At 42.6% G+C, this 72,089-nt stretch overlaps 1 protein-coding gene across 1 annotated transcript; it reads right to left on the minus strand.

Annotated features, from left to right (window-relative positions):
* Positions 1–883: 883 nt before the first annotated feature.
* Positions 884–49,628, minus strand: rfng (RFNG O-fucosylpeptide 3-beta-N-acetylglucosaminyltransferase). Its single transcript, XM_060939442.1, has 9 exons — positions 49,336–49,628; positions 27,570–28,045; positions 12,953–13,001; positions 12,679–12,781; positions 11,244–11,397; positions 7,300–7,385; positions 5,850–6,015; positions 4,985–5,070; positions 884–1,205 (listed from the first exon to the last, which is right to left on the minus strand). Exons 2-9 carry the CDS (start codon positions 27,957–27,959, stop codon positions 1,139–1,141), a joined length of 1,101 nt encoding a protein of 366 aa, XP_060795425.1. The 5' UTR covers positions 27,960–28,045; positions 49,336–49,628; the 3' UTR covers positions 884–1,138.
* Between the last annotated feature and the right edge of the window lie 22,461 nt (positions 49,629–72,089).

Below are 72,089 nucleotides of genomic sequence, written 5' to 3' on the forward strand. Positions count from 1 at the left end.
ATGTGACGACAATCTCCCGCATTCTCCATATGTCTGGACTATGGGGTAGGGTCACAAGACAGAAGCCTTTTCTTACAAAGAGAAACATCCAGGCCCGGCAAAATTTTGGGAAAAAAAAAATCATCAGCTCTCCCAGAAGCATGTGGGAAAATGTGTTATGGTCTGATGAAACCAAGGTTGAACTTTTTGGCCACAATTCCAAAAGGTATATTTGGCACTTAAACAACACTGCGCATCACCAAAAGAACACCATACCCATGGTAAAGCATGGTAGTGGCAGCATCATGTTTTGGGGTTGTTTTTCTTCAGCTGGAACAGGGGCTTTAGGTCAAGGTGGAGGGAATTATGAACAGTTTTAAATACCAGTCAATTTTGCCCCAAAACCTTCAGGTGTCTGCTAGAAAGCTGAAGAGGAATTTTATCTTTCAGTACGACAATGACCCCAAGCATACATTGAAATCAACAAAAGAATGGCTTCACCAGAAGAACATTTAAGTTTTGGAATAGCCCAGCTAGAGCCCAAACCTAAATCAACCAACTGAAAATCTGTAGGGTGACCTGAAGAGGGCTGTGCACAATCTGACAGATTTGGAGTGCTTTTACAAGGAAGTGTGTGCAAATATTGCCAAGTCTAGATATGGCAGGTTGATCGACTCCTACCCAAAAAGACAATGCTGTAATTAAATCAAAAGGTACTTCAACAAAGTATTAGTTTAAGGGTGTGCACAATTATGCAATCAGCTTATTGTCCATTTAAAAAAAAAAAGTTACCCCCCCCCCCCCCCCCAACAGATTTGTTTTTCCAATTTAATGATACAGGTTATAGGTCATGTTAAAGGTAGGAAAAGTTTTGAAATTATTTATCATGGTCTCATTTTTTTTTTTTACATCAGAAAAAAAAAATCATTTTAACAGGGTGTGTACACTTTTTATATCCACTGTATGTATGTAATAAATTATTTCTCTCATATATGAAATAAAATAAAAAAAACTGGTCAATGACATCTGTACAAATTGCAGCTGTGCTAAATTGACATGGTAATTAGCCCGCTAGTCAGTTATATTAATGCACAAGTGCAGCCTTTTGGGATTGAGAGCTAGGAGATATTTGCTTTGTCTCCAGAAGAACGCGTTGAGGTCAGTGATGATTGCTGCGAAGACACCATTCAGTCTCAGGATAAATTAAGCAGTGAACAGTCTTGAACCTAAACAGGGAAAATAATCCATAAAGGACACAGAAGTCAAGGCAGCCTAAGGTATGCCCATAGAAAATAAACCACACTAATATTAGAACTGTTTTTGTGGCTACTGCCTCACATAGAGGCTGTAGCCACTATGCCATCGTGTTGTAAGAATGAGTGTAACAATCGCGCACTATGCATGTGCATACATGTGTTCCGATTAAAATGGCCTGAGTGTGTTTACAATTCGATTCACCATTCGAAATAAATAAACTAAAGAAATCGCTTTCAGGACATGTTTATGCTTATTACCGAGGGAAAGTAGTACACACCGGTCAGTTCTAGGTCTAGAAAAAAGTATGGGGGAGCAAGGATGTTCCAGTTGGTTACAACTTCCTGGTACTCATATATAAATACTAGAACACCACTCATGAAACATTGTCAACAAGGACTATTTTTTATACCAAGTCTGTAAGAAATTTAGTAATTAAACAATACTATTCTTACAGAGTCGATTTTGAGTACGAGAATCCAAGTAACATTGTAACAAAATTACTTTTAAAATGGCTCAAAACTAGACATGGTAATATTTGGCATTCAGACTAAAATTTGCTGGATTAGAACTTAAAAAATAGAAGAAAACACCACGAAAGAGAAACTAATCGAAACTGAAAGAGTGAAAGTGATCATCATGCCGTTACCATGCGAATAGTCTTACAAGTGGGTGCTCAGCACTCTCAGTGCGTTTACATGCACATAGAGAAAAGCGAATTTCTGCCGTTGCTCGACTGAAATCGAAGTTCTAAATGGCATGGAAACACTTTAGCTAGGCTGAAATTGAACTGAACTTGATTCCTCGCAATCGAGCTACACGACCTAGATTATGCGATTTTTGCCGAGCTACTTAGTGCATGTATACCCTATCGAGATACGTAATCGAGCTGCTTACTTCAGCACTGCCCCTTCCGGAAGTGACGAGTCCACAAGCGGAAAACACAACAGCCTCGGTCGGGGGAAAAAAAAAAAACAGCCTCGGTCGGCATGACACTTCACCTTAGCCGTCACTTTATTAGGAACACTTGTGTCTGGGCATGTACGCACCCATTTCCAATTAGTTGGTAAGTTATTAGCAGGCTAACAGTTAATATGTTCACCATTACAGATCAACTTCAACTTAGTGGCCATTTTATTAAGAACACTTCTGTTCATACATACAAACTACAAACACTTCTTGTGAACACAGAACTGATAACTTTGTTTATACTACAGTGTTGCCAGATTGGGTGGTTTAAAGTGCATTTTGGTGGGTTTTGAACACATTTTGGGCTGGAAAACGTCAGCAGTATCTGGCAACACTGCTGAATAGCTCTTCTTCATGACGACAACCGGAAGTGTACCAACACGATGGGGCGTGTAGCACCACCTGTGGCTCGGGTGCACAATGCACCTCACACAATAGCTCGATTTCCTTGTGTGCATGTAGGATTGGATTTCTCTGGCACCCCTGCTGGGACCCTTAGCTCGATTACGGACAGCAGCTCGATTTGGATGTGCATGTAAACGTACTGTCCGACTCCGGTGTGACTGAGTAAGGTGACAAGTTTTATGTTTCATCTAATTTAGGTAATTTAAAAAATGTATAATATTTGGCAGCAGGCACCAGGAAAGTATAAAGTCTGTCAATATGTTTATCATGCTTGCATGATGATAACTCAAAAGATATTTATTTAAATACATGGCCTACTCATTCTAAACCTGTCGAGCTTTGCTGGCAAAGCTCTTGACCCCAGAGGGTTAAAATACGATGGGGAAAACGCTTGGTCAGGGTCCAAAACCTGTAGTAGTCCATTTTTGTGGCTACTGCCTCACATAAAGGCTGTAGCCACTATGTCATCATGTTGTAAGAATGAGTGTAACAATTGTGAACTGTGCATACACGTATTCCGAAAATGGCCGGCGAGTGTATACAATTTGATTCACCATTCGAAATAAATGGACTAGACTAAAGAAATCACCTTCAGACATGTTTATGCTCATTACTGAGGGAAAGTGCATTCATAATTTAAAACGTACTACAGATTGTCCCCCTTTCCTCATGTTCTTTGACCAGTGATCCCATGTGTGATGTAGATGTGACACACTTCCGAGTTGTTACGGGAAGCTGTCAGAAAAAGACCACTGAGCTCTAGTGCCGGGCCTTTTCCAGGAAATAAGAGAGTTTGGGTCATGGCGACAGCGTGTGCATGTCAGCCTCGGTTCGGAGGTTTCAGTTTCAAAAACTGTAAGAGGTAAGAGTAGAATAATATAAAAGTACAGACACTTGGTACATTTTACTTCTGTGATTTTAAAATTGTTCATTTTTGGATTATGCTTCATTTTTGTGGCTACTGCCTCAGAGAGAGAGAGAGAGAGAGAGAGAGAGAGAGAGAGAGAAATGTATTTACTGTATGGACATGGTATCAGAAAACAATTTTATTTATAAGCGGTAGCCACATGTACCCAGGGGCGTCGTAGTGGGGGGAAAAGGGGGACTGAGTTACCAGGGCCCCAAGTGGGGTGAGGGCCCTTGAGGAGTCTGTAATTTTATTTTCCTTTAAAATATCAATACCATTTAAAGATCACAATACATGTTGCTAACTAATGTAAATGTAATGTTTTGAGTAAATAAATCATTTGATTAATGGATTGAATTGTTTGTCCTAGCCTACATATAGTGTCTGGGGACAGGCCCCCCCACCCTTTGCACGAAATGGTTTAGTCCGCTTTCACCGGGCTTTTTAACTAAGCGCATTTAACGTAGCATTCATTCTGCTGAAGCAGCACTGCGTGTTGTAGGCTATCTGTGCTATGGAAGATGATGCACAAGAAAACAAAATCCGGTTTTTAGAAACGAAAAGAGAGGCAGGAAAGAGACAAGAAAAGAAATGAGGGAAAGCAACTGCTCACAAACTTCTTTCCCAAGAAAGGTGAGCCCAAGTGTGAAAGCAAATAGCCTACATTAAATGAACACCCATGGTTATAAATGCTTCAATACCACCGCAATTGTCAGTGCTAAAAACTGCACAACACAAAATTAGAAATAACATGATGCCTTTTTTCTCTGCATTGCAATAGTATACTAATCGAAAATTAAATTATATTGGGCCATAACATAATTAGGCTAATAGCTGGGGTATAAATTCCAGTGTTTAGCACTTTGTGGAAGCCTGTTTTCTTTTTGCCCTTTTTAAAATGAAAAATGACAAGAGAGTCAAGTTTTGTTTACCTTTCATTCTAAAGGAAGTATTTTGTTAATGTAGAAATCTGGAAATGGCATTTCTTTTATGTAATACATAAGCTACTTGATAAAAATCTGTTCTCTTCAGCCCAATGCAAAGGTGCTCAATTTTCATGCAGGCCTATTATGTTTGGTGACCTTTGGTGGCATTTACTGTTACAACTTTTAATCATTCTGCAAATAAAACAAAGATTCAGTGATGTATTGTGTGATTAGGGTTTTTTATTCATTTAAGAGTTGTTAGATTAATGTGTGGCTACGTACAGTAACTGACTGGACTGGTAGTACGCCCTTGTTGTTAGATACTTTCAGCATTGTTAACTGGTGAGCTTTTTTTTGGGGGGGGGCATGGCCACTGCTTGTGCATAGGGCCCAGAATTTGGTGCAACGCCCCTGCATGTACCCACAGGGTACCTATTTTTTTGGTAATGGTTACATGCTAGTGGGATGGCAGCTCGACAGTTACAGTTCTGTGTTAACAGATGTCGTCAATGATAACATTCTCAATAAACTTGTAGAATATTACCGTGAAGGGTCCTCAGTCAAAGAGAACACTCCAGCAATAGGTACCACATTCCTCCTGTTCTCAAAACCACCATAACTGAGGGTGACCTACAGTGGTAAACAAACAGTGCATACAGTGATGAAAAATGCGTTCAAAGATTACACAAACTTTATGGCAAGTTCTGCAGGATTATGCAAGATACAGTACATTTATTGAAGTAGATACAGATCATGTTCTGAGTACTATATCTTTACAAACCAGTGCTTTTACAACACAATAAGGGAGTTTCTTATTTGATAGTTATAGGTCAATATAGTAAAGTATTAAGGGCAGGTTAATGGAATATTAAACACTGGGAGTGACATCATTGGAGTGAAGATATTGATTTAATTTTTTTTTTAATTTAATTTGATTTTGGGAAATATCACTCAGATCCATGATGTATTTTGTATGAAAAATGCGAGTTTTTCAACATGAGAAGATAAACTTCATATCTTCAAGCCAACGTGCGAGTTCATCATCATCATCGCATTCACAAAGTATGCAAATTTATCCAAACAATTCATCAATTTCCTCACGAGTGATATATAGAGATTTATGTCACAGTTTTGGTTCTCCATGTCCCAGATTTAGCTCATATGAAAAATACGAGTGGTATATCTCCCAGTAAAACACTCGTGTCCATACATTACATTCTGCGTCATTCTAAACCTGTTTAGTCAAATCAATCATCCCTCCATCTTCTGAGACACCTTTACAGTATATCACCTATCATTTCCCTACACTCCCTATCCATAATTACAAGTGTAGACTAAGTATGCATCCCACACCAGTCATTTCTATGCAAATGCATTCCCTGAGTCATGCTTCAGTGCGTGATAAAGACCTGTTTGAGGACGTCCGCAGCAGGCATCCTCTGCAGGTTCTCCAGATGTGAGTGGAAGAGGTTGGTGTGTATCAGAGGAACCTCCAGCAGCGCCTCAATGATGTAACCGATTGTGCAGTCATCCGGGAGACGGATCTTCTCTGCTGTAGTGATAAAGTTCCCTAGACTGCAACAACAAAACACTGCATTGATACACAAATCATGCTAATAATACTAGGCTCACTGGCCACTTAAATAGGAACGCCTGCTGATTCATGCAGTTGGGCAGTGGGAACAGGGTCAAAGAAACTGGACAGCTGAAAATTTCGAAAAGACCACAGATGCCCCTTTTCCACCAAAGCAGTTCCAGGGCTGGTTCGGGGCCAGTGCTAAGTTTGGAACCGGGTTTTCTGTTTCCACTGACAAAGAACTGGCTCTGGGGCCAGAAAAAATGGTTCCAGGCTAGCACCAACTCTCTGCTGGGCCAGAGGAAAGAACCACTTACGTCAGCGGGGGCGGAGTTGTTAAGACCAACAACAATAACAAGACCGCGAAAGATCGCCATTTTTAAGCGACGAGAAGCAGCAGCTGTACAAACGCGAAGTCATCCGTTATTATTATTGTTGTTGTTGCTGCTTCTTCTGTGTTGTTTTTGCTTTGATATTCGCGCCAAGGTTTACGTAAACGTAGCGCCGTAACCAACGTATACAGCGACGTAACTGACGTGGCTCCGCTTAGCACTGCGAGCTATGGAAAAGCAAACTGGTCCTCAGCTGGCTCACAAGTTGAACGAGTTGTGAACCAGCACCAGCCCCGAACCAGCCCTGGAACTGATTTGGTGGAAAAGGGGTAAGTGTGTCCAGTTTGGGTGAGCCTGTACCTGCTGTAGCCTCAGATTCCTGTTCTTGGCTGACAGAACTGGAACCTGAGGTCATCTTCTGTTGTACCTCAACCACCTTCAGTGTGCTGTGTTTTCTGAGATGCTCACCAGGGTTGCAGTGCTATTTGAGTTACTAGACTTCCTGTCAGATCAAACCATTCTAATTGTTCTCCTCTGATCTCTCTCAACAAAGTAATTTCTGCCTTCAGAACTGCTGCTCATTGGGTGCTTCTTATTTTCACACCATTTGTTGTTAACTTTAGTTTTGCATGAAAATCCCAGCAGCTTCTGAAATACTGAAACCAACCCATCTGGCACCAACAACCATGCCACAGTCACAGAGTTCACTCCCCCCCCATTTTGATGTGAACATTAACTGAAGCTTTTGACCTGTATCTGCAAGATTTTATGCATTGTGCTGCTACAATATGATTGGCAGATAATTAGACAAAAGAGCAAGTGCACAGGTGTTCCTAATGAAGTGGCCTGTGAGTGTACATTGCACAAAAGTGGTTATTTAGCAAATTCAGGATGGTAGAGAGGTTATTAAATGTGAAGGAATGTTACTTCAAACACTATCCTTTTGAATACCTTGCCCATGGACTCATCTTGAGTGCCAGACCTCGACTGATACAGAAGCCAGCACCTCCAGTAGCAAACCAGAACCTGACAGAAGTCTGCAAAATAAATCATATACATGGTTAAGAGACCAATCCCCAACTACCCACTAGCTTACTCCACTTTTACCCAAGCCCCACACAAATGAACTTCACCACACCACACCCACCATTTACAAACAAATGCAACTCCCAATTCCATTTTACTTTGTCCCAACTTTTCTGGAACATGTTACAGGCATCAAATTCAGGAGTTTGAGGGGTTTTTTTTGGTAAATGTACAAAGTTTCAGTTTGAACATTAAATATCTTGTCTTTGTATTCAATTGAATACAAGTTGAAAATCCTTATATTCCATTTTCATTTCCATTTTACACAGCATCTCAACTGGAATCAGGGTTGTAAAACCAGAGTGTACATGCTATTTTTGTCTCTTGTAATACTGCAAAAGGATAAGAACCAAGCAATAAAAATGGACAGATTTCCCTGTACATTGTGTCTCAAACATTGCCTGGTCAAAAAAAGGTCACCATTTGGTTTTAAATAAGATACTTAAGATTATTTGACTGAATAATTACGCAGTGATTGTGTTTCAGCTGGCAACAATTCTTTTAACCCTAACTGATGCAGTGAGTAGCTTCTCATTTCTTAAACATGTTGGAAGACATATCCTGTGGTCGTGGAAAAGTTGTTACTATGTTTCAAAAGGGTTACATTTTTTTGGCCTGCATCAATCAAAGAAAATAAAGAGATTACTGAAGTTAGTGGAATTGGGTGTAGAACTGTCCAACGCATTATTACAATCCTGAAGGATAGTGGTGATTCGCCAACTTTGCAGAAGAAATGTGGTCATAAAAAAATTGAAACTGTCGAATCATATATTTAAAAAATAAAATCAATAGAACTCATGGCCATGTTTTAATACTGAAAAGTAGGAGTTTAAAATCCATTCATTATCTATACCGCTTATCCATCAAGGTTGCAAGGGAAAGTTTGAGCCAATCCCAGCTGACTTTGGGCAGAGAGGCAGGGTACAGCCTGGGCAGGTCACCAATGACAAACAACCATTCACACCTATGGACAATTTAGAGCAGGGATGGGCAACCTGCTTGATAAAGAGGGCCACAATTTATCATCACCACCATCAGAGGGCCACATGACCATGCACTTCAACTAATCAGATATGAGAGAAGTTACAAAATAATTTGAAATAAGAACAAAATATTTGTATATTCTTATGTCTGCATGTTTATTGAACCAACATACATTTATTTAATATTTTCCACACTGAAATGCATTTTTAACATAATGCTCGTCCTGTTAAATGACAAACACAAGTTTGTTTTAAAAGAAACAAAGTGCAAAGGGCTCACATTCAATGAGGCACAAAACTTAAAAAAAAAAAAAAAAAAGGGGGGGCCCAACATTAAGTGCAACTTAATGGGATACTTGTGGTTTTGCCTGCTGGCGCACAATAGACTGGATATCAATGTCAATCTTTGTGCATCCAATCCGCATCAAATGAAAAAGAGCATCATCCGTGAGTCTGTTCCTCTCTTTTGACTTAATGTGCTTCATTGTTGAAAAGCTGCTCTCAAATGTAAGTGCTCCCAAACACGCTGGCCATTGACAGAGCAAAATCTCTGAGTGGAAAACATGCCTCTGGTAGCAGTCTCCAAAATGAAATTCCCCTCTCATTGTGCTTTGCTTGAAAATACGGATCTGACTGCAACTTGCAGAGTTCGAGCTGCAGTTCTGATGGTTGCTCGCTGACAGCAGCAGAGACGGGGTCCGTGAATAGCGCAATTAGTGGTTTCAGCACATGAAAATCTTGGAAACGATCATTAAACTGCTCCTGCAATTTTTCGATGTCGGCCCTATACTTCTGAAGTAGTTTCTCGCACCTGGGGTTATCTTTTCGCATCTCCTCACAAGCGGGAAAGCGTGCCAAATTTGGACGATGGGAAGAAAATCCTTCTATGAATAGGTCGAGTTTACGCTGGAATGTGGTTGTGTGCGCATACAGATCGCAAACAGTTTGGTCTCTCCCCTGCAAGTGTGTTAAGGTGGTTGAGATGCGAGGTGATGTCTGTCAGAAAGGCCATGTCGCAAATAAACTGTGTCTTTGAGTTTTCTGCAGTAGGCACTTGTATCACCACTAATACTGTTCTCCAAGAATACTGGTAGTTCAGAGCGCAGCGCAAAAAAAAAACGCTCCAGACACTTTCCTCGACTCATCCATCTGATCTCAGTGTGCATTTGTAAATCCCTATACGGGCGTCCACTTCATCCAAAAAGGCAATGAACCTCCTGTGACAAAGGGACCTGTTCCCCCCCCTCTGATGAGATTTGTTACTTTGGTCACTAAATCCATAACGTGGCTAAAGTTCAGTGTCTTCGCGCAGAGGGCTTCCTGGAGAGATAGAATGCATGGCATGTTAAAAAAAATATTTTTGCCCTGTCATGTCAAACTCAGGCCTACATCTCACAGTTAATATGAGGCTACTCACCTGATGTATGATACAGTGCACTATAGGGCAGTTTACCCCGCTCTGTCGGAGGAGCCCTGCGAAACCTCCGTATCTTCCCTGCATCGCGGGTGCGCCATCCGTAACAACAGTTGACAGCTTGTCAAAGCCACCAAATCCACTTGCAACACCGTCAACGGCGTTGAATATATCGGTGCCCTTAGTCGTATCATGCAGAGAAACCAATTTTAATAGCTCCTCGTGCACTTCAAATGAACAGTCAATAGTTCTCATAAAAATCAGTAGCTGGCTAACATCCATCACATCTGTACCCTCATCCAAAGCCAAAGAGAAGTACTTGCAGTCATGCATGACTTTTCTCAGCTTAATTTCGACATGATCGTGAAATGTCAAATTCTGCGTGTCACTGTGCGTCGGGACAAAGAGACCGTTTCAAAGTGTTTAACCATCTTATCGTCATCAAAAGCTTTAGCCATTTCCACGGTGCACACCTTGACAAATTTCCCCATCTGACAATGGCTTCTTTGCTTTGGCAAGCTCAAGTGAAACAGCATAAGAGGCTTTGAGTGCTGATTCCTGTGTAATTGTGGCTCTGGTGAAAAGTTGCTGTTGGTTTACTTTTGATTTGAGGTCGGCTACGACAGCAGCCCTTGCAGCTCCAGTGTACTTCTCATATTTAACCTTGTGCAAGGTGTTGTAGTGGCGACTTAAGTTGAAATCTTTCATGACTGCGATGGTTTCTAAGCAAACCAGACACATGGGTTTGCCTTTGAATTCTATGAAGAGATAATCTGCTTCCCATCTTGACTGAAAGGTATGGTTTTCTTGATCGAGTTTTCTTTTTTTTTGCACTGCTAGTAGCCATGGCTCTCTTGTCTCTCTTCCTCGCTGAAGGGGTTAAGGCCCAGGGCCCCGATATTGTTTGCATAGGAAGTGCCCTCTATCGGTCAACAGTGTAATTACAAAAAAAGGCCGCGGTTAATTTTTTTTTTTCTGATAATTAATAAATGAATCTACGGGCTGCACTGAGTACGGAGGCGGGCCGCATGCGGCCCGCCAGTTGCCCATCCCTGATTTAGAGTAGCCAGTTGACCTAATCTGTACATCTTTGGACTGTGGAATGAAACCGGAGCACCTGGAGGAAACAGAAAGAAATGTGCAAACTCCTTACAGAAAGGCCCCAGTCGGCTGCCAGGTTTGAACCCAGAACCTTCTTGCTGTGAGGTGACAGTGCTAACCGCTGCACCACCCTGGTTAAGTAAATGATCCAACAAATATGAAAAATCCACAGCAAATATTTTTCATAATTGATGTATCCGATTATGTCAAATAATCCTTGCAGTTCGTTTCAGTAATTCATCAGTGCCATTCCTGAAAGTGCGACAGTCATGCACTGGGTTCATGGGCCTTTATGAGTTGGAATTACTCACAGATCCATCACTCCTGACCCTCTCAGGAGCCTCTATAGGGTGATCGAGACTGGGCCGGCCCAGGTACACATCCTGCGTGTGGGAATAGGATGAGAGCAGCTGCAGCAAGCTTGGCAGGATAACATAATTATCATCATCCACGTGACAGAACCATCTAGTGTGAAGCAGAGAAAGTGAAGAAGAGGTTAAAAGACACCATTTTTACCACAATGTTGTAAACAGTTCCAAGATCCAGCAAACTCGTATATCGTATCACATAACTGCCGTTCCGAATGGGGAAACTGAGATGGTTAAAAGGAACCTACTATATTTCAAAGCATTTAGTAAGTGGATTCTATGGACAATCTATATGCTCAGCAATATCCTATCCTCTACTCCTGCAGGCCTCAAAGTAGGATCCATGAAGCATAGCCAGGGGGTCTGCGATTTTAAAATTTTGTTACAGCTGTAGAAATCACAACCCATTATTATATTTACCGTTAAGCTTCTATACTTTATAAACCTGTTTATAGATGTATAATGTAAACTCTGACCTAATGCATTTTGTCAGAGTACAAGTCTGAGAACCTTCTGCTCTACCATACATCATAAGTCTGTTCTATTTCCTTGCAGTTTATTTACTGTAATGCTGACATGTCTGGTATTGCTGTGTCTTAGTGTGGAAAAGTTTGCCCTTGATCAAACAGCTTGCTTGACATCAGGTCAGTGGATAAACACATATGGCCATGGAGAGAAAAAAACAACAACCTGGGATCAGCACTGATAAACATGATGAATAATGATCCAAGAAACCAGTTTGGATTTTGCTGGGCACATTTTATATCTGTGAAGATCAATAACATCATGATGGTGAGCACATCCATACATCTTCCCCCTGATATAGTACATCAACAACACACTAGCAGCAGGGCGCTTTTCAGTGCAATGTGGCAGATGAACCCAACAGGGTCAATGGGACACCACCAGATGGCATGCAGAAGAGCTACTCAAATGGCCAACAGACGGCATCACTCAGCAAGTCAGTTGTCACTGACCATACCCATCAGGTCTGTGACACTTTTGTGCACCACTTGGTGTCAAGTCTGGAGGTCCAGAGAGACAACACAACGGGGGCATGACATTGTTTGCCTTACCTTACTGTGCAAGGCGCTTTGTTAAGAGAGGAGAATAGTACGCGGAAGCTCATGAGGCCAGACATTCCATGGCGGCTTGGCCAGGCCATTTGTGTTGCCGCTGTGGGCGGCTCTGTCGCAGGCCTCACGGCTCATCTGCGTTTCTGTGCATCCTGATGAGGCAGTCATCATCGCTGGTGATGGACAGTTGCCGACAACTTGCCCTATTCTTATTTATACCTAGGAACAAGCCACTACACCCAGCTAACAGATAATGAACATACATTTTTTGTTTTTTAAATATAATGATTTCAAAACTCAACTTTTTTTGTGACTCGATGAACTTGTCGTATTCCACAGACATCTTGCAGCACAGCGCCTGTCGTGTGTGAGCAGCTGAGCAGTTGGTGTTGATGACATTGCCTCCTTGAATGGAAGAACAAAAAGGAACAAAACAGATGAGTAACAACCTGAAGGCAAATTGAATTAAGGTCTTATGGTTTCCACGATGATTGTTATTTAGCTATAAATTTTGGGTTAAAAAAAAAAAAAAAAAAAGAGGGAGAGCTGCTGTGTGCTTTATGTATAAACTGTTACCTGCTTTCTGCTTCAGCTCCTTATCCTCACCATCAGTGAAGATGAATGTCTGAAAGAGACAGATCAATAGTGTTTAAAAACACACTAGCTCCAGTGTCAGAGCTACAGAATGTTTTGGTCCATCTCCCTCAGTCTGAACTCTGCCACGTGTGACTAGTATTTCCAATGCCATGCAAGTCATACAGCTTTGTAGATCTTAAATTTTGTGGACAGTCTGATGCCTTTTTACTCAAAGACTTTTACTCTTAGTCTGTCAAGTGCCTGGCTGGCTTTTTGGATCTTGCTTGTGATCTCTTTGTCCAGTGATCCATATGCGGGGAGATTGTGCTACCGAGGTATGTGAAATGCTCCACGCTTTTTAGGTGGATTGTGTCGATGGTGATGTTTGGCAGGGGCAGAGTTGTGTTCGGGCTGCTTGGACCAGGACCACTGTTTTTCCTAGGCTGATTGTCAGGCCGAAGAGCCTTAAGGCTTCTACAAAATGGTTGACAATCACCTGCAAATGGTTTTCCTTGTGTGCCAGGAGGGCAGAGTCATCTGCAAATAAGGGAGGAGTTTCTCTACAGTTTTGGTTTGGGCAGAGAGACGACAGAGGTCAAAGACTGATCCATCTGACCGATATTTGATGTATACACCCAGGAGGCTGTGGTCCTTTAACATCTGCAGGAAACTCCTGTGGATGTTCCATCAGTCCGTGGTCACCAGTGTCCTGTTTTACACCATGGTGTGCTGGGGGGGGGCAGCACATCCAAGGAGGACACATCCAGGCTGGACAAACCAATCAGGCGGGCCGGCTCTGTGGTCGGCAGGAAGCTGGGGACTCTGGTGACGGTGGCAGAGAAGCAAGGGAGTAACTTTGATTTTGACATTGGTGGGGACACAAAAGTGATCCAAGACTGAGCTTCTGAAAGGTGGGGTTTTTTTTCCATTAGCAATCATAATTTCATGTCATGCAGATCTTATAGGTTAACGAGGGCAGCTGTGGCCTAATGGTTAGGGAGTTGGTCTTTGGATCCCAGGGTTGCAGGTTCAAATACCACCCTTACATCTCCATCCATGGCTTAAGTGCCCTTGAGCAAGGCACCTAACCCAACATTGCTAGAATCTGATGATTTATTACTTTTACACCACACAATTCCTAATTTGTGTTTAAGCAGTCGTTCTGTCTCTTCCACAGAAATACATGAAAATAAGAATTAAAAACTTTAAGCATTTTTAGCATTAAATATTGTTTTTTTTTTTTAATTCAATATCTGTATTGTTTGACTTGGGGGGGGGGGGGGGGCCTCAAAATTCACTGACTGCCGTATTGAGACACTCAAATAGGTGCTACTGGTGGCATTTTCTATTCTGTAATTAAGCTCAAATTTAGTTAAAATGATATTTGGATATATAATTTAGTGATTGCCTATTATAGCATGATTCTGATTACATTAGTATTGCATTTGTAGTATACCCCCCATTTTTTTTGTCTTTTTGTTGCCCCTCCATTTTCCATATTATGTCTTTTTGTTGCCTGTTTCTGTGTTCATAACGTGTGTTATGATTTTCACTGCAGATGTGCTTGCGACTTCTTTTATGCTCATGCTGCAGTTACCAATATTCGTCTGTAGGTGGCAGTAAAGGACCATGGATTAGTTGTATCTAGCCTAGCCTAGTAGTAGTAGAAGGAGGTCTCTGTAAAACAGTGAACGCAGCAGACTCAGCGGCTGTCACGCTGTTGATTCTGAAATGCAAGTCGCACATCTGCATGGCCATGCAGTAGCCTACATCTGACTACTTACATTCTGTAAAACCATTAGGTCTATAAATTTAACATTCATTCATCGAGGATATTATCTAACACCAAGTTACATTGCTCCAGCATTCCTTTTCTCTGCAGCTATGCAATAGCCTAGCTCTGATGCGTCCTGTCACGTTGCTAAACCTGCCTAAGGAGCCGCAGCAATACTTTTATGAAGGGTTTCCATACATCAAAAGGATTTTGTTGAGTTTTTAAAGCTCGACAGAAACCCTGCACTTACATTCTTGACTTTGAAGAAGAATGAACGAATGTCTCGTTTCTTGGGAGGGAGGCCATCGTCCATGATACTCAAGTCAGCATGCGAGTCGTAGGGCAAGCATGCATGGACATCGAAGTCCAGCTCAATTTGTAGGCTGACGGAGAGTGGAGGGTGCGTGGGGTAGGTCAGGGGTGTATGTGTGAGATATGGGGGGTTGATGGGCGGGTAGTCACGGCTGCTGTGGGAAGTGTGCTGCTTTTACAGCAGATGGAGTGACAGCTGGGATAGCCAACCATGTAAGTTAGGGGGGATTATTAGCAGTGTCATGTATTTAACCCTTTGTGTGCCATATAATCATTGCTCAGGTTAGGACATCGGTTTTATTGATCGTGATTACACAGTAGCGGCTGAATATTGGTAGGGACACGTCCCTAGCATCCCTACCCAAAATTACGCCCTAGCAGAGAAGAGGTCCACGGACAAACTATTGAATATCATGGACGATGCCAGTCACCCTCTGCACACCGTCATCAGCAACCAGAGGAGCCTGTTCAGGGACAGAATGCTCCTTCCCAAGTGCAGGACGAACAGACTCAAAAACTCCTTTGTCCCTCATGCCATCAGACTGTACAACTCCTTTCTGGGGGGGGAGGAGGGGTGACTGGAGGACAGAGGACGGGAAGGAGCAGTAGCCTAGCCTAACAATAAAAAATACCGGACGATGTGCAATATAAAGTGCAATATCTCTCCTGACACCACAAGCAGTGTTAGATCCAACTAAAGATGACTGAACCACATCAAGTATATTATGCAAACAAGGATAAGTGAAAATATTAATAAATTATGAAGTTAAATTGAAAATCTTCCCAGTAATTTATAACAATAACTTAAATCTTATTTCTTTTTGGAGTGTTTTGTTGTACAAAGATGTTGCAGATTTGGCTAGCTATATCATCACTGCTTGGATAGCAGTTGTAGCTCCTCATCACAGTTCATTTTAATTTGCAGATATGCAGTTCATGTGTCTGCAAACATATTCTTTCTGTACTCAGGATGAATTTTCCTAACCAATGAAAAAGCCATCTCACTATCTGCATTGCTATGTGGGAGGCACAGCAAAGCAGTAAAAAGTTGTTTCGGCATGGTGGCGTAGTGGTTAGCACGGTCACCTCACAGCAAGAAGGTTCTGGGTTCGAGCCCAGCGGCTGGCGAGGGTCTTTCTGTGTGAAGTTTGCATATTCTCCCCGTGTCTGTGTGGGTTTCCTTTGGGTGCTCTGGTTTCCCCCACAGTCCAAAGACATGCAGTTAGGTTAACGTGGGGCGGCCTTGGGCTGAAGTACCCTTGAGCAAGGTACCTAACCCCTGACTGCTCCCCGGGCGCTCTAGTGTGGCTGCCCACTGCTCTGGATGTGTGCGCGCGCGCACACGCTCACTGCTTCAGATGGGTTAAATGCAGAGGATGAATTTCACTGTGCATGTGACAAAGGTTTCTTCTTCAGCATTGGAAACCTGGCAACACCCAGAGCAGTTTTTACATCAAAGGCCTTTCCCCAATATACATCTATTATTTTCCTGGTCAATAAAAGAAAATCAGAGCATGGCAAACATGTAGATGGTGTTAAATTGCTTCCATCCTCTACTACACATTTTAGAGACAGGTTACCAATGGTCATTACCACTCTTCATTCAATACTTTTCCAGTTTACTGACGACTGATGGTAGTAACGAGTGTTGGTCATCTGTGTCTACATATAATGTCTATCAGTAATTAAAATGTTCAGGGAAGTGAAAAAAAAAAAAAAAAAAAAAAACCCCCACCAGGTAACTACAGTTGCCATCGTATAAACAGCGACTCCCAGTATCGCCTCCCTAAATTATTCTCATGATGGAGAAAGCTTTCCTACATGCAAAATAGTAAAAACTTTATATTAAAAAAACAAAAAACAAAAAGAAGTCTGGGCAGTCTGAGCCGATGTACTTAAATGACTGAGAAAACCACGTGCAACTATAAAACCACATAAATCGAAAATGGTTCCGTTTCATTGGGCATGCGTGTTTGAAAAAATAAATGGTGGCTGCTAAGAAAATTCTCGGAGTAACGGAAAAAAAAAAAATCTCTGATACAAAAGGTAATTTTCCCGTATAAAAATCAGTGTACGCCAAAAAATTGCATTTTCCCGTACAAAATACAGGGAAACCGTATAACTTGACATGTATGAAAGTAAGTGATATACTGAACACTGGATATTTCCACATTGTTTGGTCAGTCTTTGATAAAGCATTATAGTGATCGTGATAAAGTCTGTTCTTGGGCATGATGTGAAGCAGAGAACTCACAAAGTTACAGCTTTATACTGCTGACTGTTAAACTGCGAATTATTAAAAGGAGACTCCTATAAATTCTACAGAAACTTTATACAAAGAACATCATATCAACAATTACAAATGGTTTGAATCTGCTTATGTGGAAAGTTTCACCATACAAGACCCTGTGTAGTGTATTAGAATGAGTGCATTAATATAAATCTGTGGTTTACCATGCTGCTGGAACTGCAATCAGAGAAAATTAATAAACACCTTTTGAACAAAGAAGAAGTGAACAGCCCTGTGGGAGAATACAGCTGTAAAATGGTTCAGTGAATGTAGTTGGTTGGGAATGCTTGAGCTACGTTTCAGCATTATGCTGCATCAGTAATCCTAACATGCCTCTTTAGAAACATGGTTCTTAACATGGGCGATTGCTCTAAGACAACGAGGGAGGCTCAGCCTCCTCTAAAAATGACGAACATCGTGTAGGATGAATTGCGCTAGGCTTGTGTTATAGCCGACCTTATAACATTGCTATTTCAGATCCAGAATCATAGAAATATATGTGCTCAACCCAACTACAGTGCGAAATCATTCCGTCATAACTTTCCCCAGTTCGCCTAATGTGTGCGTGAGTTTTTCCCCCTCGTGGCAGCGCGATGCAGCCCAGCCTCAGTGGACTTCAATGGCATTTGGGAGCTATGCGCTTTTCAATATCAAAATGCAAGACGGTTATTGGACAAATATTGCGAAAATGCCTGCCCACCAGACTCCCAGCCTCACAGTGGGAGGGACATGGCAAAGCTTTCTGCGAGGAGACTGGTGATTGGTGAAAGCGGCCGGATATTTTCTTTGATTGACAGCTTGTTTCAAATATAGACAGGGAGCGGTGAATTTCAGTTCAGTCCCATGTGGATTCGCAAGTGGTGTGGTGTATTGTAAGAGATCAGCTTACATTTCGATTTCATTCATTACATACAGTTTCTACCAGCTTTTTTAGTTTGTATATATTTTCATTGTAAATAAAGTGTAAATATAGTGTTGTCAAGTTTGCTATCTTGGTTCCAGAAATTTCGTTTGAGTGACTGAACTTGAGAGGGCTAGTCAGCTAGCAAGAAAGCTGCGCATGGATGCCAAGCGGTGTTGATTTAATTTTGGCGAAGCCATTTGTCAGTCTTCCTTTCGAGGAAAAAATTAAAATTAAAGAGCAGGGAAGACCAACGCCTCAAACTGACTTGGTGAAAAAGGTAGGGAATAATACTCGTTCCTTTCAGCTCTCCTGGTACGAGAAAGTGAATTGGCTAACAGCAAGTGACCCACATCAACAACAGTAAATAGGCTACTTTAGTAATACGTCATGGATGGACCAAAAATATAGAATCTATTTAAAATGTTTATGCTGAGTATATTATATTGGAATATACATTTCTCTGGATATGAATTAAACACAGCTACAATTTGGAAAACATTTTTAAACAAAAACACAGCCGAGAACATTTCACACTACAGACCTGGATTAAAAGTGAAGGGTTATCAAAATTGTCAAAAAAACGTTTCTCAGTCAAAATAAGTAAAATATAGGGAAAGTGTCATTGAATGAAATGTGTGGCACCCAGCTCTATGTTTGGCTCCCCAAGGTCAGTGCTTGTGCCTATTCCAGAACACTCTGCTGTTACTGCTGAGGTTCCTGACAAAGAGCTGCTTTCAATAACGATCAATTTTTAAACATGCCACAATTTTAAAATAAAATGTTAAAATATACCCCCTCCCCCCAAACACCACCATCATGTATATTGGACAGTAGGCTAATGGGCCAAAAGAACCTGTTATTTCACAGTTTGTGACCCTGCCAACAATCAGCCAGATCAGAGGCAAGAGTATGGGCAAAACTGATGTGTTTTTTCTTTTAAAATCTGGAAATATCATAACCGACCAGCCTCCTCTGTTTGAAAGACTACCAGCCGGCACTGGTTCTTAACCACTTCGTCCAAATAAATAATGTCTGGCCTGCACGCTCTTGGCAATTATTATGGCTCGTGGCAAAATAAACTTCTTGAACAAAAGCCTCTTTCAGAGGGCTTCCTTTTGCTCCTCTTACAGGAAATTAATACTATTATATAAAATCTTGTACACTTCTTTATACAAGACTTTGTACACTTTGGTTTCATCCAAAGCTGCTTTGGATGAAACCTGAGATCAAATTATATGGGATTGTTAATAGCACTTTATACAGCAAAATAATTTAACAGACACCCTAAGCTTTAAACTGTGAAAAGATCCTTTGTGTTTGCCAAGCTAACACAATTTAACTGCAACCCATAATCTGAGGTTAGGAGGCTAATTGTGAAATGGCTCTCTCTGGGTACTACTGTTACTCAACAGCAATTACTTGTCCACTTATGTAAATGTGTGTGCAGCCAAGGTAGAAATGTTGAATTTTCTTTGCCAAACCAGTTTGCTAACTAAAGACTGATTCTTTTGAGTCATCATTTATAAAATCATTTGATTCTTTGTTTATGAATAGTCTTCAGCCAACAGTTAACCCTCCAGTAAAATTTTGTTGGGGGGGTGGTACTTAGCCTGCAATCAATTTTGCACAAAAGCAAACACACTGCCTTTTCACCCGTAAACATCCCTCCTGACATTTTTTAGACACTCCCCACCAGGCATCCTGTCTGTCCTCCACCTCTAGCTGCATCTTTAATATACAGATTTAGGCACTGCCTAAAAGCGGAGCTCCAATCTGTTGTTGTCAGGAGAATCGGTTGTAGAATTTTCTTATTTCATAGCCAGTCTCTTTTGTTTTATTTCTTTACTGGCTAGCACTGGCCACGAGGCGGTGTGTATGACTGGTGGTACATGTACAGTGGTGCTTGAAAGTTTGTGAAGCCTTTAGAATTTTCTATATTTCTGCATAAATATGACCGAAAACATCAGGTTTTCACACAAGTCCTAAAAGTAGATAAAGAGAACCCAGTTAAACAAATGAGACAAAAATATTATACTTGGTCATTTATTTATTGAGGAAAATGATCCAATATTACATATCTGTGAGTGGCAAAAGTATGTGAACCTCTAGGATTAGCAGTTCATTTGAAGGTGAAATCAGAGTCAGGTGTTTTCAATGAATGGGATGACAATCAGGTGTGAGTGGGCACCCCGTTTTATTTAAAGAACAGGGATCTATCAAAGTCTGATCTTCACAACACATGTTTGTGGAAGTGTATCATGGCAAGAACAAAGATTTCTGAGGACATCAGAAAAAGCGTTGTTGATGCTCATCAGGCTGGAAAAGGTTACAAAACCATCTGTAAAGAGTTTGGACTCCACCAATCCACAGTCAGACAGATTGTGTACAAATGGAGGAAATTCAAGACCATTGTTACCCTCCCCAGGAGTGGTCGACCAACTAATGGCCCTTTTCCACTACCCTTTTTCAGCTCACTTCAGCTCACTTCAGCCCGACATGGCTCGCGTTTCGACTACCTCAAAACAGCACGACTCAGCTCGCTTCAGCCCTGCTTAGCACCCAAAACTCGCACGGTTTTGGAGTAGGGCTGAAGCGAGCCAAACCGAGCTGAGTGAGGCTGGGGGCGTGAGCAGACACTCCCCAGTGCACTGACTGGTGAGGAGGAGTGTCCTCACATGCCCACACACGCCCCGCGAGTACGCTGGGATCTGTAAACACCGTAAACCCGGAAGAAGAAGAATTACGAGAATTTCTGAAGCCTTATGCGCCTCGCCTCATCTATATGCTCTTGCCAGTATCTGTTGGCGTTGTCGGTGACAACAAGCCACAGCACCAAGACCAGCAACACTAACGACTCCATGTCCTCCATGTTTATTGTTTACTATCCGGGTCGTGAGACTACCGCTTAAAAGATCACTGATGTCACGGTTTGCGCCGCTTAACGACATCACGTGACGTCCACCCACTTTCGCTAACTCCACCCAATGTGTCCACCCACTTCCAGCCAGCACGGTTCAGCGCAGTTGTAGTCGAAATGCAACTCCAACAGCCCCACTCAGCACGGCACGGCTCAGCCCGACTCAGCCGCATTTGTAGTGGAAAAGCGGCAAAAGATCACTCCAAGAGCAAGGTGTGTAATAGTCCGCGAGGTCACAAAGGACCCCAGGGTAACTAATAAGTAACTGAGGACCTCTCTCACATTGGCTAATGTTCATGAGTCCACCATCAGGAGAACACTGAACAACAGTGGTGTGCATGGCAGGGTTGCAAGGAGAAAGCCACTGCTCTCCAAAAAGAACATTGCTGCTCATCTGCAGTTTGCTAAAGATCACGTGGACAAGCCAGAAGGCTATTGGAAAAAATGTTTTGTGGACAGATGAGACCAAAATAGAACTTTTTGGTTGAAATGAGAAGTGTTATGTTTGGAGAAAGGAAAACACTGCATTCCAGCATAAGAACCTTATCCCATCTGTAAAAGATGGTGGTGGTAGCATCATGGTTTGGGCCTGTTTTGCTGCATCTGGGCCAGGACAGCTTGCCATCATTCATGGAACAATTAATTCTGAATTATACCAGCGAATTTTAAAGGAAAAATGTCAGGACATCTGTCCATGAACTGAATCTCAAGAGAAGGTGGGTCATGCAGCAAGACAACGACCCTAAGCACACAAGTCGTTCTACCAAAGAATGGATAAAGAAGAATAAAGTTAATGTTTTGGAATGGCCAAGTCAAAGTCCGGACCTTAATCCAATCGAAATGTTGTGGAAGGACCTGAAGCGAGCAGTTCATGTGAGGAAACCCACCAACATGCCAGAGTTGAAGCTGTTCTGTATGGAGGAATGGGCTAAAATTCCTCCAAGCTGGTGTGCAGGACAGATCAACAGTTACCGCAAACGTTTAGTTGCAGTTATTGCTGCACAAGGGGGTCACACCAGATACTGAAAGCAAAGGTTCACATACTTTTGCCACTCACAGATATGTAATATTGGATCATTTTCCTCAATAAATAAATGACCAAGTATAATATTTTTGTCTCATTTGTTTAACTGGGTTCTCTTTATCTACTTTTAGGACTTGTGTGAAAACCTGATGTTTTAGGTCATATTTATGCAGAAATATAGAAAATTCTAAAGGGTTCACAAACTTTCAAGCACCACTGTACAAACCACAAAAAAAAAAAAAAAAAGACTCGATGGGTTTACCATTTTTTCTTAGGTATGGTGCTCCGCGGGCGGCACGGTGGTGTAGTGGTTAGCGCTGTCGCCTCACAGCAAGAAGGTCCGGGTTTGATCCCCGTAGCCGGCGAGGGCCTTTCTGTGCGGAGTTTGTATGTTCTCCCCGTGTCCGCGTGGGTTTCCTCCGGGTGCTCCAGTTTCCCCCACAGTCCAAAGACATGCAGGTTAGGTTAACTGGTGACTCTAAATTGACCGTAGGTGTGAATGTGAGTGTGAATGGTTGTCTGTGTCTATGTGTCAGCCCTGTGATGACCTGGCAACTTTTCCAGGGTGTACCCCGCCTTTCGCCCGTAGTCAGCTGGGATAGGCTCCAGCTTGCCTGCGACCCTGTAGAACAGGATAAAGCGGCTAGAGATAATGAGATGAGATGGTGCTCCGCTGGAGCTCCGGTAAAAATTGCTGTATTCATCCTGCTCCTCTCTCAGAGTCCCGGTGAAATTTTGTAATTTCATTAATTCAAATGAACAACAGCACACATGTTGAAAGCCCATTGTGTAGCTCAGAGGAGCACACCAGGAAAGGCATGCATGGATACTAGGCCTGGCACGGTATATGTATTCGTACCGAACCATCACGGTTCGGTGCGCGCATTTTCACGGAGAATACACATGGTACAGAAGTTTAATATTGATCTGAACGCGGACCTGTTATTTCTCAAGAGTTTCCTTCAGGACACATTTAACCACTGCCACCTGCAAGCTCTGATTGGTCCATAGACATGTCCATAGACATGGACTGGTCTAGGTAGCAAACTCCACCTTCAAATACAAACTCCAGAGATGCCTACCCCAAATTTTGAATTTCAGTATTCTTGAAAACACTTTTCAGTATTTTGGAATGACTTTCAGTAACATTAATTTATGCACATTTCCATTATAAAGAGGTGTATATACCAATATGTTTAACATTTAAATTATTAAAAAGTACCATTTTGTGTGAATTGAATAAACAAAACACGAGCAGCCATCTCAATTGAATTTCCACTCAACAAATTTCTAGAGCATACAATTTCTCACATTTTTCTAAATACAATAGTGTTCCCTGTTTGCAGACATTACGGTTGACTACCAATCATTGGTATTGAATGTAACTCCTCAAAAGTATTATATTGCCTGGCAAAATGTTCTACCTGTTAACGGATTCTAATAAAATTTTTTTTTTTAAATTTCTTATTTCATGCCAAAGAGAGTCCGACATTGTTATCTTAAATGTCCCAATATATAAATACTTCAGCATAATGCTTCAGAAGAGACAGTGAATAAAATGACATTTATAATTGTATTTAAAACAGTGGAATGATCAATTTTTTGCCACAATCCCAACAACACTAATCATAAAATTCTGTTTTTGATCATACTACATGTACATTTGTACTTGCAACACTGAAAAGACTTTGAATTAAAGTAGTACAGCCAGTGTTTGATATTTCAGTGAATAAAAATCATACATGTAAAAAGAAACTGAATAAGTTTAACTCACATTTCATGGCACTAATTGGCAAGTTCAACTCCAAGCATAGGTCAACCATCACCGCTTCAGCACGTGTCACGTTCCGTGTCTTTTCATCCACAGATTTCGTAAAAAACTGCTGGATACCCCCAGATTTACTTTCCGCCTGACTCACCATTTCAGCATACTCCACATGTTTTTTGGAGTTGACATGCCGCCTGCAGTCATTGCGACCACCATGAGTGATGTTAATGTCAGTTCTACACAGTTTGCAGTGCGCGTATCCATTGCCCTTTTGACTGGGTGTAATGCACGGCCATTCTACCGTATATTGTGGGAGGAACACCTGAGACCTGTGTTTCACTTGTCCCGATACTGAGCGTTTCATTTCCACTACTGAGAAGCAGCACCATGTGTGTGTGATCTCGTCTTGTCTCGTCTTCTTCCGCTTTATCCGGGACCAGGTCGCGGAGGCAGCAGTCTAAGCAGGGAAGCCCAAACTTCCCTTTCCCCAGGCACCTCGGCCAGCTCCTCGGGAAGAACACCGAGGCGTTCCCAGGCCAGCCGAGAGACATAGTCCCTCCAGCGTGTCCTGGGTCTTCCCCGGGGCCTCCTCCCGTGCGGCATCTGCGCCCGTCACGCGCAGCATGTGCGGCATCTGCGCCCGTCACGCGCAGCATGTGCGGCATCTGCGCCCGTCACGCGCAGCATGTGCGGCATCTGCGCCCGTCACGCGCAGCATGTGCGGCATCTGCGCCCGTCACGCGCAGCATGTGCGGCATCTGCGCCCGTCACGCGCAGCATGTGCGGCATCTGCGCCCGTCACGCGCAGCATGTGCGGCATCTGCGCCCGTCACGCGCAGCATGTGCGGCATCTGCGCCCGTCACGCGCAGCATGTGCGGCATCTGCGCCCGTCACGCGCAGCATGTGCGGCATCTGCGCCCGTCACGCGCAGCATGTGCGGCATCTGCGCATGTCACGCACAGCATGTGCGGTTGTCGTAAAAATAAATAGCGGTGAATCGCGCATGGATTGAAAAAGTCGCTTGGACATTTAAAAACAACTCACTGGAATTTAAGACTTTATAATAAATCCGTACAGAATAACACTGTTTGCCGCAACATCGCATTTACGTAACTTTTCCGTACAAAATACGGCCAATCCGTACTAGTAGGCATCTCTGAAACTCTGCTCTGTGGGAAGGTACCACTGTTAGGTTGTTGTTGTTGCGAGAGAGGGCTAACAATGGCGAGTGGCGAAGAGCTAGAAGACCCACCATCATCATTTAAGTCAGTGGTGTGGAACATTGTGGAACAGGGGTTAAAAGCTGCGCATTCTATTGTGCTCACCGCGGATTCATGGATTTCTCGGGCAACCAAAAGTTTCCTGACCATCACTGCTCATTTCATCAGCTCTGAGTGGGACATGAGGACCGTAGTCCTGCAAATGCGCCCCTTACACGAACAACACACAAGCACCCATCTGGCTGAAAAGCTGAACGAAGTCGTGACCGAATGGAAGTTAGAAAGACCTGGGATGCCCATAGCCGTCACCACAGACAATGCGAGGAACATTGTTAATGCCGTCGGTGAAGCAGGGCTCGGTCCGCATATCGCGTGCTTTGCACACACCCTCAACCTGGCCACAAAAAAAGCCCTCGAGATCAAGCAGGTGTCGCATGTGCTTGCAAAAATGAGATCTACCGTCGCATTTTTCCACCGCAGCACCACCGCAGCCTACATTTTGGAGTGCAAGCAAGAAATGCTGGGCTTGCCGAAACACTGCCTCATTAATGATGTCGCAACGCCGTGGAACTCGAGCTTCGAGATGGTGGAGCGGTATCTCGAGCAGCAAGCTGCTGTTTATTCTGCCTTAGCAGAGATGAATGTGAGAAGCAAAGACATCGGGAATCTTTCCAATCTGGAGCTGTCCCACGCAGAGGCCATAGTTGACGTGACGAAGCCTCTGAAGACCATCACGGCAGTAATCAGCACAGAAACCACCCCATCCCTTTCCATGATCCTGCCACTGCAAACTACACTTCTGAAATCAACAGAAACAAATACAGCTGATTCTCCAATTGCAAGAGACATGAAAAATGCCATCAGGGACAACTTTCAAGGCCGATATGATGACCCAGACCTCCGGGACTTCTTAAATAAATGTACAGCACTGGACCCCAGGTTCAAAACACTCAATCACTTGGATCCAGCCTGTCAGCAGAAAGTTCATGAAGATCTCATCAGAGAAGTTCTGGGCAGAGCAGAAAAGGTATGCATATAAGAAAATTATTATTATTATTATTATTATTATCATTATCCTGCTTCCCCAGATGGGGTTTGGCCAGGTATTGCAATGACTGTCTACCTGCAATACTAAAAAACGCCTGTAGGTGGCATCTCAATATTGCAATGAAACATTACTGCACATCCACAAATTTGGGGCCAGGTTGCCATCTCTGATTGCACTTATTATTATTATTATTATTATTATTATGTTTTATATACTGACTATAAATGTTATTCCTTAAGGGAATAATCTACTCTAACTCCATAATTCTTTTTTTAATATTATTGTCTTTGTCATTTGATTTTGCAGAATGACACCCCCCTGTCTGCAGAAGAGGACAGTCCATCTACTTCACAGGCCCAGGCCACTGCTTTGCCAGGGATGGCAGAAGAGTCAGAGGTATCCTCCTCCCAACCTCCTTCAAAGAGGTCAGCCATGGCAGAACTTTTTGGCTCACTGTTCAAAGTTGACCAAAGGAACCAGCCTAATTTGCAACAGCAGTTGAAGGAAGAAGTCAGTGGTTACATGGCAAAGGACTGCACCTCAGTTGACTCTGACCCGCTTTCCTGGTGGAAAAGGCATGAGTCTGTTTATCCTAATCTAGCCGTATTGGCAAAAAGTTACCTGGCCATACCTGCCACTTCAGTACCCAGTGAAAGGGTTTTTTCAACAGCAGGTGACAGTCAGTGCCACCAGATCGGCACTCAGCACTGAGAGTGTAGACAAACTTTTTTTGAAGAAAAACCTTAAAGTTGAATGAAGGTGGACAGTACACAGCTGTACACAGTTGATTATTGTGAAATGCAAATGTTTTAAACAGTGTTATGTTGTGATCTGTGAGGCCTATAGCTCATGTGCACTGAGCTACGTGAATGTAAAAAAGTGTTTAGGCACTCGTGCGTATTGTATGTTAAAGTACCCAAAAAGGTCATGTGTTGCACTGATGCACCTATACATGAATAGTCATACATTGATATCAATATATGACAATTCAATGTGGTGCTTGCTCACTTGTTTTAATTACAGAAAGTTGCAGCTATCTCAGCTGGGGATTTAAACAATAAAAAGCTGCCTTTGAGGATAGCCTTTTGGTTACGTTTTTTTTTTTCCTGCACTGTACCGAAAATGTACCGAACCGTAGGGTCAGAACCGAGGTAGTACCGAACCGTGAGTTGTGTGTACCGTGCCACCCCTAATGGATATAAAGAAACATGTTCCAATCTAGAAACGAAATAAACTCTGCTCCTACTAGCTCATGGAAATGGAATATCACACACTGCAGACTTCTGGCTTTGAGGAGTTGCAGTCAAAGCAGTTCAGTACTACCACACACTCAACTAACAGTTCAGATGTATCTCTTACCTGCTCTTTGGCTTTGGATACCCAGGTCTGGAAAAGCAGCTCCAGACGTGATTTGTGATATTTCCTGGTGGTTTTAACTGCAATAAAAAGGTCTTTCGGTCCCAGAGGCTCTTTGGAGCGTGAGCTGAGGAAGTCTGCATCTATCGAGTCCCTTTGGGATTTGTCACTAGGAAAGGGCAGACCAAAAACTCTGCTGTCCTTAAGGTTACTAGCACCTTTGTAGCCTGTGGCGTTTTCTCCTGTAGCAGGCCTAGTATGGGGTAGAGGTCGGGGCAGCTCACTCTGCCGCTGTGGCGTTTGGAGAGTTGGGATCAGCAGCAGCACAATGGCACAGAGGGCCGAAGAGGCCAGGAAGCAACGTCTGTTCGTGCCAACTGGAGACAAATGCATTCTTCCTTAGCTCAGTGTCAGCTCAGCCACCTGGGCTCAGCCACCTCTCCTTCCCTGTGCCCATCTTCAATGTAACGAGCTGCAGTCTGTAGGAGAAATCAAATGGAAAAAAAGAGAGAAAGAAGCAAGCCCAGAATGTCAAAAGTGACTATTACAGATAGGTACAAAGGAAAAGTAAAATGTATGCCATCCAAGTTTGTGTCATCCAAAGAATTCCTACTTGGAAACTTAATCCCCAATTCAGCAAGAAATGGCAAATCAACATGGCTGCTCTTCCCATGAACAGTAAACAAAACAGTACCTCTTAATATACCTTTATATACCATGTGTGTGTATTTTATATTGGCTATATTTTATATATAGCTTGTTGTAGCTAATAAAAGATGGAGTGTCCATGTCGCACCATCCGGTGAGGCTCCAGCTGACTTATGGGATAGCATAGTGTAGCACATTTGCATACCAAGGACGTAGTAGATCTTCTGGGTACCGTTCAACTACTATTAAACGCCCACTTAGTATTGACACCCTACAGATCATTACACACTACTTTCTGTGTACCATATAACATGGAAGTATGCACATTCGACAGTGTTACTTTTGTCAACAAAAATGTTTATGATGGGTGTTCACCTTATTTGATGAATAATTTGTAACAACATAAATGGAAAAAATATTTGACAATGAAAATTGTGGCGAAATCTGTTCATTATGCCCTGACGAATAAAGACAAAGACTAAACATCAAGCACTGTTCAGGCAGACAACTGAGCCAACTCCTCAAGTGAATGGTTACTGCCATCCTTTAGCAAAATCCATTGCAGTATGTTACCTTCCCTGTTCCGTGTCCGCTTGCTCACTTAGCTGCTGGCATAGCTTTCATAATGCTCCAGGATTCCATCAGGTATGATGTTCATCCTTAGGGGTGGAAGATGATGTGGGTGCAATTGGTCTTGAGTGATCAATCTCATTAAATCAGTCTCAAATCAGTCTCATTAATAATACCATTAATTTTGGTGCTTAATAATAAATTACCAAACAGCTAAATTATGGTATATTCCAAATTATTATGATCACTACCAATGCAGCAATAATGTATTACTTACTGTACTACATAGACAGCCAATAGCACTCATACACCTTGGATAAAGGCAATTTGGAGTTCTTTTAGATTGTGTGACTTCAAGGATATATCAGCAAAAACAAATCACAGTTTCAGAATAATTGAATTTATTATAACAACGATAAAAATGGAGTAATAGCAGTTGAATATTACTATTCAATGTGCACAGCGATTAAGTCAGAAGGAATCCGGTCGCTTCTAACTTTTACAACCCCGATTCCAAAAAAGTTGGGACAAAGTACAAATTGTAAATAAAAACGGAATGCAATAATTTACAAATCTCAAAAACTGATATTGTATTCACAATAGAACATAGACAACATATCAAATGTCGAAAGTGAGACATTTTGAAATTTCATGCCAAATATTGGCTCATTTGAAATTTCATGACAGCAACACATCTCAAAAAAGTTGGGACAGGGGCAATAAGAGGCTGGAAAAGTTAAAGGTACAAAAAAGGAACAGCTGGAGGACCAAATTGCAACTCATTAGGTCAATTGGCAATAGGTCATTAACATGACTGGGTATAAAAAGAGCATCTTGAAGTAAAGATGGGAAGAGGATCACCAATCCCCCTAATTCTGTGCCGACAAATAGTGGAGCAATATCAGAAAGGAGTTCGACAGTGTAAAATTGCAAAGAGTTTGAACATATCATCATCTACAGTGCATAATATCATCAAAAGATTCAGAGAATCTGGAAGAATCTCTGTGCGTAAGGGTTAAGGCCGGAAAACCATACTGGGTGCCCGTGATCTTCGGGCCCTTAGACGGCACTGCATCACACACAGGCATGCTTCTGTATTGGAAATCACAAAATGGGCTCAGGAATATTTCCAGAGAACATTATCTGTGAACACAATTCACCGTGCCATCCGCCGTTGCCAGCTAAAACTCTATAGTTCAAAGAAGAAGCCGTATCTAAACATGATCCAGAAGCGCAGACGTCTTCTCTGGGCCAAGGCTCATTTAAAATGGACTGTGGCAAAGTGGAAAACTGTTATGTGGTCAGACGAATCAAAATTTGAAGTTCTTTATGGAAATCAGGGACGCCGTGTCATTCGGACTAAAGAGGAGAAGGACGACCCAAGTTGTTATCAGGGCTCAGTTCAGAAGCCTGCATCTCTGATGGTATGGGGTTGCATTAGTGCGTGTGGCATGGGCAGCTTACACATCTGGAAAGACACCATCAATGCTGAAAGGTATATCCAGGTTCTAGAGCAACATATGCTCCCATCCAGACAACGTCTCTTTCAGGGAAGACCTTGCATTTTCCAACATGACAATGCCAAACCACATACTACATCAATTACAGCATCATGGCTGCGTAGAAGAAGGGTCCGGGTACTGAACTGGCCAGCCTGCAGTCCAGATCTTTCACCCATAGAAAGCATTTGGCGCATCATAAAACGGAAGATACGACAAAAAAGACCTAAGACAGTTGAGCAACTAGAATCCTACATTAGACAAGAATGGGTTAACATTCCTATCCCTAAACTTGAGCAACTTGTCTCCTCAGTCCCCAGACGTTTACAGACTGTTGTAAAGAGAAAAGGGGATGTCTCACAGTGGGAAACATGACCTTGTCCCAACTTTTTTGAGATGTGTTGTTGTCATGAAATTTAAAATCACCTAATTTTTCTCTTTAAATGATACATTTTCTCAGTTTAAACATTTGATGTGTCATCTATGTTCTATTCTGAATAAAATATGGAATTTTGAAACTTCCACATCATTGCATTCCGTTTTTATTTACAATTTGTACTTTGTCCCAACTTTTTTGGAATCGGGGTTGTAATTAACTGTTTTGGTCATCAGTGATATATGTGGGTGTGTGTGTGTGAGTGAATGTTATCTGAGATGTGGGGGGCAGGTGGAGATCCCACCTCGTGGTCCCTCGAGACAAAGGGATTAGTCCTGGTTGCTAGCTAACCCACTAGCTTATAACATTGCTAAATCCACTGAAACCTTGATGAGGTCAAAATATGTGTAATAATGAAATTAAAGGTGTTAGAAAGGATAGGAAAAGGGCATGCAACACTTATCTATTAAAACAACTGAGAGGACACATAGAACAACGATCAATTTAACACAGTGTCTATAGTGTGCACAATTAAACAGTTCCTGAGTTTAAATTCACACTACTTCATAAAGCCAATTCCTAAGACTAGTTTTGCCCAAAATGCCAGTCTTACTTCCAGTATCTTGCTTCTATGCAAGAATGCAGAGATGTTCCGAAACTTCTGGAGTTCACAGAGGTCGTGGAGGCTTCCGTGAAAGCGCAGAGAATTTCTTGGTCTGAACTTCAGCGTTCGTGAGGAAAAGTCTCTGATCAAACAATGCGCACAGCGATTAAGTCAGAAGGAATCCGGTCGCTTCAAACTTTTAACCGTTTTGGGCTGCAGTCGTAACGTTACTTATAATGAACAAATAAAAACCGGTTGTAACTCAATCTGAGTGAGATGGTGCGATTTAAGTAGTTTTACCATGGCCAGTGGTAAACAAAAACGCGCTGAATCTTCTTTCTTGCCAGGTAGAAGTCGTGGTTTCGGATGGTCCAGTGAGAGAGTGCCTCTTTATGTCTGTTACCGCGTGGTTCACAGCGCCAAAGAGAAAGACGGAAGTGTGGTTGAGTCACTTATGGACTCCGGGAGGATGTGACGTAGGTAATCCCGCCCAGGCGTGACGTAGGTCATCACGGAAGTTGGTTGATGGGATCTGTAGTTCTAAAAGGGTGGCTGTACCTACAATGACCATGACTTCAATTTGGTGGGTGGCGGTTGTGGGTCTGGAGGTAAATGATGAGGCCAATCCAGGCACTGAAGTTATGCCCACAAGTCATGACTTGCACGTGACTTGGATTAGTGTGAGAGAGAGTTGCGCAGCCATCAGCCTTACTCTCTCGTCCCGACCTAACTGGGTCTGGGGCAAGACAGAATGAACATGGCTGCAGCTAGGTTAGGATGCAGTGGATAGCCAACAGTGTTCTATGTGTTGCACTGTGCACCGATTGCATTCCACAAATGCTTTGCTGGGTTTGCCTTCCTGCCCATTGAACCACCAGGTGGTGGTCTCCTCAGCGCAGTCTGCCAAGTCCAGTCTTTGGTCATAACCCTGACCAGCAGGAGCGAAGGGTTGCTAGTACTTGCTCAAGGCACGACCCCAGGTTAATGGAGGGAAGGAGACACCTTACTACTCCACTGCACGGTAGTCAAGGACAGCACATGCTCACTGCCCTAAATCCATTAAGTGTATGAGTCAGGACACACACACACACCCCATTGGTCAAATTGAAGTAACATCTTTATATGAAAATGGTGGTCATCACCAGTGTGTGTGTGTGGTGTGTGTGTGTGTGTGTGTGTGTGTGTGTGTGTGTGTAAAACTAGCAAAACTGTAAACAAAGTCATGGCTAAGTCAACATAACTTCCACACAAGAACAACAGTCTCATCCAGAGTATACTGATTACATGTCTTAGCCCACGTGTTGTCTACACACCCACCTCCCATAGTCATTCTATCTTGTGACCTCACTGAAAAGAGAAAGGTAGTCATGTCCTAAGTATTCAATATTACAAAAGGAGTTCATCTGCAAAGCTTCAATGACAACGATTAATCACAAAGTTGACAATAGCTCCAGAATAGCCTTCTTGATTTATTTCTCGCACAAGTTTTTATCAAAGACAACATGTCAGTCTGTTCAAACTCATCCGTTTAAATATGCTTAAAAGGTAGCAAAATAGCTAGTCGTTCCAACAACTGACTGATTAACATTACACTTGTATATATGTCTTGTCAGCATTACCTTTTAGCCATGAGAAAAAAAAATTAATTGACAGGGCACTTTTTGTTAACATTTTGGTTGGCTTCATTTTAAACGCAACTGACCAATATGAGAAAATGGCTGGCTTTCCCTATTTCATCCTTGAAATGTTTCCTGCTGAACTGCACCCTCAGCTCCTGCTCCAGCGCTCCAAGGAGCAGCAAAAAACCTTCTGAGATCAATATGTAAGGTCCTCTAAAATAACACTGTATTTTATACTCTATATTGGATTGCCCTATTTTCTGTGTAATTAACTCCATTTACCATAATGCCTTGTGGTTTGGAATATTTTCACTGTTCTGATGTGTTGTGACGTTCTGTGCATTCGGACCAATCAGACTTATTTGCTCGTTGTAGTTTTATTTGAATTTTGATGTCAGCCAATGGTAATTGGTATATGTTTAATGCCCGCGAGTTCGCGGGCTTTTTGAGATGTTTCATCACTTCGCGAGGGAGAAGCTCACGGAGTTCCCGCCTGCTGCCGAGCAGAGAGAGATCGCGTTGTTTGTGAGCTCTATTTCAGCACTTATTTTGCAGACAGTCTTTTTATAGTTTGGTCTGCTTGTGGCCATAAACTCCGGTGTCACTCCAGTGAGTGATCTTGCTGTTTTTTTTTCTGCGGACACATCTGCCCTCCGTGCTGTGCCCACCGGAGCGCTTTTGTCAGTCCCGGGAACTCACTGTGTCGGGTCTGGGACCCAGCCAGCTACCGAGGGGTTTGGGGTGAGCAGCATCTTATTCGAGCGAGCTAACCCACAGCAATAGCTAGCCCTCTGCTCAGGAGCATCTGCTGCGTGACTGTACCGACATCTGTAACCTGATCCGTCTGGTTTGACCGGTGGATTGTGAGTAACGCGAACCCACACTTACACTGACACACACACACGCGTTCCTCTGGTCTCGCCTGGATAGCCAGCGTTTTAGAAAGGCATTGCAGCGGTTGCTGTTCTGCCTGCAGTTCAGAGAGCTGCCACCTGTGCACCAACGGGCCCCAACTGCGCGCGCGTTTTTTCCTTGTCCACTTCTTTTCTTTTGATACTTTACCCAATTTTATTTTCTTACTATGTACTGCTGGTACACACACTGCTGATGTGCTATCTGTAACACCTCTATTATGTAGGCTAATTGTTTCCGCTCTTCTTGTGCCGGTGTTACTATTTTCTTGGTGATTACATTGCATGCTTCTTTGGGAGCATTTATTGTCAAATACTATTATTATTATTATTATTATTATTATTATTGCTATTATTATTGCTATTATTATTATTATTATTATTGCTTATTAATAAATATAATCATTATTATTTAATTATATCTTGGGTGTATTGGCTGCTCATTTGGTTCTTTATATTTGAACATTCTGACATGCGCACTGCAGACTAGCTATTAGTTCTTTCACTCATGCTACTGTTATTTTAAAGTCTGAGGAAATACACCATACACTAGTTTCAAAGGTAAGTGTAGTATTTTCGCAGTGGAGGCACCGCGCTGTTAAATTTATCATTTATTAGATTCATGCTTATTATTCTCTCTCTCTACTCATACTTGTACCCTTATGGTATCAGGAATCTCAGCCAGCTCACCACTCCACCGCTGAGAACTTAGGACCCTGTTGCGCCATTATTTATTGGGATTTAGGGTAACTCTTTAGTAGCCTATAGCCTACTGTGCTGGGTGATCAGCACCTGTCCAAAAAAAAAAAAAAAGGGGGGGGTTACATTTTGGAGGCACCGCTGGGATTTTCCTGTTTACCAGAACAAGTAGATCGCTGTGTTTTGCTTAGTGTGTGTTAGTTATTGCTGTTTGCTGGGCAGTTTTTTTTTTTTTAAACATGGACCTTAGTCAGGCTGTTGAGTGGAGCCGTGAGGAGAATGTGGAGTTGTGTCATGCCATTTTACTTAGCAGAGTGCCATTGGAGGCCACTGATGATGTGGTTAGCCGTGTGCTCAGCACAGTTAAGGTTCTGGGTAGGACCCGGATACACGGTACTGTGTGGTTCACGAAACCTAAGCCTGTTGTTTTAAAGCCTGGGCAGGAGCTGCAGCTTTCAGGACTGCCCAAGTTTCCTGGTGAACTCAATGACTCTTTAGTCCTGGTAGACCAGCCTTTTAGTGCTGATGATACATCTGTCCCTGAGCTTGAGGTTCGGCCTGAAGTCCATCCAGTCTCTGCGGTGTCCTGCCGTCGTATTACGGTAAATGTGAGGAATGTTTCTTCCAGGGATGTTCTTGTAAAGAGAGGTAGTCCTCTCGCTCACATATACCCTGTAGAGATGGTGCCACAGTTTCCGTCCACTTGCAGTCCCATAGCTGCTGGTGAGCTTACTTCTGCTTCTTTTGATTTTGGCACTTCTTCTATGCCAGAGGAGGCAAAACATCGCCTCTGCGAGAAGATGTTGCAGAGGAAGGAAGTGTTTTCTTGTAGCGAGTGGGATGTAGGCTGCTCAAAAAGCACTCAGCATGAAATCAGGTTAAATGACTCGCGGCCTTTTCGGGAGCGATCTCGACGTTTAGCTCCTGCTGATCTAGAGGATGTGCATCAGCATTTGCTGGAACTCCAGAATCATGGCATCATTTCGGAGTCTCGGAGTCCGTATGCTTCGCCCATTGTTGTAGTGCGCAAGAAGTCAGGTAAAGTCAGGATGTGTATTGATTATAGAACGCTTAACCAGCGGACCATCCCTGACCAGTACACAGTTCCCAGGATCGAAGACGCCCTCCATTGTCTCTCTGGTAGTAAGTGGTTCTCGGTGTTGGACTTGAGAAGTGGCTACTACCAGATTCCCATGAGTGAGGCTGATAAAGAAAAGACAGCGTTCATCTGTCCTTTAGGTTTCTATCAGTTTGAGCGTATGCCTCAGGGAATCTGTGGTGCCCCTGCCACATTCCAGAGAGTCATGGAGCGGACAGTCGGAGACATGAATTTTCTGGAGGTTCTGGTGTATTTAGATGACCTGATTGTCTTTGGTAGCACCTTGGAGGAGCATGAGGAGAGACTCTTAAAGGTTCTGGACAGGTTGAGAGATGAAGGTCTCAAACTTTCGTTGGATAAGTGTCAGTTTGGCAGGACGTCTGTGAACTATGTGGGGCACATAGTTTCACAGGATGGCATAGCCACTGACCCCTCCAAAATAGAGGCTGTTGTTTCATGGCCTCGACCACAGACTGTCACTGAGCTACGGTCATTTTTGGGTTTTTGTGGATATTACCGTCGTTTTGTGAAGGGTTTTTCCACATTATGCCGACCGCTGAACGAGTTGCTGCAGGGCTGTCTGCCTCGGAAGAAGAGCTCGAGTTCACAGGCTGCTGACTCGAAACCTTCTTTCCGGCCCTCTGAACCTTTTGGCCCTAGATGGAGCGATCAGTGCGAATCCGCTTTTCAGGAGTTGAAGTCAAGGTTAACTCAGGCCCCGGTGCTAGCTTTTGCAGACCCCCAAAAGCCATATGTTTTGCATGTGGATGCAAGCCTGGATGGTCTAGGTGGTATCCTTTATCAAGAGTACGTTGAAGGATTGCGTCCTGTGGCGTTCATCAGTCGTAGTCTTTCCCCTTCAGAGAGGAATTATCCAGCTCACAAACTGGAGTTTTTAGCTTTGAAGTGGGCTATTGTGGATCGGCTGCATGACTACCTTTATGGAGCCAGTTTTGAAGTCAGGACGGACAACAACCCCCTGACTTATATAACCAAGTCTGCCACATTGGATGCCACTGGTCATCGCTGGTTGTCAGCATTGTCCACTTACGACTTCAGCCTGAAGTACAGGCCTGGGCGGAAGAACATGGATGCTGACGCACTGTCGCGACGCCCTCACGTCAGTCTGTCCCTTGACGATGAGTGGCAAGAGATTCCCGCCCCTGGAGTGCGAGCTATTTGTCAGGTGGTGGCCACACAGAGAGCTGGTTGTTCTCCATTCCCCCGGGTTGCTGATCAGATTTGCAGCCATGAGTCAGCTGTTCCAACAGCATTCTGTCATGTTGCTGCTGTAGCACCTGATCAGTTGCCTACTTTTAGTTCTAGTGAGCTTCAAGAAGCTCAGAAAAGCGACCCTGTTATAGGAGATGTCTGGCAAGCTATAAGTCTGAAGAAGCCTGCTAGTAGTATCCTGACGCGGCATCCTGACTTTAAGATCCTGAAAAAGGAGTGGGCAAAGCTGTCTATTGACAAGGGACTGCTATACAGGACTGTTAAGCAGGGTGGTCAGTGTGTGAGACAACTGGTGCTCCCTAAGCAATTCCATGGTCTGGTTTTTAAGCTGCTGCACGACGATAGTGGCCACTTGGGGTTTGACAAGTCATATAGTCTGGTTCGGGACAGGTTTTACTGGCCTCGTATGAAGCTTGATGCAGAGAAATACTGTAAGACATGTGAGCGCTGCATCAAGCGGAAAACGTTGCCTCAGAGGGCTGCTCCTCTTTCCCACATACAGAGTTCTGGACCCATGGATTTGGTGTGCATAGATTTTCTTTCGATTGAGCCTGACTCTCGAAATGTTTGCAATGTGTTGGTCGTCACTGACCATTTCACGCGTTATGCACAAGCCTTTCCTACTAAGGACCAGACAGCTGTCACAGTGGCAAGGACTCTCTGGGAGAGATATTTTATTCATTATGGCTTGCCCACCCGTATCCACTCCGACCAGGGTAGGGACTTCGAGAGTAGACTGGTGACTGAGATGTTGACAATGTTGGGTGTGAAAAAGTCGAGGACGTCTCCTTACCACCCCCAGGGTGACCCACAACCTGAGAGGTTCAATAGGACTTTGTTAGACATGTTGGGCACCCTAGAGTCACATCAAAAGTCAAAGTGGAGTCAGCATATAGCACATTTGGTGTATGCGTATAATTGCACTCCTAATGAGGCTACCGGGTACTCACCCTATTTCTTGATGTTTGGTCGGGAGGCTCGCCTCCCTGTTGATGTTTGCTTTGGTGTTTCATCTGATGACACGTCATTTGCATCACATTTAAAGTATGTGGCAAAGATGAAAGAGGAGTTGCAAGCTGCTTACCAGCTGGCATGTGCCTCTGCGGATAGGATGAATCAGAGCAACAAGGAGAGGTATGACCAGAAAGTTCGCTATCATAGCCTGAGTCCTGGGGATCGGGTTTTGATTAGAAACTTGGGTCTGAAAGGGAAGCAGAAGCTAGCGGATAGATGGAGCTCATGTCTTTACAGTGTTGATGGTCAGCTTTCTGACCTCCCTGTGTACAGGTTGACACCTGTTGATGGTAATGGACCAGTCAAGGTGATGCACCGTAACCATATCTTGCCTTTAGGACAGGAGGTAAGACTAGGTCCAGGGGTCGCCACCACTCCAGCCGTGGGCCCAAGAGCTGTGAAACACAGAAGGGCTAGGGAAAATCGTAGGACTGGTGTCTCTGAGGTGTTGCCTCCTGTGGTACATGCACAGTCTAGCACTTCTGATTCTGATTCGGAATATGGTTGTTATGCTGAGGATGCAGTGCAACATGCTCCTCTGACTGCTGGCACCCATAATGCCCAGCCTGTACCAGATTCTACTGCGCCGTGTGTCTCCACCACAGTTAGAAGCCCTAGGTTAGTGCCCACACCTAGAGATGTGATAACTCCACTCAACCCTGCACTCCTTACCTCTCCACATAGGTCTCCTGAGGTAGTGAAGGATTTAGTAGCCACAGACCAGGATGTTAGTTGTCCTGATGTTCACTCTGTAGTTTATTCTGCAGCTCCCACAGACTCCGTTCTTCCCTTAGTATGTAGGTCACATAGGGATAGGAAGCCTACTGACCGCTTGACTTATGGCAAGCTAGGAGTGCAGAGCAGGAATGTTGTAGCATCACACTTTGCACTTGCCGAGCCATTCCCTGCACGGTATAAAGTTTCTCATGCCTGGTGGTGTAATCCGCAGGCTCTTTGCAGTACATGCACAGACCGGCCATTCCTTATGCCATGCACTTCACCTGCCTTTACACCCATAGCTAGTTTTTAAGCAATAGGCCATGTTTGTTTTGGGTCTTTGTTTTGCTTATTTGTTTTCTTACCTATTTTTCCTGTTCACCTTATAATATATGTAACCCAGCATGGGGGCATGCTGTTTGTTGGTGGGGGGAGAGTGTAAGGTCCTCTAAAATAACACTATTTTATACTCTATATTGGATTGCCCTATTTTCTGTGTAATTAACTCCATTTACCATAATGCCTTGTGGTTTGGAATATTTTCACTGTTCTGATGTGTTGTGACGTTCTGTGCATTCGGACCAATCAGACTTATTTGCTCGTTGTAGTTTTATTTGAATTTTGATGTCAGCCAATGGTAATTGGTATATGTTTAATGCCCACGAGTTCGCGGGCTTTTTGAGATGTTTCATCACTTCGCGAGGGAGAAGCTCACGGAGTTCCCGCCTGCTGCCGAGCAGAGAGAGATCGCGTTGTTTGTGAGCTCTATTTCAGCACTTATTTTGCAGACAGTCTTTTTATAGTTTGGTCTGCTTGTGGCCATAAACTCCGGTGTCACTCCAGTGAGTGATCTTGCTGTTTTTTTTTCTGCGGACACATCTGCCCTCCGTGCTGTGCCCACCGGAGCGCTTTCGTCAGTCCCGGGAACTCACTGTGTCGGGTCTGGGACCCAGCCAGCTACCGAGGGGTTTGGGGTGAGCAGCATCTTATTCGAGCGAGCTAACCCACAGCAATAGCTAGCCCTCTGCTCAGGAGCATCTGCTCAGGAGCATCTGCTGCGTGACTGTACCGACATCTGTAACCTGATCCGTCTGGTTTGACCGGTGGATTGTGAGTAACGCGAACCCACATTTACACTGACACACACACACGCGTTCCTCTGGTCTCGCCTGGATAGCCAGCGTTTTAGAAAGGCATTGCAGCGGTTGCTGTTCTGCCTGCAGTTCAGAGAGCTGCCACCTGTGCACCAACGGGCCCCAACTGCGCGCGCGTTTTTTTCTTGTCCACTTCTTTTCTTTTGATACTTTACCCAATTTTATTTTCTTACTATGTACTGCTGGTACACACACTGCTGATGTGCTATCTGTAACACCTCTATTATGTAGGCTAATTGTTTCCGCTCTTCTTGTGCCGGTGTTACTATTTTCTTGGTGATTACATTGCATGCTTCTTTGGGAGCATTTATTGTCAAATACTATTATTATTATTATTATTATTATTGCTATTATTATTATTATTATTGCTTATTAATAAATATAATCATTATTATTTAATTATATCTTGGGTGTATTGGCTGCTCATTTGGTTCTTTATATTTGAACATTCTGACATGCGCACTGCAGACTAGCTATTAGTTCTTTCACTCATGCTACTGTTATTTTAAAGTCTGAGGAAATACACCATACACTAGCTTCAAAGGTAAGTGTAGTATTTTCGCAGTGGAGGCACCGCGCTGTTAAATTTATCATTTATTAGATTCATGCTTATTATTCTCTCTCTCTACTCATACTTGTACCCTTATGGTATCAGGAATCTCAGCCAGCTCACCACTCCACCGCTGAGAACTTAGGACCCTGTTGCGCCATTATTTATTGGGATTTAGGGTAACTCTTTAGTAGCCTATAGCCTACTGTGCTGGGTGATCAGCACCTGTCCAAAAAAAAAAAAAAAAAAAAAGGGGGTTACAAATATCTAGCTAAATAAGCCAGAATTTAAGCGAATACACAAATGTCATCGGAAACATAGTATGCTTTTTAATTATTAAAAAAAATCATTGGATTTTACTGAGCATAAAAGTTGGCTCTAACATTATTGAGCCAACATAATTAGCCATTAAAGGTCCCATGGCATGAAATTTTCACTTTCTGAGGTTTTTTAACGTTAAAATGAGTTCCTCTGACCTTCTTAAAGGATATAGGACATGGATTTTTACCTGGGCATAATTATGTATAAAGGACATAAAAAATGCCATCTAAATCACTGCAGGGCGTCAAAAATGTGAAAATCACCACATTATTCAAGTTTTTTTATACATCAGCGTAAAACAAGGATTCGTTAATGAGCTAGGTGGTCACGTGACCCGTGACGTAACAAAAACTTTCCAAGGAGCCAGCGCTTGGGAATCTAATGTAAACAGGTTACCGAAATGGACACCAACAGTGACATTCCCGATGTTTCACAGAGATGTGAAGTTAGACCCTATCAATTCGAACCGATAGCTGGAAATTCACATGAGCATGGGTCTTGTCTTTACTCTGACGGGTCAGATGATTCTGAGAGTGAGAGTTCATTCAGCCCTCATGAAACTGAAAGTGGTCGGCTCGATAACACTTCCTGGTAAGTTAAAAACAATTCTGCTCAAAGGCTAATGATGATCTGTTGAAAGAAGTATTATTTTTGTATCATACATTGAAAGTTCATCATAGATCTAGCTAAAGTCCATTGCAAGCTAGTTTTTTTTTTGCTGTTATTTTTTGAGATTGATTGAGATACAATGCTTCCAGAGTCCGAGATGAAAACATTCAAAATTGCGAAACGAGTCAGAATTATGATAATCAATAATTGATACACCCAAAATTATAATACTAATCCTTACCTCGGCTTTCAGTCACTTAGCGCAGAGGTCTTCAATGGGGGGGGGGGGGGGGGGTGTGTCGCAAAATCGCACCGATCACTCATATCAACAAAAATATTCCTGCCCTGTCCCCTGGCCTCCGTGCAGGGATGCAAACAGCACGCCTTTCGGCGGATGCCGCCTTTTTCACGGCTGAATCGTGCAGATCCGATTTAAAAAAAAAAAAAATAGTGATATTAATTCATGAAACATGAAGTATAAGGATGAGGAAAAAAAAAACAGTTTAAATCGGGAAGCTGCGCACATTTGTGCAGCCTGGCGCACAATGATTTTTGGCTATTTTTTTTTTTTTTTTACCCCAAAACCATTAATTTTATCAGCAAAAATTTGCAATTTATTTGGAAATAAATTCCCTTTCTTGGTGGACTCCCAGGTGAAAATGATTAATATGGTACAAGAGACTTGTTTTTAATCAATTCACATTTGATGATTTCAAAAAAATCAATGCACCTTTTAATATAAACGAGCTCTACAGTATTATATTTCTGCATTTTAGCTATTCATGTCTTTGAATACTCTAATCCTTTAAAATGAAGTGCAAACCAGAAAAAAGTTCTATCATATAATTCTCTTAAGCTTTCTTCTGATGTTATCATGGTCGCAGGATGTCTTGCATATCAAGCAGGCAACATTCAAAATCACTCATCACTTCCCTTTCAACTGTTGTGTGGACTAACTAGGTTTTATCTGGACAGGATGTTGTGTAATGTAATACAGATACCATATGGTCAATCTGAAGATCGAGATGGTGATTTTGAATTAAAGAATAGGCATGTACAATGGGCATTACATATTGGAAATTTTTTTTTAAATCAAAAACTACAAGTTCATCTCGGCCTAAAAAGTTTGAGCAGACGCTCCCGCGCGGCACATGCCAGCAATTCCGTCCCCCTATGAAATGAGCAATAAGTAGGAGAGTTGTACATGCTATCATACTTAAAATTTCATCAGAAATATAGATATGATACTATGATTCTCCCCAACATGCTACATTAGATAAGCTAACCCCATTTATAAAAAGATACACACATATATGACATGTAATTGATATATATTTTTTGGGGCGCGCGCTCCCTCTCTGCCATGCCGATCCTGTAGGCTGCACTGACTCAATACAACTGAAAACTCCGGTCCGCGAGAAAAGAGATAAAAGCCCGCCCACACTGAAAGCTGATTGGGTTACTCAGCAAAATAAGCCAATCAAGATGCTCTTTGTGTGGCATGCGCTACATGAACAGGCACACAGGCAGTGTTGCCAGATTGGGTGGTTTTAAGTGCATTTTGGCAGGTTTTGAACATATTTTTGGCTGGAAAACGTCAGCAGTATCTGGCAACACTGCACACAGTCACCCTCACGCACCCCCTCGCGCGCGCACATTCTAAGATGCGTGATGCAGACCTTAATGTTGCGCGTGCACGCTCTGGCTCGCTTCTATCAATATGCAGGAGACTCCCGGAACTTCCGGGAGACTTGGGATGTCTGCGTTATAAGGTGACCACAGATCGTTAATCATAACCCCCCCGAAAAAAAAATTTCTCAACGGATTTACAGCGATCTCAAAAACGATCAGTTTGGTCTGAAAAAGTCGGAAATCCCCCAATCGGCGGAAAATTCTCATCCCTGAAGAGTCCTTACTAGAACTAGAAAATATGACCACATCACGCCTGTCTTATCCACACTGCATTGGCTCCCAATCAAATTTCGTATTGGATTATAAAATACTACTATTGACCTTTAAAGCACTAAATGGTCTTGCACCACAGTACCTGAGTGAACTTCTGCTACTCTATGACCCGCCACGCCTACTTGGATCAAAAGGTGCAGGCTATCTGCTGGTACCTCGTATAGTGAAGGCTACATCAGGGGGCAGAGCCTTTTCTTACAAAGCTCCACAGTTATGGAACAGCCTTCCAAGTAATGTTCGGGAATCAGACACAGTCTCAGCATTTAAGTCCAGGCTGAAAACATATTTGTTTAGTCAAGCCTTTTGTTAATGGTGTTTATGAGGTAAAGGTGTAGATCTGGAGGGTCCTCAGACATAGAGTGTTTTGGTAAACTGGGATGTATGGATGCTGTCAGTCCCCACTCGCCTGCTCACTCGAGTTTGTTGACGGTGTAGTGGCTGGCTGCTTTATGTCCCGGGGCTCCCTCATGCCTGTGTTACCTTCTGGCTCTCCCCTTTTAGTTATGCTGTCATAGTTAGTTGCCAGAGTCCCTGCTTGTACTCAGCGCAATATGTATACTGTTCCTACTTATTCAGGTGACATTGGGCATACCTAACCACCTGCTTTTTCTTTCCCTCCCCCCCAAAAAAAAAAAAAATCTGTCCCTCTGAGTTACATGGAGTCAACAGAAAATCTTTTGGTGGAGAGGGTGGAGACCTCGACTGGCTCTCGTAGCCTGCAGGGAATTGGCCGTCAGACATTCTGTCGCATGTCCCAGACCCGGTGAAATGTAACCGAATTGTCTTGGCCAGCCCTAAGGGTCCCATCTGCATCTCATCATTGCTGAGGAGTGTGCTCCCATCACCCAGTCAAGCATCCAGCCAGAGCAGGTCATGATATTTTTTAACCATATTAACATGCCATTGTAGTGTATTATGCCTGATATCAAGAGACTCGTTTCTGCGAGCCTACCACACAGATTTAATACTTGTGTCATTTTTAGGGCATACCTAACAACCTGTGCTTTCTTTCTCTCTCTTTCTCCCCCCCATCTGTCCCTCTGAGTTACATGTTGGTCCTGGGATTGAGATGCTGGCCTCTTCTGCCCCTCGGACTTGCTTGATCCATCCTGGTGCCCTGTGTCTGGTCGGAGTTTTATCGCATCGCTCCTGTGGAGGACGGCCCCATGAGGACAGTTGAGGGTTATATACCTAGAGGATGCTCTGGATTCTTACAGTAATGCTTTTATGGCTGAGGACTACAGTTGACTTGCTAACTTTAGGACTGCAGTTGTCATGAACAGTTTTGCACTCAAGTTTCCATCAATGAAGAGTTATAACATCAATGAAACTGTCATGTTAAAACTGTTAATGTTATAGTCATGTTGTCTGTTGTTGCCCAAATGAGGATGGGTTCCCTTTTGAGTCTGGTTCCTCTCGAGGTTTCTTCCTCATGTCGTCAGAGGGAGTTTTTCCTTGCCACCATCGCCACAGGCTTGCTCATTGGGGATAGATTAGGGACAAAATTAGCTCATGTTTTAAGTCGTTCAAATTCTGTAAAGCTGCTTTGCGCCAATGTTTATTGTTAAAAGCGCTATACAAATAAACTTGACTTGACTTAAAAAGAGAATTATTCCTTGAAATTGAGTTGTATGCATGCCAATAGTCAACGAGGCACGCAGTGGCGAGTCAGCTATAAGCCATGTACATCAAGATTGAGTGGAATAACTGTTTTATTCGATACATATTCACTGGATTTTGAGAAACAGAGCCTTTTTATGTTTTGCAAATTCGATTAATAAAAACTTCATACAAAATGTCCGACAAAAATAATTTCCACTTGGAATATAAACAAACTGCCGAAATGACAGTAGCAATTTGTGAAAAAGGCTATTATTATTATTATTATTAATAAATAATAATACCTGAAAAAAAAGATATGTTCTGAGCATCAAATGCTTTTATTCCATATTTTGTTGCTTTTTTGTATTTTTTTGGGGGGGGGGGGGGGGGGGGGGGGGGTTGTTTTCAAGTAGAGAGTTTTTATTTCGTTCTCAGTGGGTTCAGTAACATGCCCAGTGTCCAAAATCGCTCTCTACTCACTATATAGGGCACATATACAATTTGTGTATAGTAAGGATGCCATTTTGTAGTGCTATCCAAAACGATAGCGAGGATTATCGCACCCTGCAGTGCTGCATGAAAAAGTTTGTGAACCCTTTAGAATTTTCTATTTTTCTGCATAAATACACTGTGTGCACAATTATTAGGCAAGTTGTATTCCTGATGATTAATTTTATCATTGAACAAATACAGTGCTCTCAGTCAATCCAAATTGTTAATAAACCTAAAACCAGAATGATTAACAAAGGAAAGGGGAGTTTAGGCCTTCTCAGGGGAATATACAAGTGTGCAGAATTATTAGGCAACATTTAGTGTGCAGAATTATTATGCAACTAAATGAAAAGCTTAAAGTTTCCCATCTCACTTGTTTATTTTAATTTTCAGTGTAACAAATAAACAACTCAGAATTAACAAATAAACACTTCTAGCATTTCAAAAATATTCAGTGACCAATATAGCCACCCTTCTTTTCAATAACTGCCATGAGCCTTCCATCCAGTCTGTTAGTTTTTTGATTTGTTGACGATCAACTTTTTGTGCAGGAGCAACCATGGCCTCCCAAATGCTATTCAGAGTGGTGTATTGTCTTCCCTCGCTGTAAAACTCATGCTTAAGAAGGGGCCACAAGTACTCAATAGGGTTTAAGTCAGGTGAGGAAGGGGGCCATGTCACTACTTTGTCACCTTTAAGGCCTTTGTGGGCTCGCCAAGCAGTGGAGTACTTGGGTGCATGTGATGGTGCATTGTTCTGCATAACAATCATGGCCTTCTTGAATGATGCAGACTTCTTCCCATACCACTGCTTGAAGAATGTATCTTTTAGAAACTGGCAGTAGGTTTGGGAGTTGATGTTAAGTCCATCTTCAACCTGAAATGGTCAAACTAGCTCATCCTTAATAATAGCAGCCCATTCCATTACCCCTCCACCACCTTGCTGGTGTCTGAGTCAAAGTGCCCTGTGTCCATTAGTTATCCAGCTATGGGCCCATCCATCTGGTCTATCCAGAGTCACTCTCATTTCATCTGTCCATAAAACCTTTGGAAAATCTGTCTTCAGATATTTCTTGGCCCAATCCTGACATTTCAACTTGAGTCTTGTTTAGTGGTGGTCATGTTTCAGCCTTCCTTACCTTGGCCATGTCTCTGAGCACCGAACACCTTGTCCTTCTGGACACTCCAGGTCGGTTGCAGTTCTAGAATATTGTGGCACTGGAGGATAATGGGTTCCTGGTAGCTTCATGTTTAATCCTTCTCAAGTCTTTTGCGGTTAATTTGTGTCTTTTCTTCTCCACACATTTTTTGCGACCCTGTTGACTATTTGCAACAAAACGTTTGATTGTTCTGTGCTCACATTTCTATAACTTAGCTATTTCAAGAGTGCTGCATCCCTCTGATAGGCATTTTACAATTTTTGTCTTTTCAGTGTCTGTTAAATCTCTTTTTTGGCCCATTTTGCCTGAGATAAAGAAGCTGCCTAATAATTATGCACACCTTAATATAGGGTATTAATGACTTTAGGTCACACCCTCCCTCATTACACAAATAAATACCACCTGAGAATGCTTAAATCCAATTAGCATTCAAGTGTATCTAGCTTGCGGTTGGAAAACATGCATAGAAATAATGGTAGGGTCAGAGTACTCACTTGCCTAATAATTGTGCACACAGTGTATGACCTAAAACACAATCAGATTTTCACACAAGTCCTAAAAGTAGATAAAGAGAACCCAGTTCAACAAATGAGACAAAATGATTATACTTGGTCATTTATTTATTGAGGAAAATGATCCAATATTACACATCTGTGAGTGCCAAAAGTATGTGAACCTCTAGGATTAGCAGTTAATTTGAAGGTGAAATTAGAGTCAGACGTTTTCAATCAATGGGATGACAATCAGGTGTGAGTGGGCACCCTGTTTTATTTAAAGAACAGGGATCTATCAAAGTCTGATCTTCACAACATGTTTGTGGAAGTGTATCATGGCACGAACAAAGGAGATTTCTGAGGACCTCAAAAAGCGTTGTTGATGCTCATCAGGGTGGAAAAGGTTACAAAGAGTTTGGACTCCACCAATCCAGTCAGACAGATTGTGTACAAATGGAGGAAATTCAAGACCATTGTTCCCCTCCCAGCAGCACGATGGTGTAGTGATTAGCACTGTCGTCTCACAGCAAGAAGGTTCTGGGTTCAAGCCCAGCAGCCGGCAAGGGCCTTTCTGTGTGGGGTTTGCATGTTCTCCCCATGTCTGCATGGGTTTCCTCCGGGTGCACAGGTTTCCCCTACAGTCCAAACATATGCAGGTTAGGCTAACTGATGGCTCCAAATTGACTGTAGGTGTGAATGTGAATGGTTGTCTGTCTCTCTGTGACCTGGCGACTTGTCCAGGGTGTACCCCACCTCTCACCCATAGGCAGCTGGGATAGGCTCCAGCTTGCCTGCGACCCTGTAGGACAGGATAAGCGGCTACAGATAATGGATGGATCGATGGATGTTACCCTCCCCAGGAGTGGTCAACCAACAAAGATCATTCCAAGAGCAAGGCGTGTAATAGTCTGCGAGGTCACAAAGGACCCCAGGGTAACTTCGAAGCAACTGAAGGCCTCCCTCACATTTGGCTAATATTAAATGTTCAAGTCAAGAGAACACTGAACAACAATGTTCAGTTGCATGGAGAAAGCCACTGCTCTCCAAAAAGAACATTGCTGCTCATCTGCAGTTTGCTAAAGATATGGACAAACCAGAAGGCTATTGGAAAAATGTTTTGTGTACAGATGAGACCAAAATAGAACTTTTTGGTTTAAATGAGAAGCGTTATGTTTGGAGAAAGGAAAATGCTGCATTCCAGCATAAGAACCTTATCCCATCTGTGAAACATGGTGGTGGTAGTATCATAGTTTGGGCCTGTTTTGCTGCATCTGGGCCAGGATGGATTGCCATCATTGATGGAACAACAAATTCTGAATTATACCAGCAAATTCTAAAGGAAAATGTCAGGACATCTGTCCATGAACTGAATCTCAAGAGAAGGTGGGTCATACAGCAAGACAACGACCCTAAGCACACAAGTCATTCTACCAAAGAATGGTTAAAGAAGAAAAGTTAATGTTTTGGAATGGCCAAGTCAAAGTCCGGACCTTAATCCAATCGAAACGTTGTGGAAGGACCTGAAGCGAGCAGTTCATGTGAGGAAACCCACCAACATCCCAGAGTTGAAGCTGTTCTGTATGGAGGAATGGGCTAAAATTCCTCCAAGCCAGTGTGTAGGACTGATAAACAATTATCGGAAATGTTTAGTTGCAGTTATTGCTGCACAAGGGGGTCACACCAGATACTGAAAGCAAAGGTTCACATACTTTTGCCACTCACAGATATGCAATATTGGATCATTTTCCTCAATAAATAAATGACCAAGTATAATATTTTTGTCTCATTTGTTTAACTGGGGTTTCTTTATCTACTTTTAGGACTTGTATGAAAATCTGATGTTTTAGGTCATTTATGCAGAAATATAGAACATTCTAAAGGGCTCACAAACTTTCAAGCACGTGTTTATATATCCTATTAAAACCCAGTTCCACTTCAGGAGCAGCTAGCTAAGCATTACTGAGAGGATTAGCAGATTTGGCAGGGTTTGTGTTGGATTTTGCAGGCTACAGGTTTACACTATAGTTTTATAGTTTCAACAAAGTAATGTTGAAATAAACCCGAACAGGGTCTAAGGTTAATGTTGAGTAAAGACACCTTTCATCTACCAGAAAATTCTGAGCTGAAACTCAACAGTAACAGAGTAACACCACACAAACAGCTCACTATCCTTCTTGGACAAAAGGTACGATCTTAAATGGACATGTAGTGCACTATATAGAGAGCAAAACTCCTCTAATACACACCCTATGCAGTGCATTTAAATAGGGAGTATGGATCCATTCGGGATTCAACCAAAGTTAATTCTCCTTTCACGTCACACTGACTTTAGCTTGCTAAACCAGGCTAGCAAGCTACTCTGGACACAATTCAAGGACTGAACCAGCCAAAGTGACTGAGGAAGAAAAACAGACTTGGGGGGAGTTAATCTTACCGTAAAACAAAATGAGTATAGGAGTAGTTTTCTTTCTCAAGTCATCTGTCTTCATCCTCTGGACTTTACAAATATGTAACAAAACAAACCCTTAAGTGAAGGAAATCACACCGTAACAGAATTTGGTCTTATTTCTTAAGCGCCGACTTGAAACTGTAAAATTATTGCTCCATCAAGCAGCGATGACAAACATACTTCAATCCACACAGCACCGAATAAACCGCTCAGAAAGTCCGGCTTTCCTTTTTAAGGCTGTGTTAAATGCCCTCTGTGTCGTGGTGAGCGCTCACAAATTTCTATGCGCCTTTACTAGAGAATAGCAGTAATGCAGTAATTACCGTATTTACTCATGAAACCTGAGAACCAGTGGGTGTGGCAAACAGACAATGTCAATCATTTGCTGCATCAGCCAATCATATATTGCTAAGATTACAAACGTTAAAATCTAAGAAAAGTTGTCAGGAAAGGTAAATAAAGGAACAACTAAATAAGGGAACAATAATAAATAATTTATAAACAAACACTTCCCAGGATTTTTGTGCCTTTTTTATGCTGAGGAGAAAAACAAAGTAACCATGGAGCAGAACAAAAGTAAGTTAAGGGCTTTTCGACCAACAGAGAACGGATTTTATTCTTGTTCCTACACCAAATGTTGAGCCGTTCAGAGTATTTCGACCCAAAATAAAATGGTTCAGAACCTGAAAAGTTGGTTCTCAGCTGGATATGAAATAGACCCGATTTTCCTGCGAACCGTGACAACATCTGTGGGCGTGTCACTAGTCTGGAGAGGGAAGCAGAGCTGTCCGTCATCCTGATATGTCATTCATGCACAATGTCAAGTTTGTGTGCGCTGTTTATTGAGTGTGTTTTGTGTTTGGTGCATTGGTTGAACTGTGCCGTGCATGAGACTTTGAGCACAGAGGCTAATGGTGCATGTTTAGCTAACTTAGAGGTTTGCGGAGCGAGGTGTGTAATGTTCAGAGCAACATTACAAAATTTTGTAATTGTTTACAGCCATGTTATGTTAATTTTTTTGTTTTCTTTAGTTTGAATGGTACTCAGTGTACAGTTTATGCTGTTTGATGTCAGGTGTTTGATGCTATCAGAGGAATAAAATGCATCTGATTCTGCACCCATCAGAGACTCTCTGCTGTTCTAAATACCAAGGGCTGCTACAGTGTTAATAAATAATTATTTAAAAAAAAGGCAAATTAGAAAGAAGTGCTGGATAAAACTCCTCTGTCTTATGTAAAGATACACATTTCGTTGTCTGGTAGTCAGGTGTTTGAGATATGTTGCCTTGCACTTATGATTGGATTCTCTGTAGTGGTACACGTACGTCGTATGTATGTACAGACCAGTGGCGGCTGGTAGTCTTTCAAACAGGGGAGGCTGGTCGGTTACGACATTTCCAGATTTTAAAAGAAAAAACACATCAATTTTGCCCATACTCTTGCCTCTGATCTGGCTGATTGTTGGCAGCGTCACAAACTGTGAAATAACAGGTTCTTTTGGCCCATTAGCCTACTGTCCAATATACATGATGGTGGTGTTGGGGGGGGGGTATATTTTAACATTTTATATTTTAAAATTGTGGCATGTTGTTTAAAAATTGATCATTATTGAAAGCAGCTCTTTGTCAGAAACCTCAGCAGTAGAGCTGGCTGCCACACATTTCATTCAATGACACTTTCCCTATATTTTACTTATTTTGACTGAGAAATGTTTTATTGACAATTTTGATAACCCTTCACTTTTAATCCAGGTCTGTAGTGTGAAATGTTCTTGGCTGTGTTTTTGTTTAAAAATGTTTTCCAAATTGTAGCTGTGTTTAATTCATATCCAGAAAAATATATATTCCAATATAATATACTCAGCATAAACATTTTAAATAGATTCTATATTTTTGGTCCATCCATGACATATTACTAAAGTAGCCTATTTACTGTTGTTGATGTGGGTCACTTGCTGTTAGCCAATTCACTTTCTCGTACCAGGAGAGCTGAAAGGAACGAGTATTATTCCCTACCTTTTTCACCAAGTCAATTTGAGGCGTTGGTCTACCCTGCTCTTTAATTTTAATTTTTTCCTCGAAAGGAAGACTGGCAAATGGCTTCGCCAAAATTAAATCAGCAATACTTGGCATCCGTGCGCAGCTTTCTTGCTAGCTGACTAGCCCCCTCAAGTTCAAGTTCAGTCACTCAAACGAAATTTCTGGAACTAAGATAGCAAACTTGACAACACTATATTTACATTTTATTTACAATGACATATACATTATATACAAACTAAAAAAGCTGGTAGAAACCGTATGTAATGAATGAAATCGAAATGTAAGCTGATCTCTTACAATACACCACAGCACTTGCGAATCCGCATGGGACTGAACTGAAATTCACTGCTGCCTGTCTATAGTTGAAACGAGCTGTCAATCAAAGAAAATATCCAGCCGCTTTCACCAATCACCAGTCTCCTTGCGGAAACTGCCATGTCCCTCCCATGTGAGGCTCGGAGTCCGTAGGCGGGCATTTTCGCAGTATTTGTCCAATAACCGTCTTGCATTTTGAGATTGAAAAGCACATCGCTCCCAAATGCCATTGAAGTCCACTGAGGCTGGGAGTCCGTGAGAGTCCGTGGGCGGGCATTTTCGCAGTACTTGTCCAATAACCGTCTTGCATTTTGAGATTGAAAAGCGCATAGCTCCCAAATGCCATTGAAGTGCACTGAGGCTGCGCTGCATCGCGCTGTCACGAGGGGGAAAAACTCACACACACATTAAAGTTATAAGGGCATTTTTAGAGGAGGCTGAGCCTCCCTCGTTGTCTTAGAGCAATCACCCGTGGTACAGACATCATACGATCAAAAATCAAGTCGATGCTTTACCATAGTATGGAGCTCCGCTATGATGAAATTACAAGCAGGTCTGGCAGGGGGCAGTGTTGGACCAAAAGTCATCGTGATACTCATATCATCTCTAGCCACTTTATCCTGTTCTACAGGGTCGCAGGAGCCTATCCCAGCTGACTACGGGCGAAAGGCGGGGTACACCCTGGACAAGTCGCCAGGTCATCACAGGGCTGACACATAGACAACCATTCAGATTCACTTTAGAGTCACCAGTTAACCTAACCTGCATGTCTTTGGACTGTGGGGGAAACCGGAGCACCTGGAGGAAACCCACGCGGACAACATGCAAACTCTGCACAGAAAGGCCCTCGCCAGCCATGGGGCTCGAACCTGGACCTTCTTACTGTGAGGCGACAGCGCTAACCACTACACCACCGTGCCGCCCCATCATGATACTCTGCCTTGTATATCCATCCATTATCTGTAGCCGCTTATCCTGTTCTACAGGGTCGCGGGCAAGCTGGAACCTATCCTAGCTAACTATAGGGAGGGAAAGTAATCTCATCGCCCCCTACTGGATGCGTTCCAACCTCTATGGCAAAATGAATGGGAATATCTTTTCAAAAAATTACATTTCGGGTTACACTTCAAAGTTCAGACAATGGCTTCCATACAGTATGTTGTGCATGTCAGGTAGCTCTATCGATCCTGGTGATCATACTTTATTTTTTCCACCAATTTTAATTGTTTTGAATGTTTTTTAATAAGCTGATCAAAGACTACACGGACCTGGCGTCGTGTATGTGACGTCACCGCAAGTCTAGCGCCTTTCCAAATCTGTAGCAGGTAGCGGCCGGCGAGTAGCCTACATCAACATGCCGATTTGTATAGCGTGGTTGGCGGAGTATTTCTGTACCAATAAGAAATGCATCCCTCATAGGGATAACCATTACAGATCAGGGCATGTAGTCAACTATTCACAGGGAGAGCTGTCAGCACTCGTAAGGGCTAAAGGCCTCTGCATGCTCTTGCGACAAGGCTTTCGCAGACAGCTTTTCGCAGACAGTTGTAATTTATCGTTGAGCGGGGAGTAATAGGCGTGCGCGATGTTATTCACCGCTACAACGCAGGGGGGTGCGAAGTCGCGAAATCGCTAGGAGTAGTTGGTGGGTGTGGTTAGTGGAGTGTTTATCCTCTGGTTACTTATAATGACTAGAACTGGAGTCGTATAGATGTACGTACTTCCTCACTTCCTCGATCAACCGCTCTTCGTGCTGCTCCATCTTCGCTCGTGTTTTTAAAAATGGCGGTCGTGAAAACAAACCAAACCGGGAAAGTAGGGAAGCGGAAGTGCGTGTACAGCGGATGTAGAGTGGACCAATCAGAGCCCTCTTGTCTGCGACGCTGTCTGCGAGGCTTCTGCGGTGGTCACAATTTTTGGGAGGTGCGCGCAGAGCGTCTGCGAAGGTGGGGGGGGCTACGCAGACGCTATCTGCAACACCATCTGCGAGGACTGCGTTGTCAGCATAAATTGGCCTTAAGCCTACTGCTGACGCAGTATGAGCGACTCTGACTAGACAGTTTGGTTGTAGTCTGTTTCTGAGAGGTTAGGTGGAATTTCGATCTTTTAAAAGACAGCGAAATTTCACCTGATACTTTCACAGTTAGTAGATAATCCCAACATATACGACATATTTTTTGGGGGTGTACAAGTTTCACGTCATAACTTCGTGGGATTTTTTTTTAAATCGGGTCTATGGGATTTTCAATAGTATGGCTCTCGGCTTAGGAACGCTACCACTAGGATCGCTGTGTTTCACTTTCCCTCCCTATGGGCGAGATACAACTTGGACAAGTCGCCAGGTTATCGCAGCTGGGCTGACCCAGAAACAAGCAACCATTCACATCTACAGTCAATTTAGAGCCCCCAGTTAACCTAACCTGCATGTTTTTGGACTGTGGGGGAAAACAGAGCACCTGGAGGAAACCCACACAGACACGGGGAGAACATGCAAACTCCGCACAGAAAGACCCTCGCCAGCCACTGGGCTCGAACCCAAGACCTGCTTGACATGAGGCAACAGTGCTAACCACTACACCACCATGCCACCCTGCCTTGTATAGTGTATGGTAGAATATCATATAGTGACAATAACTGAGACATAATTCACACTAATTATGGTAAGCTGTAATGGTTACTGTAAAATAAGTTGGTATACATTTTTTGGTCATATTCATACAAATAGGTCCATTAATTAATTTATTTATCTATCTTTTTAAATTCATTCATTGATTCATTAATTCATTCATTCACCTCTACTAAGTGCTTTACCCTGGTCAGGGTTGCAGTGAATCTGGAGTCTGTCCCGTGAACACTGGGCACAAGGTAGGAATAAACTGTGGATTGGATGCTAGTTCCCCACAGGGCACTGTGCTTACTTGCCCATGCTTGCTTATGGTAGTCCATCGTATCTGATGGTGACATTCCTCTTCATGAACAGTGTATTCTTTGACGGCTAGAGTTCCAGTCCTCGATCCTGAGATTGTACTGCATGTTAGGCATGTGAAGTCTGGGTTAGTGGGGACAGGCATGGCTGTGCCTCCTTTTTTTTCTGTTTCTTCATGTTCCTCTCCAATTCCACCTGCTCTGCAGCTGTGTGGCAGAACTGCCACCAGGTGGAAAGTTTAATGGCAGCTTCTTCCAGTCAAGTCAAGTTTATTTGTATAGCGCTTTTAACAATAAACATTGTCGCAAAGCAGCTTTAGAGAATTTGAACGACTTAAAACATGAGCTAATTTTATCCCTAATCTATTACAGTTGTGAGGGTTTTTTGGGAAACACAATATAGGTCAATAAATTATAGGCCTATGTGCTAAACAAATATACAAAAAAAAATCAAACTACTAATTTAAGGCCAGACAATTTAAGTAACGCTGTAGTTAACAATATAAGTGTATCAGATCAGCAATTAGAATGTTTTACTCCCCTTAGAGAAATCATTAATCAATTTCATTAATCTCCACATCAAAATTTTCAACTTGTGTACTTGATCCCTTACCTACACAATACTTCAAACAGATAATACCATGTAGGGATGGATTGCCATGCCCGTAACCATAGTAACCATTTATGAACACGCCAATCCCTGTACTCGATGCCATGTTCTATCTCCGCCCATTCTTCTGACTCCCTGTAATGGTACTGGACACAGAGATGATACCGGATACCAAATACAGTGACGTCACGACTGTGCTTTAAACTCACGGCGGAATCGAAATTCCCTCTCTCTGGTGGTGGATCCCACTCGTGAAAGAGAGACCTCGTGCATCGGTGCTACAGAAGGACGAAGAACAAAGAATGAACTATTGATACCGGACCTTTAGCCAAAGTTCAATGTATTTGACCTTTGCAGAGTTGTAATAATAACTGAACCGGTTAGTTACTGCAGCCCAAGCAGTATTTCAAAGAGAAAAGGCGACCGGATTCCTTTTCCCTTTCTCAGCGTTGACGAACTATAAATAAGATTCCTTCCAGATCATCGGATGACCGACGGAACACCGAAGATCTTCAGCTGATGAGCTGTGAAAGGAACAGAACTGTCTTCTCCCTGGACCTGCGGTCAGCGCTGTCTTCTGATAACAGGCGGCGCACTTTCAATCGCTAACAAGAGCGATCTCAAGTAAGGCTGGCATCTGGGCAATTGTTAGTCTTAGTTGTGACTAGTTAATGTGAAGAGTGTTGTTCATTTGAATTCATTTATGGCTTAAATGTATGCATGTTGATTCACATGAAAGTCGGTCTTAGATCATGTGTTGTTTGATTTACTTTGTTTACTATCTGTATTTAGTTAGATCATGCATGCATTTCTCTCTCTCTCTCTCTCTTATTAACTCCCTCTGTCATACTCCACTCCTCAACATTGGGATTTCAGGAGTAGCTAAGGGTTAAGTAGAAGTTTGGGTTTAAGGCCTAGCCGAGACTAGTTTAAACTACAGATTCCTTTGTTTCTTCTTTTCACGCGCTCTTCCTGGGTTGACCCTCCCCCTTCTGGGTGTGGCCTGGCACAGGGTTCGCACATTCCATTTGCATTCCATACACACACTCATACACACACACTCTTACACACACATACACACACACACAAACATGTGATTTCCCTATCACATTTTAACACCCACTCACCCCTACACTGTAACACTGGCATATAGCTTATTACTTCTGATCACCATTAGTGCCTTAATTATCATATACACTACTGATTCTTATTTGTATACATTGTATCACCATTTATATTGAATTATTCCTTGGCTGCTATTTTTTTAACATTCTTTTTATTTCAATTCAGTTTGGACATTACATCATGAACATATCTGAATGAGTTTTAACATTAAATGTAGTAACTGACAATTACAAAAACCCCAACAAGATAATAATGACAACAACAAAATTTAAAATAATAATAATAATAATAATAATAATAATAATAATAATACAAAAAAAAGACCAAGGACAATTTAAAGATCAGATACAGGGCAAAAACAATTACAACAAAGACAATACAAAAAAAAAGGAAAACACATTACAGAGAGGCCACATCAAAATATGTTATGACTAATCACAATCTTTGCTATAGAGTATACTTATGCTCTAGCCTATTCTATGGTGAGTGTGGTGTGTGTCTTGATATAGTTCAGAAAAGGTCCCCATATTTTCTTGTAAGTGTTTTTTGCTGAACCCTTTGCTGAAGCCTTCAGAGAATATCTTATTTTTTCCAGCTTGAGGAAATACAGAACATCCTTGACCCAATGTGTTACTGTTGGGGGTTTGCAGTCTTTCCATTTCATCAAAATCAACCGTCTGGTCAGAAGTGTTAGGAATGCAATACTATGGGATTGTGCTCTAGTTAGACCTAAGTGATCAGGTACCACCCCAAATATCCCAACCATAGGACATGGCAAGACTGGTTGTCCCAAGAAGCCTGATATTATGTCAAAGATGGATGACCAATACTGTGATAGTTTTGTACAGGACCAGAACATGTGGGTATGTGATGCTGGAGTACACTTACAACGATCACATAAAGGGTCAACATTAGGAAACCGTTTAGACAGTCTCAGTTTAGTCCAGTGGGAACGGTGTAAAACTTTGAATTGTAGGAATCCATGTCTGGCACAAATTGATGAACTATGAACCCTGTCCAGGGCTGCCTCCCACGTTTCTCCGCAAATTGATTTCCCAAATTCACCTTCCCATTGAGATTTTAACTCAGAGGTGTTGGAGGATGAAAGTGCCATCAGCCTACCATAACAGGTTGATATGATACTCTTGAATGACACAGGCTTACCTAATACATGGTCATAGGGAGCACAAGGAGGTTGTATTGGAAATATTGGGGATATATTCCTAATGAAGTTACGGATTTGAAGAAAGCGAAAAAAATGAGGTTTAGGGATATTATACGTGTCACGAAGATACTGGAAAGAGACAAAAGTACCATTGTGATATAAATCCTGAAACTGCTTAATGCCTGCATTGTACCATACAAGGAAAGCCTTATCCATAACAGATGGTTTAAAACAATGATTGGCATAAACAGGTGATCTAAATGAAATGGAGTGCCAACCAAAATGCCTCCTAATCTGCACCCATATTTTCAGAGATGTTTTCACTAGCAAATTAGTTGTGTGATTTGTGTTTGATGAAAGAGGTGCATATACAAGAGCTGCCAATGATGATGGTTTACATGACTGTGATTCAATATACTGCCAAGAAAGTGCATCAGCACCAGGGTCCTCATATAGCCAATGCAACATAGGTCTTATATTACAACCCCGATTCCAAAAAAGTTGGGACAAAGTCTCATCTCATCTCATCTCATTATCTCTAGCCGCTTTATCCTTCTACAGGGTCGCAGGCAAGCTGGAGCCTATCCCAGCTGACTACGGGCGAAAGGCGGGGTACACCCTGGACAAGTCGCCAGGTTGGGACAAAGTACAAATTGTAAATAAAAACGGAATGCAATGATGTGGAAGTTTCAAAATTCCATATTTTTTTCAGAATAGAACATAGATGACATATCAAATGTTTAAACTGAGAAAATGTATCATTTAAAGAGAAAAATTAGGTGATTTTAAATTTCATGACAACAACACATCTCAAAAAAGTTGGGACAAGGCCATGTTTACCACTGTGAGACATCCCCTTTTCTCTTTACAACAGTCTGTAAACGTCTGGGGACTGAGGAGACAAGTTGCTCAAGTTTAGGGATAGGAATGTTAACCCATTCTTGTCTAATGTAGGATTCTAGTTGCTCAACTGTCTTAGGTCTTTTTTGTCGTATCTTCCGTTTTATGATGCGCCAAATGTTTTCTATGGGTGAAAGATCTGGACTGCAGGCTGGCCAGTTCAGTACCCGGACCCTTCTTCTACGCAGCCATGATGCTGTAATTGATGCAGTATGTGGTTTGGCGTTGTCATGTTGGAAAATGCAAGGCCTTCCCTGAAAGAGACGTCGTCTGGATGGGAGCATATGTTGCTCTAGAACCTGGATATACCTTTCAGCATTGATGGTGTCTTTCCAGATGTGTAAGCTGCCCATGCCACACGCACTAATGCAACCCCATACCATCAGAGATGCAGGCTTCTGAACTGAGCGCTGATAACAACTTGGGTCGTCCTTCTCCTCTTTAGTCCGAATGACACGGCGTCCCTAATTTCCATAAAGAACTTCAAATTTTGATTCGTCTGACCACAGAACAGTTTTCCATTTTGCCACAGTCCATTTTAAATGAGCCTTGGCCCAGAGAAGACGTCTGCGCTTCTGGATCATGTTTAGATACGGCTTCTTCTTTGAACTATAGAGTTTTAGCTGGCAACGGCGGATGGCACGGTGAATTGTGTTCACAGATAATGTTCTCTGGAAATATTCCTGAGCCCATTTTGTGATTTCCAATACAGAAGCATGCCTGTATGTGATGCAATGCCGTCTAAGGGCCCGAAGATCACGGGCACCCAGTATGGTTTTCCGGCCTTGGCCCTTACGCACAGAGATTCTTCCAGATTCTCTGAATCTTTTGATGATATTATGCACTGTAGATGATGATATGTTCAAACTCTTTGCAATTTTACACTGTCAAACTCCTTTCTGATATTGCTCCACTATTTGTAGGCGCAGAATTTGGGGGATTGGTGATCCTCTTCCCATCTTTACTTCTGAGAGCCACTGCCACTCCAAGATTCTCTTTTTAAACCCGGTCATGTTAATGACCTATTGCCAGTTGACCTAATGAGTTGCAATTTGGTCCTCCAGCTGTTCCTTTTTTGTACCTTTAACTTTTCCAGCCTCTTATTGCCCCTGTCCCAACTTTTTTGAGATGTGTTGCTGTCATGAAATTTCAAATGAGCCAATATTTGGCATGAAATTTCAAAATGTCTCACTTTCGACATTTGATATGTTGTCTATGTTCTATTGTGAATACAATATCAGTTTTTGAGATTTGTAAATTATTGCATTCCATTTTTATTTACAATTTGTACTTTGTCCCAACTTTTTTGGAATCGGGGTTGTACATGCCCAATAGTAGGATTGAAAATCTGGAAGAGACATACCACCCAAACGCTTTGGCTGTGTCAGAAGACTTTTTCTAGCTCTAGCAGATTTGTAGTTCCAGATGAAAGATGAGAATTTGTGAAAAAAGGACTGGAATAAAAACAGGAATATTCTGAAACAAATATGTAAATTTGGGGAGTATAGACATTTTTATTGAATTAATTCGTCCTGCTACTGACAGGGGGAGTTGAGTCCAACGTTTTAAGAGCTGTTCAACTTTTGTCATAAGAGGGGGGAAATTCTCTTTAAAAAGTTTGGAAAATTTGTCTGGCACATTGATTCCAAGGTACGTAAATTTAGAAGTTACTTTGAAAGGGGATGTGTTGAATGACATTGAACATGCTACGTTATTTACTGGGAAAAGTTCACTCTTAGACAGGTTAATTTTATATCCTGAGAGCTTACCAAATCTTTCCAATATATTTAATGCAGATGGAAGGGAATGAGAGTAATCAGAGAGGTATAATAATAGGTCATCTGCATAGAGGGAGACCCTATGTTCTTGACCCTCTCTGAAAATCCCTGTGAGTTGAGTTGTCTGGCATAAAGACAAGGCTAATGGCTCAATTGCAATAGCAAACAACGGGGGTGACAAAGGACACCCCTGTCGAGTACCACGTGATACAGAGAAAAGTTCAGACGAAACACCATTTGTCCTCACTGAAGACATAGGAGCTGCATACAATAATTTGACCCATGAAATAAAGTTTTGTCCAAACCCAAATCTTTCTAATGTATAAAACAAATACCGCCATTCGATTCTGTCAAACGCAGTTTCAGCATCTAATGAAATTACCACCTCAGGTGTAGTAGACTGTGACGGGTGATAGATAATATTGAAAAGTCGACGTATGTTGAAAAAGGAGACCCTGTTTTTAACAAATCCAGTTTGGTCTGGAGAGATAATATGTGGAAGTATGGACTCTAGACGTGTGGCCAGGACCTTTGCTAAAATCTTAAAATCTACTGGCAAGAGGGATACAGGGCGATAGGAGCCACAGAGATGGGGGTCTTTATTTTTCTTTAATAACAATGTGATAGATGCCTCACATAATGTTTGGGGCAGATGTCCCAATTCAAATGACTCGTTATACATATCTAATAACAGTGGTACCAACTGAGTAGAGAATGCTTTATAAAATTCCACTGGGAACCCGTCAGGTCCAGGACTTTTGTTGGTTTGTAAAGCAGATATAGCCGCCTTAACCTCTTCAAGAGATATTGGACTGTCTAAGGATTCTACAGTGGCTTCATCAATCTGGGGAATAGTAATATCTGTAAAAAACTGCTCCATCTCCAGGAGGGTGCAATTTTGTTCAGAAGAATATAATGATATGTAATGGTCTCTAAAAGCATTGTTTATTTCTAAATAGTCCCGTGTAAGCCCATCTAGTGTCTTAAGTTCAGAAATAATATTAGAAGCAGAGGATTGTCTGGGCTGGTGAGCAAGAAGCCTATGCGCTCTCTCACCAAACTCATAGTATGAATGCCTAGATTTAAGTAGCATTTTTTCAATATCCTTTGCGGTAAGTGTGTCAAATTCTGCCTTGAGAAGCAGACGGTCCTTAATAAGTTCAGGTGATGGGTCACTGGTTATCTGATTATCAATCTGACGAATTTGATGAGTCAGGCGAGTTATTATCTCTGTATGTTGTTTTTTCTGGAATGATGATATAGATATCAACCGGCCCCTCATGAAGGCTTTAAGAGCTTCCCAGATTGTGCTATGGGACACATCTGGAGTAGAGCTTGTATGTATGTATACCTCAATGTTAGCAGCAATAACCCTGGCCATATATTTATCTGAAAGCATACTCGTATCAAATCTCCAGCGTGGATGAGTTATAGGTACATCATCAAATTTCAATTTAAGAAAGAGAGATGAGTGATCTGAAATGACAATTGCTTCATATGTACAAGCCCTGACTAATGGGAGAAGCTTCTTGTCTAAAAGAAAATAATCAATACGGGAGAATGTTTGGTGAACATTAGAAAAAAAAGAGTAAGCCCTGGTAGTTGGGTCAAGAGAGCGCCACACATCCACAACTGCATAATCTGTGAGAAAACTATTTATCATCTTTGCTGACCTAGATGTAGTTATTTGTCTATTGGATGACCTGTCCAGCATGGGGTCTAAGCATGTGTTGAAGTCGCCTCCAATTATCAGATGATGAGAGTCAAGGTTAGGGATGGAAGACAGAAATTTAACAAAAAAACCTTCATCATCATAATTAGGTGCATACACATTGGCCAGAACTACAGGAGTATTGAATAAAGTTCCAGTCACAATTATATATCTCAACCCCCCTCCCCATCAACAATAACATCTGAAGCAGTAAACATAACATTTCTGTGTATAATGATGGCAGCCCCCCTGGCCCTACTATTGAAAAGGAAGTGAAAACTCTGTGAGACCCACCTCCTTCTCAATTTCATGTGCTTAGAGACAGACAGATGTGTTTCTTGGAGAAATGCAAACTGTACATGCAGGGTATTTAAAGTGCTGATGACACGAACATGACTCTATGCAATTTCTTAAATAAACTATACAACATGGCAAACATGTTAGATTTCTGTTATAATTATGTGAAAAGAAGCTGTTGTTACGCAAATATCCAACTTTTAATTGCACAGCGCAAGAAAACTAGGTCCGTGGCTCGCGGCCATGTTGTGACGTCAGCGGGAGAACACGCTGCGGTTCACTGGCTGTTCTACTCTGGTTCTACTCAATGGAAATGGCGCATGAAAACGCCGGTGAACTCTCTAGTGCTAGCTCTTCCTCTTCTGGGAGTCTAGAATTGTGTTGATCTCTTCCGAATAGAATCTATGATAGCCTACCCTCTTTACCCTTTGCCTCTCATTGCTAGGCGGCAGTTACATGAAAGCCGCAAGCTTTCACAAGCAAATGCATGACTGATATTACGCCGACTTTATGATTACATTTATGATTATCATGTAGAATCTATAGCTCTACGTACCTTTATCTTATGTCGTTTCATAACACATGTTCTGACAGGAGGACTGTCTTTGGATCCGGCATAGCTACTAGTAGACCCCCTCCGGAATACTGGCAGTGTTGCCAGATTGGGAGGAATCCCGCCCAGTTGAGCGGTTTCAAGTGCATTTTGGTGGGTTTTGAACATACTTTGGGCTGGAAAACTTCAGCAGTATCTGGCAACAGATACTGCTGAAGTTTTCCAGCCCAAAATATGTTCAAAACCCACCAAAATGCACTTGAAACCGCTCAACTGGGCGGGAAACCTCCCAATCTGGCAACACTGTGTAGGCACTGCTGATGGTAGTAACACACGTTTGTGCTGAACTGAACACCCAAGAGATTCTTTTAAGCTGGGAAGGGTGTCAAAACAATCCAAATCGAAGTGTTCAGAGCACAGGATGGATGTTGGTGAGGGCTCCCACTTGTCACGAGTGCGCCTGACTTGCTTCACCCACTTCGCATGCAGCTCGGGATCTCTGGGAAACTTGAATAAACTTACCCCATCCTTGTAGGTTTTGGAGCAAAAGCCAGCAACACAACGCAAAGGCATAATAACTAATATATATATATATATATATATATATATATATATATATATATATAAAATCTCCTTCTCACCCCCGGCGGGGGGGTGGTATCCATGTCATCCTCAAGCTCGGGTCCTCTACCAGAGGCCTGGGAGTTTGAGGGTTCTGCGCAGTATCTTCGATGTTCCTAGGACTGCGCTCTTCTGGACTGAGGCTTCAGATGTTGTTCCTGGGATTTGCTGGAGCCACTCTCCCAGTTTGGGGGTTACTGCCCCAAGTGCCCCCACTACCACGGGGACCACACAACCCTTGACCTTCCACATCCGTTCCAGCTGCTCTTTCAACCCTTGATACTTCTCAAGTTTCTCATGTTCCTTCTTCCTGATGTTGGCATCAGCTGGGATCGCCACATCTATCACCACCACCCTCTTCTGCTCTTTGTCCACCACCACTATGTCCGGTTGGTTAGCCAGGATCTGTTTGTCAGTCTGGAAGCTGAAGTCCCACAGAATCTTGGCCCTGTTGTTCTCAGCCACCTTCTGTGGTATGGCCCATTGGGACTTGGGTATTTCTATTCCATACTGGTTGCAGATGTTCCTGTATACTATCCCAGCCACTTGGTTGTGCCTCTCCATGTACGCTGATCCAGCTAGCATCTTACACCCTGCTACTATGTGCTGGACTGTTTCAGGGGCTTCTTTGCACAGTCTGCATCTTGGGTCTGATCTACTCTGGTAGATCCTGGCCTCTATGGCTCTTGTGCTTATGGCCTGTTCTTGTGCTGCCATGATTAGTGCCTCTGTGCTGTCTGTCAGTCCTGCATTATCCAGCCACTGGTAGGATTTCTTGATATCAGCCACTTCCTCTATCTGACGGTGGTACATGCCATGTAGGGGTTTGTCCCTCCAGGTTGTCTGTTCCTCCTCCTCCTCCTCTGCACTCTCATCAGGGTTCTGCTGCCTGAGACATTCACTTAGCAGTTCATCCTTTGGGGCCATCTTTCTGATGTATTCTCGGATTTTCGATGTTTCATCCTGGACCGTGGTCTTGACGCTCACTAGCCCTCGGCCTCCCTCTTTCCGCTTAGTGTATAGTCTCAGGGCGCTGGACTTGGGGTGGAACCCTCCATGCATGGTGAGGAGCTTTCTAGTCTTGATATCTGTGGCTTCTATCTCCTCCTTTGGCCAGTTTATGATACCAGCGGGGTATCTGATGACTGGTAGTGCGTACATGTTGATGGCTCGGACCTTGTTTTTACCATTCAGCTGACTTTTCAGGACCTGCCTTACTCTCTGGAGGTATTTGGCTGTGGTTGACTTCCTTGTGGCCTCTTCATGGTTTCCATTAGCCTGTGGGATGCCAAGGTACTTGTAGCTGTCTTGAATATCACCTATGTTGCCCTCTGGTAGGTCAATCCCTTCAGTCCGGATCATCTTGCCTCTCTTTGAGACCATCCGGCCACACTTGTCCAATCCGAATGACATCCCTATGTCATCGCTGTAGATCCGGGTGGTGTGGATCAGCGAGTCTATTTCTCGCTCATTCCTGGCATACAGCTTGATGTCATCCATGTAGAGCAGGTGGCTGATTGTTGCCCCACTACGGAATCGGTACCCGTAGCCGCTCTTCGTGATGATCTGACTGAGGGGGTTCAGGCCTATGCAGAACAGCAGTGGTGATAGCGCATCTCCTTGGTATATGCCGCACTTGATGTTGACTTGGGCAATGGGTTTTGAGTTGGCCTCTAGGGTTGTCTTCCACATTTCCATTGAGTTCTGTATGAAGGTCCTTAGGTTCCTGTTGATCTTATACAGTTCCAGACATTCCAGTATCCATGTGTGTGGCATTGAGTCATAGGCTTTCTTGTAGTCAATCCAGGCAGTGCACAGGTTGGTCTGTCTCTTCTTACAGTCTCGGGCGACTGTTCTATCGGCCAGTAGCTGGTGCTTGGCTCCTCTGGTGTTACTGCCAATTCCTTTCTGTGCCTCGCTCATGTATTGAGCCACATGCTTACTCATTTTTGCCGCAATGATGCCTGACAGGGCCTTCCATGTTGTGCAGAGACAGGTAATTGGCCGGTAGTTGGATGGGATGGGTCCCTTCTGGGGGTCCTTCATGATTAGGACTGTCCTGCCTTGGGTTAGCCATTCTGGGTGGGTTCCATCCCTCAGCAGCTGGTTCATCTGTGCTGCTAGGCGTTCATGGAGTGCAATTAGCTTCTTCAGCCAGTACGTATGGATCATATCGGGGCCTGGTGCTGTCCAGCTCTTCATCTTTGACACTCTTTCTTGGACGTCTGCCATTGAGATGGTTACTGGTTCTTGTTCTGGGAGGTTGCTGTGGTCAGCTCTTAGGTCCACTAACCATTGGGCATCGGTGTTGTGTGATGCCTTTCTTTCCCATATGTCTTTCCAGTATTTTTTCCACCTCAGCTCTTGGTGGGTCTGACCGGTTGTTGTTCCCCTGCCATTGAGAGTACACCTTGGCTGGTTCAGTGGAGAACAACTTGTTTATTCTCCTGGCCTCTCCCTCCTTGGTGTATCTCCTCAACCGGGTGGCCAGAGCTGTTAGTCGCTGTTTGGCAGTTTCGAGTGCCTCTGGTATGGAGAGTGAGTTGTACTTCCTGGGCGCCCCTTTATTCACCATGTTCCCTTTCTGTAGTTCAGCTAGCTGGCTAACTTCTCTCCTTGCTGCCTTTATCTTGGCCTCTAATCGTCTCTTCCATGGTGGATACTGTTTGTTATGTCCCGATTGGCCCACCTTGTGTCCAAGCATCTCCATGATTACTGTTGCTGTACTGTGTATCAGCTTGTTGGTCTCAGTGATGGTTCTTGTGGAGATTGTCTTCAGAGCAGCATTCACATCTACTAGTAGATCTTCTGAAGGTACTTGGCAACTCAGCTTCGGTATTTGTCGGGGGCTCCAGGTTTCCAGTTGGGTCACAATCTTCCTTCTCAGGTCAGCAGCTCTTGTGTTGAGGCTGTTAGCTGTTGGGGCTTGGTACCCAATCTCTGGTTGTGGGGATGATGACATCTCCCCGCTGACCTGTCTTCCTGGCTCCCCCTTGCCGTAGCATCGTTGTTGTATTTCATTAATCTCTAGTTGTGATAGCAGATTTCGATTATGGATGTTGGAACACTGGGCTAATAGCTGTTTCTTTGTTAGCCTTGATTGTGGGTTTCGAAGTATCCAATGGTCCCACATTCTCTGCATGTATCCCCTCTCTCTGGGATTGCTTGTATAGTAGCATTCCAGCAAATCCGTATTTTCTGTCCTCGTCCATCGATGTCTTGTTCCAGTAGCCCATTTCTCATCAGTTTGCCCTGGTTCCCTAGCAACTGACGCAGACCTTGTCTGAGCCGGTATGACTCTATCAGTTATGTTTTCACTCATTCCTGAGGTAGGCTGATATATCATGAGGGGTTTTGCCTAAGGACCCTTACTGGATGATGTTTTGCCCCGACCGGGATTCGAACCCCGATCTCCTGCGTCGTAGTCAGTGAGCATTACCACTGTACTATCCAGCTGATATATATATAAAATACTAATAATGACAAACTGAACATCTGTCGCATCAACAACAAACTGGTAAGTTAGGAGGAAGGTTCTTTCGCTGACGTCATATAGCTCCTCCTCCTCTTTTGTCTCCTGGGTGCTGCAGCCCTGTCAAATTTGCCCAAATAGCCGCGTTTTTTATCATAACTTGTAAAATAGGCGCCTTCGTGAATTAATATATGGATCATCGGGAATTACTTTTTAGGTTATAAAACATCGCCAAAGATGTCAAAAATGTGTCATCAGCACTTTAAATGCGCCAACACCTTATTGAGTTTAGTGGGTCGACCTAGTCCTTTGACATTCCAGCTAGCAAAATTAATGCAAGCCATGATATCACCAGAGCAAATATACTACTAGATTATTTTCCAGAGCAAATGTATATTGTAAAATGTATATTGTGGCCATAAAACATAAACTGGGTTAGAACAACGTATAAAAACAATACAGAAAATACAAGAATAAAGAACTACATTCAGCCCACTATTCCCACCCAACCAAGCACCCCCCCCCCCCCCCCAACATGGGCGCAGACTCGCTCTATACCCCAACATGAAGCTTTAACCCCAGCTTCAAAGACGTGGAACCACAGCGGTATTTAAACCGTAAGAAGGAGGAGGCAGAAAAAAAAAACAATACCGTCAGGTGTCATGAATGACTGTAATGATTGCGAGACCAAAAAGCATAGCTAGCCTGCTTAGACATCAAATAATATTCAAATTCAGGCAGCATAACCAATCACCAAAATAGGCTACGTGTATTATCTAAAATCATAAAGTATTCATAATGTGTCAACCACTAGAAAGAAAAAAAGAGAGGCTATATTAAGAATTAACCTTGGCTTTGCGTTCTAAAGATGAAGTCTGTCAGTTTTAATGTCAATCAAACTGTACTTGACTGAGATGAGCTGATTCGATATGTGAACGTCCCTGAAAGAACGAAAAGGGATGAAAAGGCAACCTGTATTTAGATGACCGTCACACGCCAGGCACCTGAGTTTCTGAGGCTGACTGGACGTATTTCATAGCCTTCCCTGGATCCGTGAAACGTTGCTCATCTCTGTCGTGCAGGGTGACTCTGAAGGTAGCAGGATACCTGAAGCCAAACCGGGCATCAGGGATGTTCTGGAGCACCTTTCTGACGTTGTTGAACGCAGCCCTCTTTTTCGCTTCGGCAACGGTCAAGTCCCCGGATATGTATATGGTTTGTTCCTTGTACAGAAGGGCTCCCTTCTCCCAGACCCGGTGAAATAGTTGTTCTTTGACGTGGAAGAAATGAACCCTCAGAATGAGTGGTCTGGGTGAGCCGGACTTCGGCCTGGACAGGGTTAATCGGTGGGCTCAGTCAATGAGTGGCTTTTCATCAAGGTCTAGGATGTCCTTAAGGAGGTTGGAGACGAACTCTGTCGGAGTATTACCCTCCTCTCCCTCAGCAATGCCAATTATTTGCAAATTGTTCCTCCTCAACCTGTTTTCCAAATCCTCACATTTATCTTGCAGCATTTGTATTTCACCTTTCATAGCGGCCATGGTAACTTCCAGTTCTGCCAGTGTATCGCTAGTTTTAGTGGCTGAGTCCTCAACAGCAGCTAGCCTCTCCTCTTGGAGATTGATGGTCTGCTGCATAGCCCCCGTAGTAGTACTCAGTTCCGACCTGACAGCGACCATGTCTGCTTGAAGTCCTTGAACTGCAGACTCAACTGTATGACATATGTCGGATTTAAATTATTCCAGTATCTCACGTAGCATAGTCGCTGTTACCTCTTCATCAGCAGCATGGGCTTGACTAGCGGAAGCAGTGGCACATTGCTGCTTACTTGGCTTCGACATTTTCCCTGATCCCGACATTGCAAACACGTAAATAGATAACTTCTAGATGATTAGCAAACGTAATGAAATGATTAAAGAAAGTAGATATACAGGCTTATTGGTCTTTTCATGAAATTAAAAGGACACCTGTTGGGAGCTAAAAAGATTCACGTTCTCATCGCATACAGCGCAACAGCGCCCCCCATTCCTTGGCTGCTATTGTTGTGTAGGTATCATACCGCCATCTTGTGTCAGAAGTACAATTCCCAGGCAACTTCCGCGTGACCTACGTCACGCGTGGGCGGGATCATCTACGTCAGTCCGCCATGCGCGCATAAGTCCGGGCGGAAGCTCCACCATTTTGTCTCTCGCGTCCGGTTTCCGAGGAGTCTGGACGCATAAAGAGATGCTCTCAAACCCGAACACTTCTTTCTTGCAAGATTCACCATCCAGCGCATTCTGTGCCTAACCACTGGCCAAGGTAAAAGTCCAGAATAGCGCGATCTTTAAACTCAACCTGAGTTACAACCGGTTTACTTGTATTAGAAGTGACGTCACGACTGCAGCCCAGGCAGTTAAAAGTTAAGAAGCGATTGAATCCTTTTTAACTCAAAAGCGCTGTGCATCTTATTCTGATCAGAGACTTTTCCTCACGAACGCTGAGGTTCGGACCAAGAATCCTCTGCTTTCCATGGGAACCACCCAAGTGCTCCGCTGGACCCGAAAGTTTTCTACGCCTCCATCACGAGCGGCTCACGTGCTCCCACGGCGAGGCCCGAAACTACACCGGCGAATAGTCCTTCATATCTTGCTAAAGGCAGGATTAAGTAAGATTTTGGCATTTGGGCATAATTAAGATAGTCTTAGGAATTTGCTTTTATTGAAATAGTGTGAATTTAAACCCAGGTTTATTGTTACAACATAGAACCAAAATAAATCAACACGCTGTGTGTTTAACAAAACACACAGCGTGTTGATTTATTTTGGTTCTATGTTCTCTCAATTGTTTAATAGATAGGCTGTGCATGCTCCTTCTCTCTCTCTTATTCTGACTAACAATAATTTCCTTATCATACATTTTGACCTTATCAAGGTTTCAGTGAGTTTGGTAATGTTATGAGTGTGGAATCTTTTGTTACTGAGAAAACACGTGCTCAACAGGCCTGACCAGGCCTGATACACTTTAGGCAGCTTCCCTTTGTCTTTAGCAACACGTGCTCAGTAGGCCTCACCAGGCCTAACAAACACACTTTAGCTAGGCCATAGGGCCTTTCACAAACACACACTAGCAACACAAGGCTAATCTAGGCCTCCACCACGTGTAGTTAGCTACACGAGGCTAAACACATGGTCAAGTCCTTTCCCCACACACACACACACACACACAAGCACACATTAGCAACAGAGCTAATCCTTTGTTCTATTTAGATAACATTCTTTTGTTTTAGCTAGCAACAAGCTAGGCCATACACCCCCCCCCACATATATATATATATATATATATATATATATATATATATATATATATATATACACACACACACACACACCTCACTGCTTGTACATATTGATTTATTATTTTTATCTTTGTTATAATAAATTCATTTATTAAACAAACTGTGTTTATTTGTGTGAACAATATATGAAGTCCCCAATCTCTCGAAGAATTTAAAAAAAGGTGCATATAAAAGTTATGTAATGTGGTAAGTGATTGTAATAATTTGGAAATATACCATAATCTAGCTGTTTGGTAATTTATCATTAAACACCAGGATTAATGGTATGATTCACTAAATGATTCATTGAACGATTCACTAAATGATTAATTGAACGATTCACTATACGATTCACTAAATGATTCACTTCAAATGAGTGATTCTATGGTATGATTCAATTCAAATGAGTCAAAGTAAACGATTCAATGGGATTGATTCATTTTAATTATTGACCTTCAAAATTTAATGAGACTGATTTAATGAGATTGATCACTTAATTTCAATAATTAACTGATTGCACCCACAGTTGCTATATCTGATCAGTATTAGTTTGCTAATTCATGTCAGCTATTTCAATAAATGGTATCTTTGGAATAAACTGGTCCTGTTTATTGCTACAACACCCACTGAATGCCAACCTCTGCCAAAAAAAGTATTCTAATTGCCTTCACCCATTTGGTTGTTGTGTGAATGTTATAGATCTAGAGTAAACATATTACATTATAGCCACAATACTCAATAAACTATAGCAACATCACCACCAAGTTATTCCAGTGATTTTAACAGTTTAGCTATAAACTATTAGACACTTGAATTAATGATTAGTGAATTTATGAGACTGATCCCTTTTTACATGAAACTGATTTGATAAGCCTATTGCACCTACAACCAGAAGCGATTGAACCACTTCTAAAAATAATAAATTCTTCCCTTAGAATTGGCTATGCACCCAAATCCTTTAAACTAGCAGTTATTAAACCCCTGATTAAAAAAACCTGACCTTGACCCCGTCAGCTGACAATTATAGGCCAATATCAAACCTCCCCTTTATCTCCAAGATCCTAGAAAAAGCTGTGGCACAGCAGTTATGTTCATATCTACATAGGAATAACATCCATCAAATGTATCAGTTGGGATTTAGACCTCATTATAGCACAGAGACAGCACTGGTTAAAGTAGTAAATGACCTACTGTTGGCATCTGATCAGGGTTGTGTCTCCCTGCTTGTATTGCTTGACCTTATTGCAGCTTTTGACACCACTGATCATTCCATTTTCCTGGATAGACTAGAAAATGCTGTGGGAGTTAAGGGAACGGCCCTCTCCTGGCTCAGGTCTTATTTAACTGATCACTATCAGTTTGTTGATGTAAATGGTGATTTCTCTCAACATACTGAGGTAAACTTTGGTGTTCCACAAGGTTCTGTCTTAGGCTCACTGCTTTTTCCTTTATATATGTTACCTCTGGGTGATATTATTCCTAAGTATGGTATTAGTTTCCACTGTTATGCTGATGACACACAGTTGTATGTTTCTGCAAAGCCAGATGAGAGACACCAGCTTAATAGCATTGAGGAATGTGTAAAGGACATTGGACACTAGATGCTTATTAACTTCTTTCTGCTTAACTCTGACAAGACAGAAGTACTTGTATGAGGAACAAATGCAGCTAGAAGTAGATTTTCTGATTACACAGTAACTCTGGATGGCCTTTCTGTTTCTTCATGTGCAGCAGTAAAAGACCTCGGTGTGATCATTGACTCCAGTCTTTCATTTGAAACTCATATCGATAACATTACCTGGATAGCTTTCTTTCATCAGAAATATTGCTAAGAAATATTTCACTACATGATGAGAAAAACTAGTTCATACTTTTGTTAGTTCTAGGTTGGTTTACTGTAATGCCTTACTGTC

This window comes from Neoarius graeffei, chromosome 14, assembly GCF_027579695.1.
Source record: "Neoarius graeffei isolate fNeoGra1 chromosome 14, fNeoGra1.pri, whole genome shotgun sequence".
In the NCBI taxonomy this organism is placed as follows: Eukaryota; Metazoa; Chordata; class Actinopteri; order Siluriformes; family Ariidae; genus Neoarius; species Neoarius graeffei.

Excerpts from the sequence above, each read along its gene's own strand:
- rfng (XM_060939442.1), bottom strand. The coding sequence starts at position 27,959 with ATGCATTTGTCTCCAGTTGGCACGAACAGACGTTGCTTCCTGGCCTCT. Across the intron at positions 13,002-27,569 it reads TATCCAAAGCCAAAGAGCAG|ACATTCATCTTCACTGATGG; the intron begins GTAAGAGATACA and ends TGTCTCTTTCAG. Across the intron at positions 11,398-12,678 it reads TTCATCGAGTCACAAAAAAA|ATGGTTCTGTCACGTGGATG; the intron begins GTTGAGTTTTGA and ends GCTTCACACTAG.